Source organism: Atractosteus spatula, unplaced genomic scaffold (genome assembly GCF_055471065.1).
Source record: "Atractosteus spatula isolate fAtrSpa1 unplaced genomic scaffold, fAtrSpa1.hap1 Scaffold_8, whole genome shotgun sequence".
Classification (NCBI taxonomy): domain Eukaryota; kingdom Metazoa; phylum Chordata; class Actinopteri; order Semionotiformes; family Lepisosteidae; genus Atractosteus; species Atractosteus spatula.
Genome location: NW_028296912.1, coordinates 263,088 through 335,176, shown reverse-complemented (window position 1 = coordinate 335,176; position 72,089 = coordinate 263,088). Strand labels below are relative to the sequence as shown.

Below are 72,089 nucleotides of genomic sequence, written 5' to 3'. Positions count from 1 at the left end.
AAAGCTTCAGGGAAAGCTAGAAAGATATAAGGCGGAGTTGAGTTGTTGGATATAATCAGAGAAAAGAGAGTGAAAAATGAGGAAAGTGAAGACAGACTCAGGGAAGTTTTAGGTAAATTATATGACCTGTCTGCTAGAGAAACTGCGGCTGAGGTAGCTAGGAGAGACCTGGAAGCGAGCTTGAAAGAAAAAGAAAAAGAAATTGAGCGTTTAAATGAGCTCAGCCAGGAAAGGCAAAAGGAGTTAGATGCTGCCGTACTGGAAGCAAAACAGGCTAGATCCCACTTGCATGCCAGCCCACCTAGCAGCCCGGAGCGCTCACCCAGCGCGCCGGGAGGAGGTTTCTCCCGGCCAGGGTCTGTGGTCGGATCGGCATGGGGGAGATCGCCGAGTCCTGCGCGAGACGCAAGGGCGATGCAATTCAGGCATAGACCCCCTGCCCGCGGAGAAACCGTAAAAATTAACCTCCACTCCCTGAGGCAGTTAGCCAAAGATGTAGAAAGGTTTGACCCGTCAGTGTCAGGGAATAATGTGGAAACCTACATCGATGAGCTGAGACATACTTTGCAGTTTATGCCCGGAGCGTCCGAACAGGAAAAGGCTATGTTAGTAAGGAAAACTACTAGCCGAGCGGTCCACGAGTGGATGTCTAGACAAGGACCGGAGGTCTGTAATAGCTTTGAGGAGCTGTGTCAGGCAATGATCGGAGAATTTTCGGCTTTTATCGATCCCATAGCTGCCGTGGCCGCTGCGCACCATATTAAGCACGAAAAAGCTGAAGCCCCTCGCGACTATTATGAGAGGCTTAGGCGCACTTATTTTGCAGGGCGGAATGAAGAGGGTTGCGAAGAGAACGTGAATTTCAAAGGTTTATTCATTGCTAATCTGCATCCCTCAATCAGGAAAATGATTGTGATGCACACTGATGCAAAAGCGATGAAAATGGCTGACATTAGAAGGTTGGCTCAAAAAGCCTGGGGAGCTGAAGTCTCTGCTTCCTCAGAGCGAAAACCTGCTAAAACGGCCGTGTTCGCCACTAAAGCCAGCAGGGTTGACGACTCGCCTCAGCTCGAGGGAGCTGAGGTTCCTGAGCCCGCTAAGCCTCGGCGCAAAATAGGCAGGCAGGACCGCACTAAGCGTCAGAGCCGCCGTGAGCGGCACGGGGAAGGCAAGGGCACAGGCAGAGCCTATCAGAAGGCTGGACAAAGGGAGTCGACTGCAACCCGCCTGGCCAGGCTTGAACAAGCCCTGCTTGAGAGATCAGGACAGGGTAAACCTTCCGCACTGAATGCCGGAAGCGTGAATGAGCTTAGTGGGACCACGCCCCTTCTCACTGGAGGAGGCGGGGATCCATCCCAAACCCCTCCCTCAGTCTATCTGATTGGGTGGGAGGGTTCCTGCCTGGAAGAAGGCTGTGACTCTGAGTTGGGTGCTGACCCCGCCCCTGAAGTCAAAGAAAAGGCAGGCTTCCAACAATTCTTAGGGAATCTCAGCCAGAAAGGCAAAGCAAGGCGTATTTATATCAAGGTTTCTCTTGAAAACGTCTTAGATAGAGAAGCACTGGTTGACACTGGGGCTGAAATTAGTTTGATGTCAGCCGAACTACTCAGCGAGCTCAAACGAGTAGCGAAAGGAAAAGGCATCAGACTTAAGGTAGAACCGTGTAAGATAGATATTTCCAGCTATACCCAGGATCATGCCAGGATCACACACCGAGTGTGGGTGGCACTTAGGTTCGGGCCAATGAACGTGGTGCATCCTGTTTACATCTCTAGGTTTAAAACAGAGCCACTACTCATTGGCCAAGACCTGCTTGACAGGCTGGAGCCTCTGGTGGACTGCCAGCGTGGAAAATTGTGGGCTCAGGTCAAGCACCCTAAGCCTGTCGTACAGCAAAAAGGGGGGTTCAGTGGTTATGCTGTGATCACACAGTCCCCACTGAACACCATAGCTGAGTTGGAGGATTCTCCTGGTTCCTCTGGACGAGAAATAAATGTCTCTTCTTGCTTTCCAAAACTACAGGGAAGTCCTGCCCAGGCCAGCACTCCCACGGTCTCCCAACTACAGGAGCAGTGCTCCGAGCAGCTGCTTGACCCGCCAGGTAAAGCACACCCCTTTTTCATCCCTGAAGAAGAGTGGATCTCCCTGTCCGGTAATGAATGGGAGTCCTTTCTGTGCGCCCTGGTACCTCAGGGGGACAAGGACTACCACCCCATGGTGGTGGGAGGGGTCCAGGTGGCAGAAGTGCAGGTTGATGATGTAATTCTCAGCCTCAGCTCTGAGAAGTCCATAATCAGTGAACGTCTGTTCGAGGACCTGTCGCGAAGCCGTCAGGTGACCCTGGTGACGCAATCACAGGGTCTGTGGTGGGCACCCCCACCTCATAGGTCCATTTGGAGCAAAGGAAGCTGTGCAGCTTCCATCTCCATCGGAAAAAGGAAGTTTGCTCACTACTTCCAGGTAGCACCTCAGCTGACCCATTCGGTCTGTATTGGTGCAGACCTGTTGGTTCGACTGGGCGCCCAGCTGGACACAGTAAACAGTGTGCTGTGGACACGGGTGAACCCAGATGCCCACTCTCTAAGTGGCGACCCCGAGAACATTCGGTCAGGTCAGACGATTCCTCAGGCCTGCCAGGTAGTAAACGAATCGGACCTGATCGTTCCTGCGTCAACAGCAGGGTTTCCGGTACGCCTTGTCCTAAAGAAGGGACAGAGGATGGATGCTGAGATGGTTTTCTTCCAACCATCAGCTCAGTTTATCAGACTGAACCTAGCAGTCTGTGGTACCCCCAGACTGGAAAGGAATGGCCGAGCCACCTGCCTGTTGGTGCAAAACATAGCAAAACAAGATGTCAAAATCCCTGCTCGCACTGACATGGGACTGGTAATTGACAATGGGTTCTATGATTTCGAACTGGCCATCCCAGTACTGGGGCAGCTCCCTGGTCCCTTGGCCAGGGAGGGGGGGACCGAGCAGGTGTACTACACCTACCCCCGGCGGATGATTGCAATTATGCCAATAGACGGATTCTGCAACCAGGAGGTGTGCAGAGTGGACCTTAGCGATAAGGATGTGATGGTTGTGTATACAGTACACGCAGGGGTTCCGACGGACCACTCAGCCGAGAGTGCGACCCGGGATACCGCCATGCCGTCAAAAGCGGGGTTCCTAGAGCAGGTACAGGATCAGGTTGGTAAGGCAGATGCCCTGGAAACGGAAAGCCAGCGTCAGCAGCTGCATCAGATCTTCCAGGATTTCCAGGAAGTGTTTGCACGGGACGCCTATGACTGCGGGGTGACGGATTTGCACACAGTGCGCATTCCTACGGCCCCTGGCGCCCGCCCAACCTATGTCAGGCAGTATCGCATTCCCCTCACGGCATACGAGTACATAAAGCAGACGTTGGATGCTATACTAGAGCGTCAGATCATAAGGGAGTGTAACTCCACTTATAACTCCCCACTGTGGCCGGTGCTGAAACCCAATGGTAAGTGGCGTCTGACCATTGACTACCGGCAGTTGAATAAACAGGTTCCTTTGTCACGATGGCCAATGATCTACCTAGATCGGGAGTTAGCCAAGGTGACAACAGCAAAATATTTCACCACAGTGGATGTGGCCAATGGGTTCTGGACCCTTAAGGTAGAACCGACAGACCAGTACAAACTGGCCTTTTCCTTTGGAAACAGGCAGTTCACCTGGAATCGATGCCCCTTTGGGTATTCCAACTCCCCAGCGGAGTTCAACATATTTCTGCACAAAGCCATGAGTGATGCAGCCGCCAGGGGCAACCTGGTCTATGTGGACGATATTCTGATGCGGAGTCAGACCTGGGAAGAACACATGGCCGAGATCAGGCATGTGTTGACCCAGCTCTCCCGTGCAGGGGCCAAACTGTCTCTGGCTAAGGGACAGTGGTGTAGGACCCAAGTGGAGTACGTGGGACTATTGGTTGGAGCCCAAGGCATACAGCCACAGTCCAGCAGAGTCCAAGCTATCCAGAATATGAAGTCGCCCACTAACCTGTCTGAACTGCGCAGCTTTCTGGGAGTATGTAATTATTCCCGGCAGTTCATTGAGGATTACGCTGAAATAGCAAGGCCCCTCCACAAGCTGCTGCAGAAAGACGTGCCCTTTGAGTGGGGACCTTCCTCAGAACAGGCTGTGATGGAGCTGAAGCGCAGACTCGGTAGTGCGCCGTGCTTGGCCTACCCTGACAAAAATAAGGTCTTCTACCTTGAAGCAGGGTTCTCAGAGCACTGCCTTGGGGCTGCTCTGAGTCAGGAATATGACCAAGAGCGAAGGGTGGTGGCGTATGCCAGTCGAGCCCTGAGCCCAGTGGAGCAAAAGTTCTTGGACTGCGAGAAGGCCCTGTTGTCTACGGTCTGGTCGGTAGAACACTTCCGTAGTTATGTAGGGGGACAAAAGATCATCATCGAAACCTGCCACCAACCTGTGACATTCCTGCATAGCCAGAGACTCAAAGCGGGCAGGGTGTCAAATAGCAGGATTGTGGCATGGATGATGGCCCTACAAGGCTATGAGATAGAGGTACGTTATGCACAGAGCAAGAAAATGTACCTGGGACAGGGCCTGGCTTTGGGCCAAGTGTGTCACGGCTGTGACACTGACATGGAAGCTCCAGAAACAATTCCCGCTGCTGAGCTACCGAACAATCACCGGTACTACGATGAAAATGTGGGCCAGGGCTTACCCATGGCCTATGTCGACGGTTGCTCTTTTCGCCACGAACAGCAGGTGCTAGCAGGGGTAGGAGTAGTCTGGCAAGACAATACTCCCTGTGGGCCGACCCGCTATAAGCTAGGACCAAAGACTAGTCAGTATGCGGAAGTAGCTGGGGTGCTGATCACCCTCCAGCAGGCCCTGACAAATGGCCTTAAACAATTTGTCATCTGTAGTGACTCGAACTACGCCCGACATAGCTACGTGTCCCATCTTCCGTATTGGAAGGGTAACGGCATGAAAAATGCCCGGGGCAAGGAAGTAAAGAACAAAGAGTTGTTCCTGGCCAGTGACAAGCTCACGACCGAGGCTGGAATGATGGTTTACTGGAGGAAGGTGATGGGACACTCCCAGGTGAAGAGACCCGACAAAGACGGGAATGATGAGGCTGACCGGCTGGCTAAATCTGGCGCCTTAGAGGGTGAACCCTGGCAGTTCCAGCAGGAATGGCTACCCCCAGAAACCGTGGCTGAGGTCAAGGCGGTCACCCGAAGCAGGGCTAGACAGGATGTCGGAGCTGACCCTCAATCTGTAGTGCTTGGGTCACAGGGTTTTAACACCGATCTTGCGGAAATGCAGAAACAGGACCCAGCAATTGGGCTAATGTATCAGCATATCGCTGACCCAGTGCGTCAACCTCTTTCGGAGCAGGTGCTGAGCCAGTCTCCAGAGCTGAAGGAGCTGGCAGAGGTGAAAGACAACCTAAAAATTATAAAGGGGTTGTTGGTTTGTGTACCAGTTGCACAAGGTGTCCCAAAGTGGGTAGTTCCCCGCTGCCATCGGGGGGTCATGATCCAACACGCTCATGACGAGCCCTGTGGGGGTCACCGGGGAATCAAGGCCACGTACGACACTATCCAGCAGGTGGCATTCTGGCCTCACATGGGCCAAGACATCGCCGCGTATGTAAAGGGGTGTCTGACGTGTAGCCAGTTCCAACCATCACGGCCCTTGCACCGTGCACCACTCCAGAAAAAGGGCATGACATTCCCCTGGTCCAATCTACAAATGGATTGGGTGGGGCCGCTGGTGAGGTCATCCAGAGGGAACAAATATTTCCTCACGGTTACGTGTGCATTCACAAAATGGATTGAGTGCCTCCCAGCACCCAACGACACGGCAGAGACAACTGCAGTGCTGTTGGTGAACCATGTGTTCAGTCGATGGGGACTCCCCCTGACCGTGGACTCGGATCGGGGAACCCATTTCACAGCTACAGTAATGGCAACCCTGTGGAATATGCTTGGGGTCAAGGCCCAGTTGCATATCTCCTACCACCCTCAATCCTCGGGCCAGGCAGAAAGGGCAAACCGAACGGTGGTTAGTATGCTCAAAAAGTTTGTCTCCACCAGCAGTAGGGACTGGGACATTAAGCTGCCCCTGGTTCTGATGGCCATCCGAGCCACGCCCCATTGCTCTACGGGGGTCCCACCTTTTGAGATGATGACAGGTCGGAAGATGACTCTTCCCCTACACTGTCTTTATGGGGTGGAGGACCTGAGCACGACGGGGGCTGCTACGGCCCATCAGTATGTGTCAGCAAGCACATCTGCAGGCAACCTTTGCTTTTGCCCAGAACAATCTGGGAAGGAGTGCAGAGGGTAGGAAAGCATACTATGACCGAAAGGCAGTTAACCAGGAACTCCAAGTAGGAGACAAGGTCCTGTACTTCCAATTTGCCAAACCCACAGGGGTGGCCCGGAAATTCTTACCCAGTTGGACAGGACCCCACGAGATTGTCGATAAGGTATCACCGGTAGCTTATCGAATTCGGATTGAAAAAGGAAGGCAATCTCTGGTCTATAAGTGGGTGCATCGCAACCACCTCCGGTTGTATCGCCCACCTCAAATGGCGCCGGAGGACACAGAATAGGGTTAAAAGTCTAAACCCGATCAAGAGGGGGGTGCCCCTTTGTAGCTGCAGGTAGTTAGGTACTGTAGTGTAGGTCCTCCTAGGAAAATATATTCAAAATTATAGTGGAACTGTACCATGTGCCTCATCTGTGTTCCAGAATGGGAATCCTAAAACTGCCACGGCTGGTCCTGACAGTGCTGTGGATCGCTTCGACACAGCCCCTTGAAGTTGTGGAACCCGGTCCTCCTACCGGCATAGTCCTGCAGGACGCTCCCGGATTGTTGTTAACAAATTGCAGAACATATACTCAGCGAGTGTATGTGCGGCTGGACCCAAGTGATGTGTTTCGGAAGCACATCAACATGAACAGTAGGGTGTCCCATCATGGCAGGCAGTGGGCTAAGGATGCTGTATGGCATGCCCAGCTAGACACTATACACATGCTCCGCCAGCTGAGGAAGGCAACAGTCAGCCAGGAGGAGATGACAGGCCTCAGCCGCCCCAAAAGGTTCTTGGGGGGTCTGATTGCTGCGGCCTCCGCCGTGGGCTCGCTATTTTCAGCTGGTCTGTTTGCTGCTTACACTGTCACCCTGACCACCCTGAGAAGGCAGGTGTCTGGGTTACTTAAGGAAATGCCAGAAATTCAGGACAGGCTGTATCAACAGCAGCAGCGGCTGGAAAGCCTAGGGAAAACCTTACAGGGCACAATATTAGCAGTAAACCTTCATGCAGCAGTGTTAAATAACACCCTCCACACCGTGGGCAGGATTGTCGACGTGTTACAGTGGGATTATGCTTACGTGCAACAGGTCAGGATGCTGATGCAGGATTTGCTTAGGGAGCTTAGTGCCACGATAACTAGCTTAGCCATGGGACAGATTCCAACTTACTTGGTTCCACTGTCCTTAGTAGAAGAAGTACTTAGGACAACCACTTCTGAGATGGTGCAGCCATTACAGGTACATTTTGCATACAGTCTAGGCAGTGCCATTCCTATACATGTCAACCCTGAAGCCAAGGAAATAGGTTTCCTGTTGAACCTTCCCATCGTGAGTGGCAAGGATATCTATAGACTCAAGTCTATATCGAACGTTGGCTTCTGGAGGGGGGACATGCATGTGAAGTTGACCACCCCACCGCTCGTAGCTTACCAGGAGGATGATCCAAATTTGTATCTTGTTCCAAACCTGGAACTGTGTATATCAACCAAGGATATCCACTGGGTATGCCCAAGTAAGCCATTCCTTAGGGACACAACTCAGAGGTTGTGTGGTATCAGAAAGGGGGCTGCCACTGAAAAGTGTAAAGCCACAGTGACGAGCAAAAGTGAAGTTAACGAACCCCAGGTTGAGCAGGTGGGAAAGAAATGGCTGCTCAGCACACCACAGTTAACGGTTACAATAACATATGACAGGCATGATACAGCTACCGAAGTGCAGCTACCCAACCAAACAGTTTTTCTACAAGTTCCTGAAGGAGCGATAGTGCATCTCAACGATTTAGCACTGTATCACCTGGAGTCAGAACTATACGAAACGGAACTCGAGATTGTGGACGCTTTCAGAGGACACGGCATTGACTTGGATGAGAGAATCCAAGAGACAGTAAGTCTTGAGGGTGTACAGGTAGTCTAATTTGTTCTTAACGACACAAACTTAAAAACTACACTGGTAGGTCCCAAGCACAGTCGTTGTGGATCCTCTGGGGCGCTAGGAACAATAAACGTGGTCATCTTGACACTGCTGCTGGGTAGCTGGATCATGGCTGGGGTAATGTGTTGGATGCTGTTCTCTTGTATCAAAGCCTTGCGGGGTAGTTTGAATGAGACAAAGGGAGCAATGGTTTATCACCGAAATCAGGTAACCACTCCCAAACGTCTGCCTGCTGCAGAGCTATCCGATACTGATAGTGAACTGCCGGAAGTTTAAGGTCTAGAGCTAATGATGATGCCCAATGCCTCATTCCTAGGTACCTTATAACTGAGAGCAGGTATACGCAACGTTCTTTCCAACACTATTTCCTGTACAAATTCTCGAGAGGTAATGTGAATATTGGGTGGTAGAATCCACCGTGGTACAACAAACATCACTTAACTCTGTTTTTGTTTTGAAGGCAACAACGCCTCAGGACCTCGTGACCTTCAAAAAGGGGGGATATGTAGCGGCAATGCTTGTTAATAAGACAGAATTAAGCGTTGGTATGCTCCTAAAGGAGGCCCCATCTCACCCTCCATCTCTGTGGTGCAGCCACAGAGAAAGAATTCATGCAAGCTGATTTAAGATGTTTTTCTTTTGATAAGAAGCAAGCTCCCAGACGGGGATGCAATTAGCTAAGCCTGGCTATCATGATCAATGGTCATCCACTGGCGCCTATCTGTCTAGGGAGTGCCGAATGGACATCTGGACTGCATTTCTAAGTGTCAAGAGTAAGTGACTTATATCTCACCTTGACCAACCAATCAGGGACTGGCAGGGCGTGGTAATACCACGTGGGTCTCCAATGCCCGCCAAACTCTCAACCAATCAGCACACATCTGGGTCTTGATCAAAAAGGGAGCGCAAGCTCAGTTCTGGGCTCTCCTTGGCCATTTTCGCGCATCCTCAGAGACAATCACGTGACAACTGCTGTTGTCTGCAAAAGGACTTGGACTTTGTTCTAAGCGCGAGGCCGAGGATCCCGTACGTATTCAGAATTCTACCAACGTGAATGCTCCGCTTGATCAACGGCAGCCTACAGTTGGACCCTCGTCGACAACCTGAATAGCTTATTCAGAAGCAGCGCTGGACCGGGAACGAACCAGCTTCTTCCCAGGCAAAAGAGTGACTTGTGAGGACTCGCGGTCACACTCTGTGCATAGAGACTTTCTACTAGCCAGCCGGACTGCTGGTAGATCCCCTCGGAGCAACGACTGCCCTGCGCGCCGCAGTCAGATTCCTCCGGCCTTCCTACTCCGAGCTGCACCTCGACTGGTTGGCCGGTAGCCAGAGGACGCCGACACAACGCCCATTGGACAACCGCTGCAACAGAGCCTGTCAGCTGGTTTGGTGTTCGTGCCGGGAAATTCCAAATCCAAACACAGTGGATAAGTAAACCCCATGTTCTACATTGCGTCTCGAGAATTTAATTGTACCTCAACACAAGTTGTTATCAATTTAATTCATGAGTAATGTATTTACTTCCGAGTTTAGAGTAACAGTGGGTAATAACACTGATTAGCGATTTGGTAACCGAACGATATATATTGACATATATTCTCTGTTGTGTATCTCTTTGTGTTTGCATCTCTTCGAGATTATATACCTTGTATATTGATAACCCTCACAGTAAGGTCTGCCGCTCGTATCCAGGCAGACTAGTATATGTTTGGTGCACAGTTTATATTAATAAATGTATCTCGTGTATTGAACCCGTGTGTGTGCGTTGTTAGTTGTTCTGACGATTGATTTTCTAAAAGCCCCAACGAACAACCTCGTGATTACTGCTACAATTGATAATTGTCTCAGTAAACCCATCAAACCACTACACTATCAAGACCAGCCATACACAGTACAGTTTATGTACATACAGTAATGTTTATGTTCCTAAATTAATATCGTTTATGACCTTCAGATGCGTTATGCTCCTCTTCTTTTTATGCTCAGCTACTAAAATTTCCCTTTAGTGGTAAAATTCCATATAAATATTCAAAACTAAGCGGATTGAAATGTGCACAGTAAAGACATTAGATGATGAAATCTTTTCACTACCAACCAATGCACCACGAGTGCCCCTGTCGGTCATTTTGGCCAGCCAATCACTTACCGCGGTGCCCTACGGTGCCCTGCGGGTTGGTTACTGTACCACGGGTTTTTACCGCTCATTTTGAATGGCTGCATCTGTAGGTTGTCTCTCGCAGTGTTCAGGAATTGCATTCCGAAACTGAGTCAGATCAAAAGTTGTAAGAAAAGCACCTATGGTGTCGGTTCTAACAGCTTTATTGATTCGATGTTAAAGGCCGGAAATGGGGCACAAGGCACGCGACCGCAAAAAGCGTCGCCATCTGCTTCCAGCTGCAAAATGCCGTTTGCGGACGCTGAAGCATTTGAACTTGAACTTTATTGCCATATGTAACCGGTACTGGTACAATGGAATTCTTACTTACAGAAGGTCTCTCGATTGTAAAACAAGTGTAAAAAACAAGACAAAGTGCAAACAGTGCATCAAGACAATGTACAAACAAACAATAGACAATGTGCAAGTAAACATGTAGACATTTCTTTCCAAGGCAGCGGGTACAAGCGATCTCGCGTTTTAAAACCACCAGGAAAAGCAAAAAGGCACTTTTCCTTGCTTGCGCCGGCACACAACGACGTGAGGAGGACACCGTAGTCAGCAGGATTCGAACTTGCGCGGGGAGACCCCAATGGATTTCTAGTCCATTGCCTTAACCACTCGGACACGACTACAGCGCGCGCCGCCATTGCTGCGTTCTTGCTACAATCTCACATGGATCGCGAGGCGCCGGCGGAAACCTTTTTCAAAGTCGTTCTCCATTAAAAAAAAAACCTTTCCAAAATACAAGCCTTGCAGACAGACACACCTCAGAGGACTTAAGGGTTGCTTCATGTGGGAATGATAAAGTCTCCCCGTCCGGACAGGAAAATGGCACTTTGTTAGACACAAAAAAACAATCAACAACAGACAAATGTCTACAAGCATTTTAGAAGCCGCTCTTGAAATAGCTCTTACATTCGTGTTAGACGCAGGAATCGCCTTTTTATTGACGCTCTTACGAACGCCATGGAAAGCAAAACAAAGCAAAGCAGAGCAGAACAAAACGAACAAAATAAAACCCTCACGTCCTGCACTTGAATATAATGCCATTACGTTCCGAAGCGGTATTGGACGTCATCCTAGCACTGCAACCCGGGGCGTACGGTATATGGGAACGAGCACACGTCACGAATTGTCTCTAATCACTCTCTGCACTGTAAGGCGCCTTGAAGCGTGCACCCTCAGCATTCATCTTTGCGCATCTGTGAAAGGTAAACTCTTGAGCAAACTCTGAACCAGACACTCAAACTCCAGCTAGCATTAGGGGTAGCATTCCCACGCTACTTGAACACTTTGTTTACGCTCAGTGCTGGATTTTGGGAACTTTAGGACGAGTGGGACTTTTCTTCTATCTGTCAATTCGTTTTGTTTTGGAGACTCTTGGCTGTCTGTGTTGTATAGTGCAGCTTAAATAAAACGTTTTCGAAAACTGTGCCGGCTCAAAAGTTGTAAGAAATCCTCTCCAGCTCTTTTAAGTCTCTTCAGTTTTGTCATTTAAAGTGAAACTAGATGTATAACTGGAGCCTCACTTATGCAAATGGTGAGGCTCCAGTTCGACATCTAGTTTTACTTTATATGACAGAAGTACGTCAGACTGCGCCGGACTGGGGGATCACTTCCGGTTATTTTTACCATCTTAAACATTTGAAATCCTCCCCTAGGCAATTGTGACACTTCATCTTGGCTCCCCCTAGGACACTCTTCAATCTTCCATCACTTCTCTCTTCTCCCGCAACACTCTCGTCTTTCGGTAGTATGTGGCGTCTTTGCATTACCACCAATCTCACCACAGCAAGAAAGCAACAGGTTTTGGCAAGAGAGGAGGAGACTGCCTGGCCCGAACAGGGATCGAACCAGTGACTTTGGCGTTACTAGCACCACGCTCAAGCCAACTGAGCTAACAGGTCTTGTTCCCACTGTCCTCTCTGTGCTGCAAAAAATGGAATTCAGGGAAGTTTCTTTTGTCCTTCTTTGAATAGAAAGCCCTGCAATTCAGTGTACGGGCTTTCTCGTGCTGTTTAATGGTTCTTCAAAAATTCAAATTCAAATCCTACACTGGCCTGAAGTGCCCCCCCCATTTCACAGCATTTTTCAGCTGATTTCAAATGTACCTAAAGGAGAAGCATTATTGAAGACCATCAATTACCAAGAGCTTTTGTCAAAGGTTTTGGTGGTCACTTTTAATGACCACAGAGAGCTATGACCTCGGTTTTACATCTCATCCAAAAGACAGCGCCTTTTTACCACACAGCGTCTCCGTCACTATACTGGGGCATTGGGACCCGCACAGACCTCAGGGTGAGCGTCCCACCGCTGGCTCCATTAACACCGCTTCCAGCTGTAAGCTTTGCTTTTCCCTGTAGGTCATCCTCATCCGGGTACTGACCTGGCTCACAGCTTCTAAGCTTCAGTGGGTTTTCAGTTGCGAGCTGAAAGGGGATGCAAATGATGGAGCCGCTCGCTGCAAAAGCCACTGCATTGGCCAGGAATCAAACCCGGGCCTCCTGCGTGGCAGGCGAGAATTCTACCACTGAACCACCAATGCACGCTGCAGGGGTCTACAAAAAAGACGCTTTTTTACCACTCTGTGCTGGATGTTGGGTCCCAAGGGAACTTCTGGACGAGTGAGAATTTTCTGCTATCAAAATTTGGTTTCGGAGACTTTTGGCAGCCTACAGATGCAGCCATTCAAAATGCGCGGGCGATACCGCATTATTTTGCGGTACGCTGTACGCAGTCTACCGCAAGCTACCGGTAAATACCGCGAGTTACCGTAAATTCTCCTATAATACGACAAGCAAAATAATAGTATCCGGAATTTCCGCAAGGTGGAGCTAATAAATCTCAACCTCTCATGTTTGAGCTGTGGCCATCAAAGTCTTTAACGAAGATATTACTAATAGTATTAATAATGAATGACCTTGGACAAGCTGTAAGTGTAAACTCAAAGTATTGCCCTGGTCAACATTCTTTTTTTCATTGACCGTCTTTGTAAAAGTAACACCACAGCATTTCGCAATCACGCATTTGTTTCCAATCATGCAAAGTACAGTAATTTTTGAGAATCGATTCACCATGCCTTTCACATGCTCATAAAAGAGATTGATTTAGGAACATAAACATATTACCGTATGAAAACTGTACTGTATACAGTATGTATATGTATATTTAATGTCTTAACTGTGCCCGTTTAAGTATTGAATATTCATATCTGATTTTACCACTGAAGGGAAATCTTAGTAGCTGAGCATAAAAAGAATAGGAGCATACTGCAACGCGTGTGAAGCCATAAACGATATTAATTTTGGAACATAAACATACAGTATATGGCTGGTCTCGGTACTTTAAAGAAAACATACACGAAACATGGTTTCATTATGACCAGAATCGGTCTTGAGATATTTTTAACTTGATTTACAGTATTTGAGAGGTATGTCTTAACACCGATACTACAGTGCTTAAGTACTGCTCACGTATATGTTTCTAGGTTTATATTATGCATTTCATACGGTCAAATTACTTTTGAGCAACTAATAAGAAGCGCGAAACGGTATGCGTTTTAGTTTCGTTTTGTGCTGGGACCCGTGGATTGATTAGAGATATCAAGTACATACAAGTCATTTTTTAAATGTTGTAGTTCGTCTTGAAAAAATGTTACGAGTACATCATCTATCAACAATTACACAGGTTCTGTTTCCATATTGCGGATTTTGGTTACGTAATATTATTTTCTAGATTTCACGTTGTGAATATATGATTTGGGCAAACAGAGCTGCAAAGAAGTACATTATGGGTTGTTGTTGTTTTTTTTGCAGTTTTATCTAGAACAAGCGATGCTTAAACCTTTGTCTGATTCTTGTGAAACTATCCACACGACAGTTACCGTACCTAGGAGTTGACTTCAGTGATGTCACTGATGGGATGTTTCTAAAAATCCATCCTCTGTAAAACGTCTTCTCTAGTTGTCCTGCATATGTATTCGCTAATGAAGCTGTGTGTTCTGAGCCTGGATCTCTACATTTCTGTATGAACCAGCTTAGAGGGCTAAAGACAGCTTGTGTTTAAATTGAGTGTAAGGCAATTTATGCTTCTAAAGTCATGGTCAGCATTTATTATTGTACTGTGCTGTAAACTTGTTCTGTGCCTAGTCACATTATTTTATAGCGTTTTTATAGTGTTATCAAATCCGGTGGCGCTGTGTGTTAGTTTCCTGACTCCCATGTCACATGGTCTGTGATTGAAACCTGTGAAACCGGTTTAATTCGTCACAGCCAGCACTCCGGCAGAGAGGGGGTTGTGCTCGTAAAGTAGAAGCAGGCGAGATTTCCAGCGAAAGACACCTCCCCCCCACCCTCATACGATTCGCATTGTAATTACACATTCTAATTGTATTACACATTGTACACATGCTTAAAAGAGAAGAGAGAAAACGCAAGCCTTCTTCAGGTGTGAGGGTCTTCTGCTCAGAATGAAACGCTAAAATGTAATGTAGGCTCTGAATGGGTTCAATTAAGATTTGGGCTTGATTAAGGTCGCTGCCTTTCATCTAAAACCCTACTTGAATCCTTCTAAACTAAAAATCAGTGTTAGTGAGTTCTAAATAAAGAGGTATCCAGGTAACAGTGAAACGGGCGGACAGTCTGGGGAGATCGCCCATTTTCCATGTAAATAGTTCCCTGGTTCCGCACCCCTTGGTGTTTCTCTCGCTCTCTCTCGGGTCACCTGATCATTAGCTCGAAAGATTTCAGTGCTTTGTGTATATTCTAATGGTAGTGGGGGCAGGGTGTGTGGGAACAGGTTTGGTTGAAATTGCATTGGAGATCTATGTTCTTCACACCTGAAACATTTTCTCTGAAAGCATTTTCTTCGCAGTTTAACCGATCTTGTTACAGCATGTTACAGTTTACTATTATTAACCATATTAATTTTAAGTGCTTAATGCCATTTTTTGACCAGGCACGAATATTCTTAAGTCCATATCTTCGCAAGGGAATCAGTGCGAATTGCAATACTAATTAAATTAAAACTACTAACTACTAACTAATACTAATTAAAACAAACCAGAAACGTGTTGTTCTGTCTAATGACATTACAAGTGGAAAGATTACAGATTTTAATCGTCTTTAATTTTGTTACGTTATACATTTTAGAAACGTTTCATCCATACAAACACCACAAAACTATTTTCGATTGTATTTCTGAATAGTATGTTACACTTAGTTCACTGTTTTAAATACATCTAATTAAGAAAGTTAGGTGTTAGCATAAACTATTAGCAATCAATAATATTAAATTTAGCACTGTAATAAGCTGTTGCACTTTCCCCCGCATCTTGTAAAAATATATTTTCATTGTTCAAATATACATTAAGTCTGACTATCATATAATAAGTTAAATACAAAACTAAAGAAAAAATAGGGTTAAATATAATTCAAAATATTTTGCTAACAATGTTAACTGTTTATGAATAATAAAATGTATTAACTAAGGAGTAGGATGGCACAGTTGTTAGTATGTTTTTTGTTTTGTTTCTTTTTCATAAATACAACAGTAGTACCTGATGTCTCAGTGGCTTTCAAAATTAAATCATGCATGCAAACCTGTGAACTAGAAAGATAACTAAGATATTGTCATGGAAATATAACTATCAAGGAAGCCACAAAAGAGAGTTCTCACCTGAGTAAGGTCTTTATTTCAATATTGCAATATTGGGAGCCCTGCTGCCACTTCGCAAAGTGCAACCAGAGACTCAATTTGTTACAAGCAGTACAGGGTTTTTATAAGACGTTGCGCTGTAAAAAAGTTCAGCACTTGGTCCCTTCTAAAACTTCCCCTTTCTCTAAGAGAAAACAGATTACATCATAGAGCGAGAGAAGAAAAACTAGATTTGTTATTCAAAGCTTATCAGTTACTTTCAGCTAATTCTAATGACCCAGACAGCATATATTGTTTTGGTACATTGTCTTCTAAACTAACCTAAACAGTGTACTTTGTTGACGAACTGTTTTCTAAAATTCTGCACGCACTGTAGCACAGCAGTTACATCCTTGAAATATATTATCTAAAAGCACCAATATATTTTTTTCAAAGCTCTCTACATTTTTAAGAATCAATTTACTTATTAGATTTCCACTTCAATATCCATCCATTTATAATGGTGGCGAAGTGGTTAGCATTGCTATCTTGCAGCTGAAGAAAGATGTGAAGACGGGGGTTTGAATTTAATCCTTTCTGTAGGGGGTTTAGACTTCTAAGTCACAAGCTGGGGTTTATGGCAGGAAAGGGGGTTAACTGATAAGGATTGCAGATGCAAGCTAGGAACCCCCCTGGGTGTAATGTTAAACTGACCATTTGCCCAGAACATCGTAAACTGGCCAAATACCATGAACCCCCCTCTTTACCATCAGACCGAGTGACGTCAGAAACGGAGAAGAAAACACTATATAACCCAAAAGTTTGTAACAGTACGTTGAACAATGCTTCGGTTTTGTTGTTTCTTGCGGGAAACAAGACTTCGGCTTTATTGTTCCTTGCATGCAATAAACTCATCTGTTTTACTTCATCTCAGGATCAAGAACCTTATTTCTTCTGTTACAACAAATTTGGCGTAGTCGGCGGATGCTCCAGAAGGCGCAGAACTTCCCATCGGCAGGAGAGACGGTCAGCGCGCACATAACTAAGAGGTAAGGACTCCTCTTTTATTTAAAAGTCCCGACTCTCTCTGACCGATTGGGAAATCTCTGCTCCCTGCGAGAATCGCCCGAGATGACGGAGTAAACGTGAGTTTCTGAATTCCTCTGGCCCGGGGAAGGCACCGGTGTATGTAATGGGTTGGTTGCTGTAAGCCCAGAATTTGGTCTGGCAGGGGTTCCGCGGTATTGTGTACAGGCGTTCGAAGCTGGTGTATGCCTTAATTGCGCGTGGAGTTTTGAACGGGTTTTGGACCCTTACCGTGAAGTTCAGGACTGGTGTGGGTCTTAATTGCACCCGGAGTTCTGAAGGTCAGAACTGGTTTGGGTCTTAATTGCACCCGGAGTTCTGAGGCTCAGAATCGGCGTGGGCCTTAATTGCGCCCGGGGTTCTAGAGCAAGTGGTGCATTAAATGCACGTAGTTCAGGACTGGTGTGGGTCTTAATTGCACCCGGAGTTCTGTGGCTCGGGATCGGTGTGGGCCTTAATTGCGCCCGGGGTTCTGGAGCTGAGTGGTGCATTAAATGCACGTATAATCCAGGATTGGTGTGGGCTTTAATTACGCCCGGGGTCCTGAGATTAGCTACGCCTTGATCGTGCACAGATTGGAGTGGCGTGGTTTCTGGCGTGGCGTGGGTTTTTTTGTTTTAAAGGAAACAGGAGTAGAAGAGATATATGCATGTATGTTTTTGGTGTTTTCCTTGTTTGTGAAATACATATACACACGCACGACACTAACATAAACACACCTCATAATAAAAGAGCAAAGCATTAAGTAGCAGGATTTAAAGGACGTTGAGACCCGAGAATCGCCCTGATTGAGCTCAGTGCGTAAGTCCACCCCGGGGCAAAAGCAGCGATGCTGGCGTTCTGGGGATGGTGAATTACTGATCAAGAAAGGGGGTTTTCGAGGTCTCGTTTCTTACCTGTGAACAGTGCGGTGTAAATCCTCTCTAAAGTCTCTGAGAGGTATTTAGATCCGGAGGTAACAGACGCCCTTGGCTGAATGAGTGCAGGAATGCACAGGTTTTTCAAGTGAAAGCATCCCCCTACTGAATGGCTGTTACCTCACACACGACTTAAAGTAAATCTTTAAGACCGAACATGTGCGCTAACTGATGGTTTGAGAAAGTGGTGGAAGGGTCCGTTTAAATATCGGAAAAGTGTAAGTTGACGGAAAAGAAGGAGAAAAATATGGAAAAAGCTGAGTTTGTCAGAGGGAATTTGGGGCGAAGACGCCTGTAAAGAAAGCATATGAGTATTGATTGGCAAAAGCACAAGCATGTAGCTCCCACCCTGGTGCACGGCCGGCACCAGTAGTGGCAGATACATGACGAAAAAGAAAGAAATTGGGATGTGACTTAAAAGTGTGTTTACGGGGAAAATAAAAACCCGGAAGAAAATATACTTTACTCGCTACGAAAGAGTATAAAAAAAAAAGCTAAAAGAGGCAGTACAGGAGAATGAGAAACTAAAGAAGGAATTAACTTCTGGTCACGCTGCACTGGTTAATGTGCTGCAGCCAGCGACTAAGTTATATCCTGCTCTCCCACAGGGGAACAAACAGGCAGGAAACGAAAATAATTGGGATCAATTCCCTCAGTGGCCATATGGAGAAGGGGGGTCTGATTGGGATAACACTTGGTATGAGTGTGATAAAGACGGATCAGGGTCTCCCCTGTTAGAGGGAGGGCGCCCGCAGATCTGTACTCTCACTCGAAGTGGGAAAGGACTTGATGTAGCAGGGGCTGGCGCCGTTGATGACAGCGCCACTCTAACACTGTCTCGCACCCCGTCGAGGGGGTCTGCAATCGCACCTACCTTCCCTGATTTCCCCCATACGATCAAATCCAAAACCGTAAGATATTGACCGGTGGGCTAAAGTACCGCACCCGAAATTAGAAATGCAGCGAACCTGGAGTGCGCTTCAGGAATTAAAAGGATTCATGTAGAAGTAAAACAAGAATACAGCACATTGTATTACGAAGAGAAAAATATATTCTCGATGTGTATGTGTGTTTTATGAATTTGTGTGCCGGCATGTATGTGTGTAACTGTGAGTTTTGGTATACTAAATGACGGTGTGAGTGTGTTTAGCCAGCGGGACTGGCTAGAGACGTAACTAAAGAGACTTGACGAAAATCAACTTAAGGAGATTGGAAAATATAAGAGCGTCTGAAACGTATAAGTACAGTACAGGTGGACGTAAAAGTAGTTAAACAGTTTTTGTATTATTATAAATTATTATAAATTGTAATTTATACAATTAGTTGCAATAGTGGAAACAATTTGGTTTTATTCGAATGTCTCGAAACCAGACATGCTGAAACGCTGTAGGTTTAGAATCGAGACTGGGGAGAATAACGTCTTGTGAGAAAATCTGTTTACCTAACGATTAGATCCTGTAAATCCCTTGTAGCCTCCCTAAGTCTGTCCCAGTCCAGTGGATAAAAATGTACTGTTAATGGAGTGTTGGTTTCTCTGTTAGGGGATACTGGAGCACTACTGTCCTGCTTGTTTCACTCCTCTGTTCAACAGTGTACTATAGAGCAATGTATAGGGGAAGATGGCAGGAGGCCACAGGAGTATTGGGACAGCAAGTTTTACTTGCCGAGTACCAGATTTTAATGGGTGGTTTTATTCCAGATCTATTGGGTTGGAATATTATGCATTACAAAGAATGACTATGCAGAACAGGGTATCACGTAGCTTCAACTGGCTGTGATCACTCAGTATGTTGATGGTATTCTGAGTGCTTCCCCTGATGAGGAAACCCACAAGTCTGAGTTGCTTCAGCTTTAGAGTGTCTAATAGAAGCAGTTATGATAAGGCCCTTTTGTGTCTAGCATTGTGAAATTTTAACAGGGCCTGGGTGCAATGTTTTTTACAGGGTGAGCACAACTCTTAACAGATCTGCTTAAGGGGGGAGTGCAGTACAAGGACAAGATTGCCTTGGTTCCCGCAGCAAAAGCCGCCTTTAATAATTTGAAACAAGTTCTCTTACAGGTGCTGAGACTGGGGTTTCCTCAGATGGATCAACCATTCCTTTGTATTATTGCAAGTTGCTGACAGAGGCCACCCAAGGAGCCCGCGAGCAGGTCCTGGAGGCGTGGGGACCACCACCTGAAGGAGGGCACAACCTCATCCCAGGAGAGTGGGTGTGGATCAGGAAATTTCCTTCACAGGTTCTCCAGCCCAGGTGGGACGGACCCTACCAGATCCTGTTGACAACCGAGTCTGCGGTTCGAGTGGAAGGAAAAGATCGCTGGATCCACACGCCACACTGCCGACGAGCCTCATCCCCATTTACAGACTCAGAAAGAAATCATTTCTGTTTATAAGAATAATTGTTGCTGTAGGACTATGTTCCGCAGGAATTAATGATCATCTCTCCCACAAAGGAGAACATGGAATTAATTCCTTTTTAGGCCTCTCCTATCTGACAGCTAAGAAAACCAACCAAAGTGCCTGCTGGGTGTGTGCCACATTACCCAAATATGTACAGGGAGGACTTCCTATGGGAGCCATTCCTTGGCGTCTCGAGGAAGTCATAGGCATGATCATTTGGAGGGATAATTTAGGAGATTTTAATATGACAAACTATGGGGGGTTGCCATAACACGACTTTAACCTGCACAACATTACAATATCTACAGGAGCGAGGCTTAGAGCCCACGAGTTTCACAGGCTCTTACGCTCCTAAATATAACAGAAGCCATACACCACCATACCTGACTCTCAATAAGGAACGTGAGGGAAACATATGTTTTCAGCACACTAATTGGTCTGCACTTGGTTGGATGGAGTCGTTGCAACCTTACCATCGCTGCAAATATATCCACCTCTACCTTCCAAATTCCAGGATGGGATCGGCACACCCCACAATTCAGTATAAGCTTCTTATTTTCAGAGGCATGGGGAGCGCCAAACGGAACATCTTTCATTTGTGGAAAACGAGCCTACCCATGGTTGCCAGCCCAGTGGTCTGGCTCATGTTATTTAGGATATGTGGTTCCTCATATCCGTGTTCAAATCCACAGCCCCTTCGGACCTAACCACAGACCACAAAGAAAATTGGCTGATTGGGAATATTATTTAGGTATAATATTTCCACAAGCCGGCATGAACTTTCTGAGTCGAGAGTTAATTCAAATGGCCTCGACTTTAGAAGAATTAGCAAATTCTACCTCATCTAGTCTGAAGGCTGTTAATGATGAGATGGTAGCCCTCAGAACAGTGGCCATGCAGAACCGACTAGCTTTAGATTATGTACTGGCGGCCCAAGGAGGAACTTGTGCAGTAATTGACACTGAATGCTGCACATATATTCCTGATAATTCTGAGCACGTCTCAGATCTGGCCCAACACATTTACAATGAGGGACAGAAATATCAGGACTATTATACTGAAAATTGGGGAATTGGGTCTTGGGTAAAGTCTGTGTTTGGGGCCTGGGGTGGAACCTTTTTATAGTGTGTATCTGTAGGAGTAGTATTGTTTATATGTATAATTGTAATCATCACATTCACAAAAACATGTATCACATCTTGCTATAACCGTGGAACGTACAATGACATGGCAATACATACCTGTTCGCCAAGAAAGGAAAGATCTGCCCTGACATTGTATGTATAAAAATAGGCTACACTGACGTATGCCATATTTTATAAGGGGGGAATGAAGAAAGATGTGAAGACGGGGGTTTGAATTTAATCCTTTCTGTAGGGGGTTTAGACTTCTAAGTCACAAGCTGGGGTTTATGGCAGGAAAGGGGGTTAACTGATAAGGATTGCAGATGCAAGCTAGGAACCCCCCTGGGTGTAATGTTAAACTGACCATTTGCCCAGAACATCGTAAACTGGCCAAATACCATGAACCCCCCTCTTTACCATCAGACCGAGTGACGTCAGAAACGGAGAAGAAAACACTATATAACCCAAAAGTTTGTAACAGTACGTTGAACAATACTTCGGTTTTGTTGTTTCTTGCGGGAAACAAGACTTCGGCTTTATTGTTCCTTGCATGCAATAAACTCATCTGTTTTACTTCATCTCAGGATCAAGAACCTTATTTCTTCTGTTACAACACAGCACTGGGGTCCTAGGTTCAATTCCTGCCATCCTGTGTGTGAGGGGTTTACATGTTCTCTCTGGGTTAGATGGTTTTTCTCCATATGTGTGATATGACTCCCTCTCGCACTCCAAAACATACTGGTAAGTTAATTGGTTTATGGGAAAACTGGCCCTGGCGTGTGTGTGTTTGTGTCTGTCTGTCCTGTGATGGACTGGCGCTATGTCCAGGGTGTATTCTGCCTTGTGTCCTTTGCTTACTGGGATAGGCTCCAAATCCTCTGTACTGGATAAAGAGATTAGAAATGGATGGAAGTAAAGGCACTGTGTGGATGGAACTATACACAGTGTTAGAAACCCACGATGAAATGGCAGCATCTCACTGAGAATAAAATATTTTATAGTGCTGGCTTAAGGAAACCTTTCCACCTTTCCACCTCTCTTGCACATCAGTATCCATACCTAGTTATTTAAACAAATTGCCTCTAATTATAAACATCTTAATATGCTGGCTCTGTGGATCCGCATCAGCTATGTTTGCCCATTCCTTCAATTCATGTACATCCAACACACAGTTCAATGCCAGCAACTACACATAATCTAAAATACAATCCTTATTTCAGTATCTATGTAAACATATAGTCTGTTAACTTCATCATCTTCATCAAAAGTATGCCTAACCCCATTAGGAAGTGTTCTTGTTATAAGTGTATTCCTCAGCTTTCCCCAAATTATCTTCTTCTTGCCAACATCTCTAGTCTTTTATCCTGCAATAACTCAGCCAACACTTAAATCTCCAAAAGCTGCTTGTGTTAATTTCTTTAAATCACAAATATCATGTGTAAATACTGGGCATGTAATACTCTGCATTGTGGAATAATAGTTTATTTTAAAGGGAACTAGAGAAATCAAGAAAGGCTTTTTTTCTAGAATTAATAAATGCACATCCTGTTCACTGGGGAAATTAAATCCACACTGAGCAATCTTCAATATGTTCAGAATATGACGGCAAGAATCCTATCAGGGATGCATTACACCTGTTTTCAAGTCCTTGCACTGGTTACCTATCAGATTTCGAGTCAACTTCAAAATCCTTATCCTCCTTATATACTGTCCTACAACTGTTATTATTGATCACCGAATTATTGTACTTGACATGACTTCATTCAGCCTTTCCTGAACGTCTATGACAGGCAGAGAGAGTGCTGTTTCTGGTGCGATCTTTTGCAGCTGACATTTCACTGTTTTAAACGAACAAGAAATTAGATTGCTCATAAATCAGTTATTCTATATAAACACAGCGTAATTGCCCTCCGAAAATCCTCTTTTTCTTGTTCGTTTTAGAGACCTCGATCGAAACTGATTTTAGATGTCAGAAAGGATTTATTTTCTCTGTATTTCCTACATTGCTTTGTCGAGATTTTAACTTTATATCTAACTTTATATCTAGGCTCAGATTTCAACTATAAATCGTACAGTAATTAATAGCAGTAAATACTGATGTTTTGCGCCCTCTTACCACAAAAATATATGTTTTGTAGCTAGGATTAACTTTATTTCGTACGCGTAGCTACTCCGATTCAGACACCGAACAGTTAAAGATGGCGGCAAATCAGACACCCAGAGGGGGGAGGGGGGGGGCGTCTTCTCGCCTCCATAACTAAAATGCCAAATAGGAGTGGCTTAAGCGACATACACAGTCGTGTAACTGACAGATTGAGGTAGCCTATCGTGTAAATTTCGCTTTGTTGCTGATAGGTTAAGCTTTCGAAACTCTGCCCCAAAGTCATGTGACTGATTTTTCGCCCTGTTTCGTTGGTTAAACGCAATGATCACAAGCACCACCATGGTAACTGGGATGTGTAGTTTTTAATTCCGTTTGAATTATAACTGTACGTACTGTCTTCATATTTGGCCAGGGCTTTAAAGAGAAGGCGCGCCAAAAAATTTCGGTGCCGTCGTCTCCGCTTTAAAGGTACCCCCGTGCTGGAAGAATTTGACCTCGGAACGTTTGCCCAGCGTAGTTATAGTGGACATAAAAACAAGAGTTCGCTGGCATTATATCCTAGAAGACACAGACCGGCACCAGACCGGTAAATGCTTGATGAACTAGGGATTGGACAGTTTCCAAGTGCTTGTACAATCGATGGAAATGTTCAAATAAATGTGCAAAAGAAATAAAATAATCATTTATTTCTTTATCATATTGGCTAGCTAATGTCCTCTCTTTGCTAGTTAGTGGCTGTGTTTCTGCGCTGGGTAGCAACGGGTGACTGTTCTCAGGCGGAAGATGTAAACAGCTTAATTTTCATGTTAAATAATTTTTAAAAATTAAAATTCATTCTATACAGCAATCACATATTTGGGTACTGTTTCATAAAACTTTCATGCTTAAAATGTTTAGGGAGAAATGGAAGACTGGTGTGTATTTTTTCTTTAAACTATCAAGACCAGCCATACACAGTACAGTTTATGTACATACAGTAATGTTTATGTTCCTAAATTAATATCGTTTATGACCTTCAGATGCGTTATGCTCCTCTTCTTTTTATGCTCAGCTACTAAAATTTCCCTTTAGTGGTAAAATTCCATATAAATATTCAAAACTAAGCGGATTGAAATGTTCACAGTAAAGACATTAGTAAAGGTGCACAGTAAAGGCACCACGAGTGCCCCTGTCGGTCATTTTGACCAGCCAATCACTTACCGCGGTGCCCTACGGTGCCCTGCGGGTTGGTTACTGTACTACGGGTTTTTACCGCTCATTTTGAATGGCTGCATCTGTAGGTTGTCTCTCGCAGTGTTCAGGAATTGCATTCCGAAACTGAGTCAGATCAAAAGTTGTAAGAAAAGCACCTATGGTGTCGGTTCTAACAGCTTTATTGATTCGATGTTAAAGGCCGGAAATGGGGCACAAGACACGCGACCGCAAAAAGCGTCGCCATCTGCTTCCAGCTGCAAAATGCCATTTGCGGACGCTGAAGCATTTGAACTTGAACTTTATTGCCATATGTAACCGGTACTGGTACAATGGAATTCTTACTTACAGAAGGTCTCTCGATTGTAAAACAAGTGTAAAAAACAAGACAAAGTGCAAACAGTGCATCAAGACAATGTACAAACAATAGACAATGTGCAAGTAAACATGTAGACATTTCTTTCCAAGGCAGCGGGTACAAGCGATCTCGCGTTTTAAAACCACCAGGAAAAGAAGAAAGGCACTTTTCCGTGCTTGCGCCAGCACACAACGATGTGAGGAGAACACCGTAGTCGGCAGGATTCGAACCTGCGCAGGGAGACCCCAATGGATTTCTAGTCCATCGCCTTAACCACTCGGCCACAACTACAGCGAGCACCGCTGTTGCTGCGTTCTTGCTACAATCTCACATGGATCGCGAGGCGTCGGCGGAAACATTTTTCAAAGTCAGTCTCCATTAAAAAAAAAACCTTTCCAAAATACAAGCCATGCAGACAGACACGCCTCAGAGGACTTAAGGGTGGCTTCATGTGGGAATGATAAAGCCTCCCCGTCCGGACAGGAAAATGGCACTTTGTTAGACACAAAGAAACAATCAACAACAGACAAATGTCCACAAGCATTTAAGAAGCCGCACCATGTTCTTGCTACAATCACACACGGATCGCGAGACGCCGGCGGAAATCTTTTTCAAAGTCGTTCTCCGTTAAAAAAAAAAAACCTTTCCAAAATACAAACCTTGCAGACAGACACGCCTCAGAGGACTTAAGGGTTGCTTCATGTGGGAATGATAAAGTCTCCCCGTCCGGACAGGAAAATGGCACTTTGTTAGACACAAAAAAACAATCAACAACAGACAAATGTCTACAAGCATTTTAGAAGCCGCACTTGAAATAGCTCTTATATTCGTGTTAGACGCAGGAATCGCCTTTTTATTGACGCTCTTACGAACGCCATGGAAAGCAAAACAAAGCAAAGCAGAGCAGAACAAAACGAACAAAATAAAACCCTCACGTCCTGCACTTGAATATAATGCCGTTACGTGCCGAAGCGGTATTGGACGTCATCCTAGCACTGCAACCCGGAGCGTACGGTATATGGGAACGAGCACACGTCACGAATCGTCTCTAATCACTCCCTGCACTGTAAGGCGCCTTGAAGCGTGCACCCTCAACATTCATCTTTGCGCATCTGTGAAAGGTAAACTCTTGAGCAAACTCTGAACCAGACGCTCAAACTCCAGCTAGGATTAGGGGTCGCATTCCCATGCTACTTGAACACTTTGTTCAAACCAGGCTGTCCGGACATGAGTTGGCGCGCTCCAGATTTTCTTTTTCTTTTTTTTCCCTCGTACTCGAGGGTCATTTTCCTGTTCCACATGCAATTTCAACATCTTCCTTGGGAGATGTCAAGCCAGCAAGCCACTGCTGTGCTTCAGTGGCCGGTGTGGAGTTCAGTGGCCCTGTTGTACACGGAAAGCACATTGAGCTCCTTGGACATGAAAAGTTCCAGTTAAAAGCCATTTGTCATCCTTTCTCTTGGTGTCGATGTTGCTATTGTATGTAAAGGTGGCAACTTGCTCAGCGAGCAGGCGGAGCGCACAGCGAATGCAGATGTGTCTGAGTTGTGTGTCCAAGTGGCTGCAAAAGGACAGCGCTCCTGGTGCGCTGTGGCTTAGTTGGTTAAAGCGCCTGCCTAGTAAACAGGAGATCCCGGGTCCGAATCCCAGCGGTTCCTTTTTTTGTTCTGTCTTCTCGAACAGGACTGGTCATTATGGACAACCGCCTACGGCTAGACTTAATTAAATGCAAGTATTCATTTCCTGTCTTGAACGACTTGTTTTTCTTAGAATGCAACTTGCAAAACATGAAATGCAAACCTTGCTAATCAGCGCTCGCGGCTGGAAAACAAAAAAGAAGTCAGCAATGTTTTTTCTTTAACCTTAACCCTGCTAATGGAGGAGTTAAACGACCGAGTCTACGCAGCTTAAACGGTCCGCACGTCGGGTTCTTAGCTGAAAGGGTGGTAAATCAGGCTCACCCAGTCCTTAATCTTTTAAAGAGGATAAAAAATTGAACCTAGTCGCCACATCACATACATCCTGTTCAATGATAAGAAGGTGACATCTGTCCTCGCTCCAGAGTAAATCACACGTTGAGGGCATTTTTTTTCCACTTTACCGTGAGTCGGGCTCGGCTGCACACAGGCGAGAGCAGAGCAATGAGGTCACGGGGACAGGGGAGTCACACGCTGGCGGTTTGAACACGCGGAAGATCACTGAGGGATCTACAGTATATGGACCCTCTGTGCGCCACCCGTCCAAACTCTGGACTCTGAATCCTGCCATCCGAGTTTAGATCTCGGCGGAACCTGAGCCGCAGTTCCTTCTTAAAACGTAATCTGGTGAGCATTTCTAGAATCGTACTTGTATAGATGCAGCCTTTAATGTGTTGCTAGGTTAAAATTGATGACTTCTTGAACTTCAGTAGGCAATTGCCCTCTTGATTTCGGATTTAATTGCTTTACTACAGGGGTGCTTTTATGATGACAGAGTCATGTTCAGGTACTTTGCTGGATGGAGGAAGCTCATTTCGGACTCTGTGATCTGCTCACCTGGAAAGGTCTGCTGTACTACTACAAGAGAGAAGTAGAGTCTGGAAGAAGGGACAATTTTATGATGCTTTGGAAGAAAGTGTTTTTTTTTTCTTTGAAATCGAAATGAATCAGAATATCAGTGCAAAGGACAAACTCTTGGTTTGGTTTAAAGAGATATGGTTTTAAACAGACACAATGTAGAAAACAGGTGTTTCTCACTTTTGGAAAAGAATGGACCGGGGGTAATGTTTTACTAGTTGCAGTGCTGAGCTCACTGGGTTGCAGTCATGCAGTGTGACAACAGGGCCAGTGGCGCAATGGATAACGCGTCTGACTACGGATCAGGAGATTGTAGGTTCGACTCCTGCCTGGCTCGGGTCACTTTTAAACGCATCAGGCTACTCCCTAAGTAGCCTGTGCTACTTACTGTATGTGGGTGTAATCGTACCCAGTACGAGATTTCCTTCATGTAAATGAACTGCACCTGGGCTCAGTACGGTGCTGAGAGCCCAGCGTTGCTGTTCTAATTAGCACGCACTGCATCGGCTATGAACCCGAACATTTCAATTATTCCGATCAGTAAGTCAACACGTAGTCCACATGAAAGGTAGAAATATTCTCTTGTCTGTCTCTTGTTTGTATATAACTGAATGTCCCTGACAATGTACTGTTAGTTTTAATTGAAGAACGGCATTTGTGTTCAAATATAGCAGACAAGTTTACGTAACTGCTCATGCGACACTCAGTTGTAATTAGTCAAGAAATAAAGTCGAACAACAGCTGAGGGTTTGAATGTGAACGTATCAGATTGCAGCGCCTTTTACTTCCATTGACAAATGGAAGATTCGAAGAGAGATCCTTCAGACCGGCAAGCAAACCCACGGCTTTTTCGGTTTTCTATCTAGGCAACGTTGGTGTCTGCAATAGCATAAATGAAAGCACGATGCAATTTCTGTGGCTACATTTGTTGCACTTCATGCACAGTAAGAGTGTTTCTAACACCAAATAAAAACTCAACAATTAGCGATCACGCCTTCTCCTCAGTTAACCCACTGAAACCCTCGCTGATAAGAGTTCTTTACTGCGTGCTTTACGAGCACCTATCGTGTCGGTTCTCTGAGCTTTATTGATCCGGTTTTCAAAGGCATAAGTAGAGCACCAGACGTGCGAACGCAAAATGTGTGGTTATCTGAAGAATTGATTTCCATGGCAGCGGGTCCAAGCGATTTAGCGTTTTTATAGTACCAGAAAAGGAGAAGCGGCACTTCGCCTCTGCCGCGCAGGCACACTACAACGTGCGGCAGACGCCGTAGACGGCAGGATTTGAACCTGCGCGGGGAGTCCCCACCAGATTTCGAGTCCATCACCTTAACCACTCGGCCACGACTACGGCGAGCTCACCACTGCCGCATTCCTCCTATAATCTAACACGAGTGCGAGGTGGCTGGGGAAACCTTTTCAGAGTCGCTCCCCGTTAAAAAAAAATACCTTTGACAAAATACGTGCCGGCAGACAGACACGCCTCCGAGGGTTTAAGGGTGGCTTCACGTTCAAAGGATAAAGTCTCCCCGTCCTGATGTCAAAATGCAACTTTGGCAGACAGAAAAAACATCAACAAACCACAAATGTGGACAAGGATTTTACAAGCTGCACCACACTGCACTTTGAAAAGCATTTAAATTAGTGTTAGACGCAGGAATTGCCTTTGGTTTACGCGCTTACGAAAGCCCTCAGCTCCTGCAGTTGAATATAATGCCGTTACGTGTCGAAGCAGTAACGTACGTCATCCTACCACTGCAGCACGGGGAATATAGGGAAACGAGCACACACTACGAATCGTCTCAATCACTCCCTAGAGTTGTAAGGCGCATTGAAGGGTGCACCGCCATCATTAATCGTTGCGCCTCTGTGAAAGGAAAGCTCTTGAGCAGTCTTTGAAACAGCTCGGATGAAACACTTGATTGCTTCCATGTGCATCTGGAGTTAATTTCTTATTTTCACTTCACGCCGCCCAAAGCATTTCTAAAACAGGAGATTCGCGTTTGGGAATGCGCCCTGCCCTACAAATAAAACAGGTCTACGGGTCTGAAACCTGCTCCACAGAAAACAGTTTTGTTGCGCTTTTGATCAAAGGGAGATTCGTTGTTCTTACTTTTTGATGACATAACACCCAAAGGGGCTTCTTTGGAGTTGGATTCCAACCAGCATCCTAAAGTTTATTGGCGGTATCCTTTACAGTTCTCTGTTCGGTCGACAAGGGACTGAAGTGGGCAGCTTTCCTCACACATACAGTGCAATGTACTGTAGTGTTCCCGTTCACTGAATTCGCAGTTCTGCATCAGACCTCTAACTCGTTTCCTTAGTCTTGGTCAGCTTGAATTTAAGCCACGAACCATCCTTCTACTGTATAAACGTCTAGAGGAATCACAAACTATTTGAGAGGCCATCATCCCAGGGGGAACTGACAAAGTCTATCTCTAAACACCTAGCGCAGTCTCTCGAGAGACTGTCAAAAAACGCTTTCGCCGTTTGTGTTGCAAGTAAGTGAAAACGCGGTCTCAACCCAGAGCCACTTGGCAGCAGCAGCACATAAATACTGTTTCTGTCACTGCACTACTGATACCGACGTTAGCCTACTATACCATGTTCAGCCACCGCTGGAAAACATACTGCTCTAGTACCGAGGGCCGACTTTGAACAGGCACACGCGTCAGACATGGAGAGCGACGAGAATGGGATTCGAACCCATGCGTGCAGAGCACAATGGATTAGCAGTCCATCGCCTTAACCACTCGGCCACCTCGCCAAGGAAACCAGGCTGTCCGGACATGAGTTGGCGCGCTCCAGATTTTCTTTTTCTTTTTTTTCCCTCGTACTCGAGGGTCATTTTCCTGTTCCACATGCAATTTCAACATCTTCCTTGGGAGATGTCAAGCCAGCAAGCCACTGCTGTGCTTCAGTGGCCGGTGTGGAGTTCAGTGGCCCTGTTGTACACGGAAAGCACATTGAGCTCCTTGGACATGAAAAGTTCCAGTTAAAAGCCATTTGTCATCCTTTCTCTTGGTGTCGATGTTGCTATTGTATGTAAAGGTGGCAACTTGCTCAGCGAGCAGGCGGAGCGCACAGCGAATGCAGATGTGTCTGAGTTGTGTGTCCAAGTGGCTGCAAAAGGACAGCGCTCCTGGTGCGCTGTGGCTTAGTTGGTTAAAGCGCCTGCCTAGTAAACAGGAGATCCCGGGTCCGAATCCCAGCGGTTCCTTTTTTTGTTCTGTCTTCTCGAACAGGACTGGTCATTATGGACAACCGCCTACGGCTAGACTTAATTAAATGCAAGTATTCATTTCCTGTCTTGAACGACTTGTTTTTCTTAGAATGCAACTTGCAAAACATGAAATGCAAACCTTGCTAATCAGCGCTCGCGGCTGGAAAACAAAAAAGAAGTCAGCAATGTTTTTTCTTTAACCTTAACCCTGCTAATGGAGAAGAGTTAAACGACCGAGTCTACGTAGCTTAAACGGTCCGCACGTCGGGTTCTTAGCTGAAAGGGTGGTAAATCAGGCTCACCCAGTCCTTAATCTTTTAAAGAGGATAAAAAATTGAACCTAGTCGCCACATCACATACATCCTGTTCAATGATAAGAAGGTGACATCTGTCCTCGCTCCAGAGTAAATCACACGTTGAGGGCATTTTTTTTCCACTTTACCGTGAGTCGGGCTCGGTTGCACACAGGCGAGAGCAGAGCAATGAGGTCACGGGGACAGGGGAGTCACACGCTGGCGGTTTGAACACGCGGAAGATCACTGAGGGATCTACAGTATATGGACCCTCTGTGCGCCACCCGTCCAAACTCTGGACTCTGAATCCTGCCATCCGAGTTTAGATCTCGGCGGAACCTGAGCCGCAGTTCCTTCTTAAAACGTAATCTGGTGAGCATTTCTAGAATCGTACTTGTATAGATGCAGCCTTTAATGTGTTGCTAGGTTAAAATTGATGACTTCTTGAACTTCAGTAGGCAATTGCCCTCTTGATTTCGGATTTAATTGCTTTACTACAGGGGTGCTTTTATGATGACAGAGTCATGTTCAGGTACTTTGCTGGATGGAGGAAGCTCATTTCGGACTCTGTGATCTGCTCACCTGGAAAGGTCTGCTGTACTACTACAAGAGAGAAGTAGAGTCTGGAAGAAGGGACAATTTTATGATGCTTTGGAAGAAAGTGTTTTTTTTTTCTTTGAAATCGAAATGAATCAGAATATCAGTGCAAAGGACAAACTCTTGGTTTGGTTTAAAGAGATATGGTTTTAAACAGACACAATGTAGAAAACAGGTGTTTCTCACTTTTGGAAAAGAATGGACCGGGGGTAATGTTTTACTAGTTGCAGTGCTGAGCTCACTGGGTTGCAGTCGTGCAGTGTGACACCAGGGCCAGTGGCGCAATGGATAACGCGTCTGACTACGGATCAGGAGATTGTAGGTTCGACTCCTGCCTGGCTCGGGTCACTTTTAAACGCATCAGGCTACTCCCTAAGTAGCCTGTGCTACTTACTGTATGTGGGTGTAATCGTACCCAGTACGAGATTTCCTTCATGTAAATGAACTGCACCTGGGCTCAGTACGGTGCTGAGAGCCCAGCGTTGCTGTTCTAATTAGCACGCACTGCATCGGCTATGAACCCGAACATTTCAATTATTCCGATCAGTAAGTCAACACGTAGTCCACATGAAAGGTAGAAATATTCTCCTGTCTGTCTCTTGTTTGTATATAACTGAATGTCCCTGACAATGTACTGTTAGTTTTAATTGAAGAACGGCATTTGTGTTCAAATATAGCAGACAAGTTTACGTAACTGCTCATGCGACACTCAGTTGTAATTAGTCAAGAAATAAAGTCGAACAACAGCTGAGGGTTTGAATGTGAACGTATCAGATTGCAGCGCCTTTTACTTCCATTGACAAATGATAGAGATTCGAAGAGAGATCCTTCAGACTGGCAAGCAAACCCACGGCTTTTTCGGTTTTCTATCTAGGCAACGTTGGTGTCTGCAATAGCATAAATGAAAGCACGATGCAATTTCTGTGGCTACATTTGTTGCACTTCATGCACAGTAAGAGTGTTTCTAACACCAAATAAAAACTCAACAATTAGCGATCACGCCTTCTCCTCAGTTAACCCACTGAAACCCTCGCTGATAAGAATTCTTTACTGCGTGCTTTACGAGCACCTATCTTGTCGGTTCTTTGAGCTTTATTGATCCGATTTTCAAAGGCATAAGTAGAGCACCAGACGTGCGAACGCAAAATGTGTGGTTATCTGAAGAATTGATTTCCATGGCAGCGGGTCCAAGCGATTTAGCGTTTTTATAGTACCAGAAAAGGAGAAGCGGCACTTCGCCTCTGCCACGCAGGCACACTACAACGTGCGGCAGCCACCGTAGACGACAGGATTTGAACCTGCGCGGGGAGTCCCCACCAGATTTCGAGTCCATCGCCTTAAACACTCGGCCACGACTACGGCGAGCTCGCCACTGCCGCATTCCTCCTATAATCTAACACGAGTGCGAGGTGGCTGGGGAAACCTTTTCAGAGTCGCTCCCCGTTAAAAAAAAATACCTTTGACAAAATACGTGCCGGCAGACAGACACGCCTCCGAGGGTTTAAGGGTGGCTTCACGTTCAAAGGATAAAGTCTCCCCGTCCTGATGTCAAAATGCAACTTTGGCAGACAGAAAAAACATCAACAAACCACAAATGTGGACAAGGATTTTACAAGCTGCACCACACTGCACTTTGAAAAGCATTTAAATTAGTGTTAGACGCAGGAATTGCCTTTGGTTTACGCGCTTACGAAAGCCCTCAGCTCCTGCAGTTGAATATAATGCCGTTACGTGTCGAAGCAGTAACGTACGTCATCCTACCACTGCAGCACGGGGAATATAGGGAAACGAGCACACACTACGAATCGTCTCAATCACTCCCTAGAGTTGTAAGGCGCATTGAAGGGTGCACCGCCATCATTAATCGTTGCGCCTCTGTGAAAGGAAAGCTCTTGAGCAGTCTTTGAAACAGCTCGGATGAAACACTTGATTGCTTCCATGTGCATCTGGAGTTAATTTCTTATTTTCACTTCACGCCGCCCAAAGCATTTCTAAAACAGGAGATTCGCGTTTGGGAATGCGCCCTGCCCTAAAAATAAAACAGGTCTACGGGTCTGAAACCTGCTCCACAGAAAACAGTTTTGTTGCGCTTTTGATCAAAGGGAGATTCGTTGTTCTTACTTTTTGATGACATAACATCCAAAGGGGCTTCTTTGGAGCTGAATTCCAACCAGCATCCTAAAGTTTCTTGGTGGTATCCTTTACAGTCCTCTGTTCGGTCGACAAGGGACTGAAGTGGGCAGCTTTCCTCACACATGCAGTGCAATGTACTGTAGTGTTCCCGTTCACTGAATTCGCAGTTCTGCATCAGACCTCTAACTCGTTTCCTAAGTCTTGGTCAGCTTGAATTTAAGCCACGAACCATGCTTCTACTGTATAAACGTCTAGAGGAATCACAAACTATTTGAGAGGCCATGATTCCAGGGGGAACTGACAAAGTCTATCTCTAAACACCTAGCGCAGTCTCTCGAGAGACTGTCAAAAATCTCTTTCTCCATTTGCGTTGCAAGTAAATGGAAACACAGTCTCAACCCAGAGTCACTTGGCAGTAGCGGCACTTAACCACTGTTATTGTCACTGCTTGATACCAACGTTAGCCTACTATACCATGTTCAGCCACCGCTGGAAAACGTACTGCTCTAGTACCACACGTGTCAGACATGGAGAGCGACAAGTGTGTGATTTGAACCCATGCATGCAGAGCACAATGTATTAGTAGTCCATCGCCTTAACCACTCAGCCACGACTACAGCAAACGCTGCTATTGCTGCATTCTTGCTACAATCGCACATGGATCGCGAGACGCCGGCGTAAATCTTTTTCAAAATCGTCTCCGTTAAAAAAAAAAACCTTTCCAAAATACAAACCTTGCAGACAGACACGCCTCTGAGGAATTAAGGGTTGCTTCATGTAGAAATGATAAAGTCTCCCCGTCCGGACAGGAAAATGGCACTTTGTTAGACACAAAAAAACAATCAACAACAGACAAATGTCTACAAGCATTTTAGAAGCCGCACTTGAAATAGCTCTTACATTCGTGTTAGACGCAGGAATCGCCTTTTTATTGACGCTCTTACAAACGCCATGGAAAGCAAAACAAAGCAAAGCAGAGCAGAACAAAACGAACAAAATAAAACCCTCATGTCCTGCACTTGAATATAATGCCGTTACGTGCCGAAGCGGTATTGGACGTCATCCTAGCACTGCAACCCGGGGCGTACGGTATATGGGAACGAGCACACGTCACGAATCGTCTCTAATCACTCCCTGCACTGTAAGGCGCCTTGAAGCGTGTACCCTCAACATTCATCTTTGCGCATCTGTGAAAGGTAAACTCTTGAGCAAACTCTGAACCAGACGCTCAAACTCCAGCTAGGATTAGGGGTAGCATTCCCACGCTACTTGAACACTTTGTTTACGCTCAGTGCTGGATTTTAGGAACTTTAGGACGAGTGGGACTTTTCTCCTATCTGTCAATTCGTTTTGTTTTGGAGACTCTTGGCTGTCTGTGTTGTATAGTGCAGCGTGAAGAAAACGTTTTCGAAAACTGTGCCGGCTCAAAAGTTGTAAGAAATCCTCTCCAGCTCTTTTAAGTCTCTTCAGTTTTGTCATTTAAAGTGAAACTAGATGTATAACTGGTGCCTCACTTATGCAAATATTGCAAATTTACATAAGTGAGGCTCCAGTTCGACATCTAGTTTCACTTTATATGACAGAAGTACATCAGACTGTGCCGGACTGGGGGATCACTTCCGGTTATTTTTACCATCTTAAACATTTGAAATTCTCCCCTATGCAATTGTGACACTTTATCTTGGCTCCACCTAGGACACTCTTCAATCTTCCATCACTTCTCTCGTCTCCCACAACACTCTCGTCTGTCGGCAGTATGTGGCGTCTTTGAATTACCACCAATCTCACCACAGCAAGAAAGCAACGGGTTTTGGCAAGAGAGGAGGAGACTACCTGGCCCGAACGGGGATCGAACCCGCGTCCTTGGCGTTATTAGCACCACGCTCTAACCAACTGAGCTAACAGGCCTCGTGCCCGCTGTCTTCTCTGTGCTGCAAAAAATGGAATTCAGGGAAGTTTCTTTTGTCCTTCTTTGAATAGAAAGCCCTGCGATTCAGTGTACGGGCTTTCTCGTGCTGTTTAATGGTTCTTGTAACCCAAATCCTACACTGGCCTGAAGTGCCCCCCCATTTCACAGCATTTTTTAGCTGATTTCAAATGTACCTAAAGGAGAAGCATTATTGAAGACCATCAATTACCAAGAGCTTTTGTCAAAGGTTTTGGTGGTCACTTTTAATGACCACAGAGAGCTATGACCTCGGTTTTACATCTCATCCAAAAGACGGCGCCTTTTACCACACAGCGTCTCCGTCACTATACTGGGGCATTGGGACCCGCACAGACCTCAGGGTGAGCACCCCACAGCTGGCTCCATTAACACCGCTTCCAGCTGTAAGCTTTGCTTTTCCCTGTAGGTCACCCTCATCCGGGTACTGACCTGGTTCACACCTTCTAAGCTTTAGTGGGTTTTCAGTTGCGAGTTGAAAGGGGATGCAAGTGATGGAGCCGCTCGCTGCAAAAGCCACTGCATTGGCCGGGAATTGAACCCGGGCCTCCCGCATGGCAGGCGAGAATTCTACCACTGAACCACCAATGCACGCTGCAAGGGGCTCCAAAAAAGACGCTTTTTTACCACTCTGTGCTGGATGTTGGGTCCCAAGGGAACTTCTGGACGAGTGAGAATTTTCTGCTATCAAAATTTGGTTTCGGAGACTTTTGGCAGCCTACAGATGCAGCCATTCAAAATGCGCGGGCGATACCGCATTATTTTGCGGTACCCTGTACGCAGTCTACCGCAAGCTACCGGTAAATACCGCGAGTTACCGTAAATTCTCCTATAATACGACAAGCAAAATAATAGTATCCGGAATTTCCGCAAGGTGGAGCTAATAAAGCTCAACCTCTCATGTTTGAGCTGTGGCCATTAAAGTCTTTAACGAAGATATTACTAATAGTATTAATAATGAATGACCTTGGACAAGCTGTAAGTGTAAACTCAAAGTATTGCCCTGGTCAACATTCTTTTTTTCATTGACCGTCTTTGTAAAAGTAACACCACAGCATTTCGCAATCACGCATTTGTTTCCAATCATGCAAAGTACAGTAATTTTTGAGAATCGATTCACCATGCCTTTCACATGCTCATAAAAGAGATTGATTTAGGAACATAAACATATTACCGTATGAAAACTGTACTGTATACAGTATGTATATGTATATTTAATGTCTTAACTGTGCCCATTTAAGTATTGAATATTCATATCTGATTTTACCACTGAAGGGAAATCTTAGTAGCTGAGCATAAAAAGAATAGGAGCATACTGCAACGCGTGTGAAGGCCATAAACGATATTAATTTTGGAACATAAACATAGAGTATATGGCTGGTCTCGGTGATCGCTTCTCGGCCTTCTGGCTAAGATCGGAAAGTACGTGGCAGGCCCGCGGCTTGATGACTTGGCTGGGGGACGAGAAGACGACGACGGAGAAGACGGAGAAGACGACGGCGGTGACGGCGGCGGAGAGGAGGGAGATCGAGGACCAACCAGAGGGAGGAGAACCAACCTGCCGGAGGAGGACGGAGGCCGCGGATTCCAAGCTACCACGGGTAGTCGCCCTGGGTTGAGCCCAGGGGGCGAAGTGGGGCTTCCTGATGGCGGCGGCGGCGGCGACGACGGCGGCGGCGGGTGAGTGGACCCGCGACCTGGCGGCTGGGCACCCTCTGTCCCGTGAGGGACAGATGCGGCGCACAGTGCGCTTCGTGGTGAAGACGGCGGAAGATAAGGCTACCTGGATGAAGAGGGACAAGTTTGAAAGAGACATTTTGTTTCATGGACTTGGGATTAAGGTCAAGGATATCACTAGTTTGCAGGATTTCCCGGGGAAAGGTATTTTTGATTTGACAATGGAGTCGGACAAGTTGTGCGAGACTGTGTGGCAGAAGGCGCAATCCGGGAAAAATTCTTTTCCGATGTCTTTGTTTTTGATGGAGCCTCTCTTTGCGAGGGAGCTGAGGACGCTTACCGTCCACCTGTTTAACACGTTGTTGCCTGAGCGAGACATTGTGATGTATTTAACCAGGTTTGTGGACATTCAAGGGGCCGGCAGCAAAGTGGTGGACGAGGCGGGGGTCTGGACCGGGAGGAGGAGGTATTTGGTCAGGCTCCGACCTCAGCCGTCTGGAGAGGAGGGCGTTTTGCATCCCCCTGCCTACTTTAATATCGGGTCAAACAGGGGCTACCTTTTCTACCCAGGGCAGCCCCTGACATGTAAAAAGTGTTTGCAACAGGGACACATTGCAGCGAACTGCCCAGGAGGTTTTTGCAGGAGGTGCGGTGCGGAGGGACACGAGGCGAAGAACTGCGGACAGGTACTGACATGTGATCTGTGTGGGTCAGCGGGTCACGTGTATCGCTCGTGTCCCAGAAAGCAGAAGAGCTTTGCGGACATTGTGAAGGCTCCCCCGAAGGATCCGAGACTGGAATTACCAGGACCCTCCGGTGGTCCGTTTATGTTTTTCGGGACTGTGGGGAAAACTAAGGAGGGGGATAAGGGTGGACCAGGGCAAGCAGCAGAGGGGGCGGGTGAAGCGGGTGACGAACACCCAGAGTCCAGGTCCTGGGCTGATATGGTCCCAGAAGGCCGACCAGAGTCCCCGAGCTGGTCCCCGGTTTTAAGTAGGTCTACAAAGAGGAAGGGAGGGAGAGGGCCGAAGGGCCCTGATTTGCGACGCGCCAAGTTGGGGTTGCAAAATCGTTTCCGGGGGCTGCCTATTGAGACTTTAGGCAGCGATTCAGATGGAGTGGAGGAAGACAGTAGCCGGGAGGGGGTAGCATCCGGGAAATCCCTCGAGCCTGGTTTCGAAAAGGTGGAGGGTGCGGGTGGAGTGACGGGAATGAAAGGAGAGGAGGTGGCGGGGAGGGGAAAAGCAAGGGGGGAAAGGTCAGGGGAGGGATTGGAGGTGGAGGGGGGTACTCTTTCTGCCGTTTCAGTCGCCCCTGAGGAATCAGAGGAGGTGGAGGTGAGCGAGGAGCCACTTCCTCCAGGTCAAGGTGAGCCGGTAGTGGCTAGTGAGGGAAGTGAGATGGAGGTAGGGAGTTTAAAAGAGATAGAACAGACGGCTCACCCGCAGGTACCCGGGGATCCCGAGAGCGAGTCATCTTCCTCGGGGGAGGGGAGCTTGCAGCACTCCGGGGAGGGGGAGAGCGATTCAACATCAGCTGAGACAGATAACTCAGAGGTTAGCCAGGAAGAGGAGACTAGGGTACAAACTTCTCATGACCCGCCATGAGTCGTATTATTTGTACGGTAAATGTGAGGGGTTTGAGGAACCCTGCGAAGCGGACTGGCGTCTTCAAAGACCTTGCGAGTCGCCAGTTCGGCTTTTGTTTTGTTCAGGAGGTTCATTTGGGGTCACAGAAGGATGTAGCGGATTTTAAGAAAGAATGGCAAAAAGGAGAGTCCTGGTGGAGCATTGGAGGGGTGCACTCTTCAGGCATCGGGATTTTATGTGGGGTGTCAAATTTTGTGGGGGGTGAGGTTTGTGTGGTTGTTCCGGGGCGTTTATTGGTAGTGGATGGGGTGTGGGACGGCCTGAAAGTGCGCCTGATAGCGGTGTATGGACCGGCTGAAAGGCGCCTTCAGGCAGATTTTATAAGAAAGATCGAGCCACTCCTATTTACCAACAGAACGGTGGTGATGGGCGGGGATTTTAATGTCGATATTGGTGACACAAATAGGGCAGGGGCGCGAGCCCTGAGAGAGTTGGTGAGTCATTTTAAATTGCAGGACGGCCTTAACATCTCGGGCCCGGCCTCTAAACAGTTTACTTGGAGCAACGGCAAGGATATCTTCAGGAGACTGGATTACATCTTCACTACCCTAAGTGGACGGTCTACGGTAGGACAAATTGTTCCTGTATGGTTTTCTGACCACATGTTGCTGTCTGCCTGTCTGACCTCGGATGACCCAGGCCCCAGATCAGGTTACTGGAGGCTAAATGTTAAGGTGTTGTCCGAGGTTGAGTACAGAAGCAGGATATCTGGCCTGATTGAAAGTCTCTGCAGTCAGAGATGGAAATATCTGTCCGCTGTCAATTGGTGGGAGATGTGTAAAAGAGTTATATGCAAGGAATCGGTCAAATATTGCCGAGACAGGAGACGGAAGGAGAGGGAGGATTTAGATCAGCTCCAACAGGAGTTACAGACCCTCTATGAGGGATTTAATCAGGGAGGCTCTTTTGACGCACCGAAGGCGGCGGAGATCAGGCTTCGGATGAAAGAGTGGTGGTTGGCGCGAGCCAACGATTTTCTCTTTAGAGCGAAGGGAAATTGGAGGGAAAAGGATGAGAAATGCTCGGCTATGTTTTTCGGCTCGGTGCGTTCTCGGCAAGCCAGAACTTTGGTGGAGGGCCTAAAGCAAAAAGACGGTTCCGTTACCTCTGACCCAGCAGATATGGTCAGGTGTGCCTCGGATTTTTACAGGGAACTGTTCTCGGGGAAACCAGTGGACACTGACTTGTGGGAGGAGTGGTTGGCGGGAATAGTGACGGTAGAGGAGGGCATGCCTGAACTGGAGGGAGAGCTTTCGGGTGAGGAACTAAGGGAAGCCATGGCAGGGATGCGGAGGGGGACGGCTCCCGGAATTGATGGCTTGCCCATTGATTTTTACGTGGTGTTTTGGGATAAACTGCAGCCTATCCTGCTCGAAGTTTTTAACGAAATCTTAGAGTCAGGGGAGTTAACGGGAACTATGAAAACTGGAGTTCTGTCTTTGATTTTTAAGAAAGGGGACAAGGAGGACCTGGAAAACTGGAGGCCGATCCAATTGCTCTGCACTGACTATAAGATCCTGGCCAGGGTGCTGAGTAGGCGGCTGAGGAAGGTGATGCCGGGTCTGGTCTGCAGGGATCAGACCTGCAGTGTGGAAGGAAGGAAACTAGCCTGGAATCTCCAGTTGGTGAGAGACATCATTGAATGGGTGGAGGAAAGGGGCTTGGAGCTCATTCTGGTAAGCTTAGATCAAAGTAAAGCCTTTGACAGAGTGTGTCATCCCTTCCTTTGGGAGGTTTTAAAGAGACTAGGGATTGGTGGAACTTTTATCCGATGGCTCAGGATTTTATATAACGGGGTCATCTCAAGGGTATGTGTGAATGGAAGGTTGGGGATGGGGTTCGTGGTTAGCCGTGGGGTGAGGCAGGGGTGTCCCTTGTCCCCTCTCCTCTACGTGCTATACCTGGAGCCCCTTTTGCGACGAATCCAGAGTGACCCTTGGGTGGAGGGTGTACTAGTCCCGGGTAGCGGTGGAGCACAGGCAAAGCTGATGGCTTACGCAGACGATGTAACTTTGTTTCTTACCACTGACAGGTCTCTCACTCGGGTTCTGCAGATAGCGGACGCCATGGCTGCAGGAACGGGTGCACTGCTTAATCTCAGCAAGTGCACCGTCAAATATTTTGGCAGATGGAAGAACAGGCAGGATGTGGTAGGAGGTCTCAAACTAGAGACAGGGCCCGTGAAGATCTTGGGGGTCAGTTTCCATACTGCTGACTCTGCCACAATTAACTGGAGGAGTAAGATCTCAAAAGTGAATCAGAAGTTAGGTTTGTGGCAGAGTAGGCATTTGACACTGGTAGGAAAAGTCCTGGTAGTGAAGGTGGATATATTGCCGTTGCTCATCCATCTGGCCTGTGTTTTCCCGCTGCCTCCCAGGTTCCGTAGAGAGCTGGTGAGGACCATCTTCCGCTTCATTTGGGGCGGAGGATATGAGTACATCAAGCGGGTGGATATGCACAGGCCGGTGGAGGAAGGAGGTCGGGCGGTGCCGGACCTGCCGGTGAAATTGGACTCACTTTTCATCTCGGGGCTGTGCAGACTTCTGAAGGAGAGTCCGGACCACCTGTGCGTCCCCTTTGCACACTTGTGGTTTGCCTCTGCAGTAAAACATTTGGTAGTGTGGACAAACACAACACCCAAGGCAGAAAGGCTGCCATGGTATTATAAACATGCGGTACAATGGCTAAAAAAGCACCCGGATGCTAAGGAAGGTACAGCACTGCTGGACCACAAGGCACTGTACCAGCTGGCTACTGCAAAGGAGGAGCCGGCTATTGTGGGAGTTCCGGGAGAGGTGTGGAGGCAGACGCAATCGGTAGGGCTGGAAAATAAGCTGAAGGACCTCAATTGGTTGGTGGTGTGGAACAGACTTCCAGTCCGAGAGACTTTACACAGACATGGTCTCTCCAGGCAGGACAAGTGCCCACGCACTGACTGCCAAGAAACCGAGTCCATCGCACACGTTTTATGGGATTGTGGGTTTGCACAGAGGGTATGGGACCAGTGTGGGGGCCTTTTAACGCAGGTGAAACTAGACTTTGTGGTGTCCAGACAAGTTATACTGCGTGGAATCCCAAAAACAAGGAGATGGGGGATCAATTTTTTGTTATGGCTGGTGATCAGGTTTGTAAAATATCATCTGTGGGCATCACGCAAAGACCTCACTGAGCATGGGGTCAGTGGAGCACCAGCCGCTGTCGTGCATAAAGTGAAATATGATATAGCATGTCGGGTAAAATGGGATATTCTGAGGTGGGGTTTTGCGGCAGCCAAGGAGAGGTGGAAGGGGCTATTTTCGTTGGGGTGATTATTATGTTTTGTATAGTAAAAGTCGGTATGGTTTTGGTGAATGTTTTGTTTTTTCAGATGTGGGGGTGGGTTTTGATTTGCATTTGAGGCGGGGTTAAGGAAATTGTATTTTGCTTGGGTTTTCAGAGGTGTGGGTTTTTGAATGTTGTTTTCTGTGTTTTTTGAGTAACATGTGGGTTGATTTTTTTGTGTGATGGGTCTTTTTTGCTGTTTTGTATGTTTTATACGTTTCTAATAAAAAAAAAAAAAAAAAAAAAAAATATGGCTGGTCTCGGTACTTTAAAGAAAACATACACGAAACATGGTTTCATTATGACCAGAATCGGTCTTGAGATATTTTTAACTTGATTTACAGTATTTGAGAGGTATGTCTTAACACCGATACTACAGTGCTTAAGTACTGCTCACGTATATGTTTCTAGGTTTATATTATGCATTTCATACGGTCAAATTACTTTTGAGCAACTAATAAGAAGCGCGAAACGGTATGCGTTTTAGTTTCGTTTTGTGCTGGGACCCGTGGATTGATTAGAGATATCAAGTACATACAAGTCATTTTTTAAATGTAGTTCGTCTTGAAAAAATGTTACGAGTACATCATCTATCAACAATTACACAGGTTCTGTTTCCATATTGCGGATTTTGGTTACGTAATATTATTTTCTAGATTTCACGTTGTGAATATATGATTTGGGCAAACAGAGCCGCAAAGAAGTACATTATGGGTTGTTGTTGTTTTTTTTGCAGTTTTATCTAGAACAAGCGATGCTTAAACCTTTGTCTGATTCTTGTGAAACTATCCACACGACAGTTACAGTACCTAGGAGTTGACTTCAGTGATGTCACTGATGGGATGTTTCTAAAAATCCATCCTCTGTAAAACGTCTTCTCTAGTTGTCCTGCATATGTATTCGCTAATGAAGCTGTGTGTTCTGAGCCTGGATCTCTACATTTCTGTATGAACCAGCTTAGAGGGCTAAAGACAGCTTGTGTTTAAATTGAGTGTAAGGCAATTTATGCTTCTAAAGTCATGGTCAGCATTTATTATTGTACTGTGCTGTAAACTTGTTCTGTGCCTAGTCACATTATTTTATAGCGTTTTTATAGTGTTATCAAATCCGGTGGCGCTGTGTGTTAGTTTCCTGACTCCCATGTCACATGGTCTGTGATTGAAACCTGTGAAACCGGTTTAATTCGTCACAGCCAGCACTCCGGCAGAGAGGGGGTTGTACTCGTAAAGTAGAAGCAGGCGAGATTTCCAGCAAAAGACACCTCCCCCCCACCCTCATACGATTCGCATTGTAATTACACATTGTAATTGTATTACACATTGTACACATGCTTAAAAGAGAAGAGAGAAAACACAAGCCTTCTTCAGGTGTGAGGGTCTTCTGCTCAGAATGAAACGCTAAAATGTAATGTAGGCTCTGAATGGGTTCAATTATGATTTGGGCTTGATTAAGGTCGCTGCCTTTCATCTAAAACCCTACTTGAATCCTTCGAAACTAAAAATCAGTGTTTGTGAGTTCTAAATAAAGAGGTATCCAGGTAACAGTGAAACGGGCGGACAGTCTGGGGAGATCGCCCGTTTTCCATGTAAATAGTTCCCTGGTTCCGCACCCCTTGGTGTTTCTCTCGCTCTCTCTCGGGTCACCTGATCATTAGCTCGAAAGATTTCAGTGCTTTGTGTATATTCTAATGGTAGTGGGGGCAGGGTGTGTGCGAACAGGTTTGGTTGAAATTGCATTGGAGATCTATGTTCTTCACACCTGAAACATTTCCTCTGAAAGCATTTTCTTCGCAGTTTAACCGATCTTGTTACAGCATGTTACAGTTTACTATTATTAACCATATTAATTTTAAGTACTTAATGCCATTTTTTGACCAGGCACGAATATTCTTAAGTCCATATCTTCGCAAGGGAATCAGTGCGAATTGCAATACTAATTAAATTAAAACTACTAACTACTAACTAATACTAATTAAAACAAACCAGAAACGTGTTGTTCTGTCTAATGACATTACAAGTGGAAAGATTACAGATTTTAATCGTCTTTAATTTTGTTACGTTATACATTTTAGAAACGTTTCATCCATACAAACACCACAAAACTATTTTCGATTGTATTTCTGAATAGTATGTTACACTTAGTTCACTGTTTTAAATACATCTAATTAAGAAAGTTAGGTGTTAGCATAAACTATTAGCAATCAATAATATTAAATTTAGCACTGTAATAAGCTGTTGCACTTTCCCCCGCATCTTGTAAAAATATATTTTCATTGTTCAAATATACATTAAGTCTGACTATCATATAATAAGTTAAATACAAAACTAAAGAAAAAATAGGGTTAAATATAATTCAAAATATTTTGCTAACAATGTTAACTGTTTATGAATAATAAAATGTATTAACTAAGGAGTAGGATGGCACAGTTGTTAGTATGTTTTTTGTTTTGTTTCTTTTTCATAAATACAACAGTAGTACCTGATGTCTCAGTGGCTTTCAAAATTAAATTATGCATGCAAACCTGTGAACCAGAAAGATAACTAAGATACCCATCCATTTATAATGGTGGCGAAGTGGTTAGCATTGCTATCTTGCAGCACTGGGGTTTTAGGTTCAATTTCTGCCATCCTGTGTGTGTGGGGTTTACATGTTCTCTCTGGGTTACATGGTTTTTCTCCATATGTGTGATATGACTCCCTCTCGCACTCCGAAACATACTGGTAAGTTAATTGGTTTATGGGAAAACTGGCCCTGGTGTGTGTGTGTTTGTGTCTGTCTGTCCTGTGATGGACTGGCGCTATGTCCAGGGTGTATTCTGCCTTGTGTCCGTTGCTTACTGGGATAGGCTCCAAATCCTCTGTACTGGATAAAGAGATTAGAAATGGATGGAAGTAAAGGCACTGTGTGGATGGAACTATACACAGTGTTAGAAACCCACGATGAAATGGCAGCATCTCACTGAGAATAAAATATTTTATAGTGCTGGCTTAAGGAAACAGCCTTTCCACCTCTCTTGCACATCAGTATCCATACCTAGTTATTTAAACAAATTGCCTCTAATTATAAACATCTTAATATGCTGGCTCTGTGGATCCGCATCAGCTATGTTTGCCCATTCCTTCAATTCATGTGCATCCAACACACAGTTCAATGCCAGCAACTACACATAATCTAAAATACAATCCTTATTTCAGTATCTATGTAAACATATAGTCTGTTAACTTCATCATCTTCATCAAAAGTATGCCTAACCCCATTAGGAAGTGTTCTTGTTATAAGTGTATTCCTCAGCTTTCCCCAAATTATCTTCTTCTTGCCAACATCTCTAGTCTTTTATCCTGCAATAACTCAGCCAACACTTAAATCTCCAAAAGCTGCTTGTGTTAATTTCTTTAAATCACAAATATCATGTGTAAATACTGGCCATGTAATACTCTGCATTGCGGAATAATAGTTTATTTTAAAGGGAACTAGAGAAATCAAGAAAAGCTTTTTTTCTAGAATTAATAAATGCACATCCTGTTCACTGGGGAAATTAAATCCACACTGAGCAATCTTCAATATGTTCAGAATATGACAGCAAGAATCCTATCAGGGATGCATTACACCTGTTTTCAAGTCCTTGCACTGGTTACCTATCAGATTTCGAGTCAACTTCAAAATCCTTATCCTCCTTATACAGATGCAGCCATTCAAAGTGCGCGTTACAGACACGTACCGCAGGTGGCGTCGCTCAGTGTGACGCAAGATGACGCGTGGCACCGCAGTACGTGATTGGTTGACCAACAGGGGCACTCGTGGTCCGTTGGTCTGTCGTAGAAAGACTTACAGTACAGTAAACGTCTTTGCTGTGCCCGTTGTAGATATTGAATTTTACCACTGAAGGGAAATCTTAGTAGCTGAGCATAAAAAGAATAGGAGCATACTGTAACGCGTGTGAAGGCCATAAATGATATTAATTTTGGAACATAAACATACAGTATATAGCTGGTCTTGGTACTTTAAAGAAAAAAATACACACCAGTATTCCATTTCTCCCTAACGATTTTAAGCATCGAAGTATTTAACTAGCATGTGAAATAGCGTGTGAAAAAGTGGTAGTTTTAAGCTTTTCTGCTAATATAATATGGAATCGCGTATCTAAAGAATTTAATAACGGTATTCGTGTGCTGCGACAGGGCTGTGTAGGGCTGTTTCGCCTGCCTGTTCATGTGTGCTGTCTTGTAGCCGACTGGTCTAGGTGCGTGACTACCAGCTGGCAGGTTGTGTGTTCGAATCCAGCTGGTGCTAGACTCTTCTTTTAACAAACATTTCTTCGAAAAAATAGAATAGCGATATTATGGACAATCAATTGACTTTTATATTTCAAAATATCGCAACATGATCGATATTTGCGATATTTTGAACATATCTTCCCTCCTGACAGTGGCTCCTGCTTCTATTGTGTGTGTGTGTGCAACAGAGTAAATTTTTATAGAGAAATGGAGGCTGGACAGTATGCGTTACAATATAAACATTTATATTGATTTAAATCGTGTTCTGATTTAAATCGCAAACGCGTGTTTAATTATATGTGTTTTTTAATCATAATCAGGCTAATGCAACATAAATTGATACAGTATCTTTGTCTTCTAAGTATCTTAATAAACTTTCAGCATAGCTTTCTACCCGTCAAGATTTATATTTCTTGGGATTTTGGGATCAAATGTGGAAGGATTAGATTATAATCGTTTTTATTTGTCAAATACGTGATTGTATTTCTGAATGTTATGTGACACCTACAGCAGTTCACTGCTTTAAATACATCGAATTAAGAAAGTTATGTGTAGCACTTTAGAACTTTTTTCTGAACCAGGGAAAATCTGATCATGTTTCTCTATAACAATAATAAAAAACTTTATTTTACATATCGCCTTTAAAAGTGGCATCTCAAAGCAATACAGTAGATCGAAAAACAGTTAAAAGGGACCAAATTAAATACCAGACAATCGCAAACGCGTTTTCAATAAAATTATTTTATTCATTCAGCAGTTTGTGAGAGGGACATCCAGCAGGGAGAGACACACACACCGGTTTTCATTGACAAAATTGTTTTTTTTCAATTCCTCTTGTCTAACAGGAATGTTTTGTTTGTGGACAGACTGTTAGACAAGAGGAAAAGACCGCCTCCTCCTACGAAGCATTAATCGCGTATCTAAGGAAAATTGCAGTATACCTTTGTTCATGCACATCATTATACAGTACAGTATCTCAATTTGTATTTCGATTAAAAAAAATCGTTTGCCCAGCCACTACAGTTGTTATTGTTTTTATCCTGTAAAGCGTTTCCTTTTTCTGCGTTTTCCATTTCCTTTTTCTGATCACTCGCTTTCTGGATACACATCTCACCTGTCCTGTTCTTTGTTTTCCTGGTTTGCTGATTATGCCTGCTGCGGTCCACTCCTACCCTCACACCTAAAGAATACTATTTTAAATTTCTTGGCGCAGTTCATTAACCCTTGTATGTGCTGTCCGCGCCGAAAATGCAATTAAAAAAAAGTCAAAAAACGCGCTCAAAATACAATTTATAGCTTAATAAGATACACTCCACAGGCAAATTTAATTGTGTGTTAGTTTCCTGACTCCCATTATTTAAACTGCGACACTGATCATTCATCTCTAAATAAACTTTATTTTATATAGCGTTTTATGCGAATAGGTAATTAGATTGCTCATAAACCTAATCGCTTTTTCTACATAAACACAGCGTGATTGCTCTCTGAAAATGCTTTTCCTTTATTTTTAAAGTAGGCTCAGATTTCAACTATAGATCGTATTATTATAAACTTTCTTGGAAAAATGTATTTTATGTAAACCATGTTTGCTATTAATTCATTTAGGGCTAAAATACGTTCATTGTCTTCCAATCGAGTCGAGTTGACATTGGAAGCCTGCCACACCCGGACTGTTAAACCAACGCATTAGCACGTCAAAGCCCGTATTGGTATTGAGCCAGTATTGTCTTTAGTATTCCCCCCCTCTCCCCTCAATTCAATTCAATTCAAGGTGTTATATTTGCATGACAGATGGGTACAAGCAGTGTTGGGTATGTATATTGTAATGCTTTCGGCAGACAGGCACTGTGTAAGAGCCGGCGCACCAGAGGAGCGCACTGAGGGAGCGTCTGCATTTATAACTTAGTTTTTAAAATTAGTCAAGCAATATGAAGCATCTCCTTTTACGTTTAAGTCCCTTAAATACATTGAGCCAGCCACTACTGTTGTTATTGTAGTGGTTTGTCATCACTTAAGATTGCTTTTGATACCATCCTTACACAAAGCAGAAGGGAGATCTTAGTGCCTAAGCATAAAAAGAATAGGAGCATACTGCAACGCGTGTGAAGTCCATAAACGATATTAATTTTGGAACTTAAACATACAGTATATGGCTGGTCTCGGTACTTTAAAGAAAACATACACACCAGTATTCCATTTCTCCCTAAACATTTTAAGCATCGAAGTCTTTAACTAACGCGATACCGGAGTCAACAAGCATACTTTTAGAATTTGATTAAAAGGGAATATAATATGGAATCGCATATCTCAAGAAATTAATAACGATATAATTATATTCATGTTGCAAAAGAACTGCAACGGACATAAAAACTCCCTTGCCTTTAACAGAGCGTTCCATAATTTCTAACTACGAAAATGCCAGGTGAAAGGATTTGTAAACATATTTTGTTAAAGCGAGTCAGTTTTTTCCGCAACACATAAAAGACATTTTTCCAAGAAAGTTTAGCCTTTGTCACTAATGAAACCACTAAATAAAGACATAAATCTAGAAATCTTAAGATTTGTTTTATTTAATGTTGGTAGCAGGATGAACTGTCAGAGTGTATATTTTGTCGCAGAGTTGCTGCAAGATGTTAACAGTGAAAAAGGTATTTAGAAATGAGTTATTTCAAGATGAAAATTTTCAGAATAATTGCAAATCTAGCAGGATAGAGAAAGCACAGAAAACTGGCAGTTAGATTGATCAGACTAGTATGAAAAGTCATTTAGCAAAGGGAATGAGAAGAGTGACAAACTAGTATACTTTAGATCTTTTTAAATCTGATCATGTTTCCCTATAACAATAATAAAAAACTTTATTTGATATATCACCATTAAAGGTGGCATCTCAAAGCAATACAGTAGATGTAAAAACAGATAAAAGGACCACAGATTACAAAGTAAATGCATATAAGAAAGACAAGCAGTTAGAGGTGCTACCAAAATTAGAAAATGAAGCAGATACAGACACTAAGTCTTCTGAAAAGAAAGGTTCTGAGGTTAGATTTAAACTGGCCCTGGTGTGTGTGTGTTTGTGTCTGTCTGTCCTGTGATGGACTGGCGCTATGTCCAGGGTGTATTCTGCCTTGTGTCCATCGCTTACTGGGATAGGCTCCAAATCCTCTGTACTGGATAAAGAGATTAGAAATGGATGGAAGTAAAGGCACTGTGTGGATGGAACTATACACAGTGTTAGAAACCCACTATGAAATGGCAGCATCTCACTGAGAATAAAACATTTTATAGGGCTGGCTTAAGGAAACAGCCTTTCCACCTCTCTTGCACATCAGTATCCATACCTAGTTATTTAAACAAATTGCCTCTAATTATAAACATCTTAATATGCTGGCTCTGTGGATCCGCATCAGCTATGTTTGCCCATTCCTTCAATTCATGTGCATCCAACACACAGTTCAAAGCTAGCAACTACACAAAATCTAAAATATGAGCTCTACTTGCCACTTACAATACCAACAGTACCAGCTAACTTTAGTAGTGACATTTTCATGGATCTTTTTAACAATAAAATTTACAACATCAGACTTCAGACACAATTAAACAGGGCTCAAAAAAGTCTGGTACAAACATTTTCAGCATGGAATAAACCTTTACTTTAATGGTATAAACCTTAAATGGATTCATATTCTCAATAAGATTTGGTGCTCAGTAACATGACTTAGAAACTGACAGAAGACATACGTATCATGCTTATCCTTCTATTTTTCATAATTGTAAACTCCTTAAGGCAGTTACATTTTCTCTGTTCTGACCTGGAGTTACAGAGAAATTTAAATTCTAATAAGAGATTTGTAATGAGGAAAGTCATACCAATCACTCATACCAGGATTTGCAATCACAATACAAATACTTTCTTTCTGTATGTGTTTATTTTGCAGTTTGAGTCTATGGCATTCCTTTGGGGGTCTATACTCCAAGGCATGACTTTTTTATGGGAACATGACATTTTTTTAAAGTCTTTTAATGCAAGCTTCATATAAACCCTTAGCAGTGGTTACTGTCTGGAGCAGGTACTTGAATGGCACAGATTCATTGAAATGATTCAATTTCTTTTGAAAATATTTGGGATAATACATATTCCAGAAATCACAGCCGTTGAATTATCCAGAAATTAATTTCTCTCAGGGTGTATTTAACCCCTCATGGATGGCATTGTATGAAATGAGTTTGAAGTTCCCCATTTGCCTCTATTATGAGATGCTGTGGACACTATTTTATACATTTTAGGAGTGTCCATAGGAAGGTATGTTCTAGAAAGAGTGAACTTCTGTTTTGCCATTATTTTTAATAGGGGCGTTACATGTTTACACTTGGTGCTCCTACTAGAGGAGAGGATATGATTAATCTAGGCTTATCACAGAAACTGAAACACATCTGGTTGGTGAGTCTACTGTGGGTAAAATGTTACTGGTACCGCATGTTGTAAAGCTCGGTATTTTCTCTCTTGGCCTGACTTTTTTTAATGTCTGAGTGTTAGAATCCATGTTGTTGCTGGTAAGGGAATGGTAGGTGCTGTGATTGACACAGTCAAAGCCTTGTACAGAGATACCATTGTAGCTGTTTGACAGTATTTTAGATGCCCTTAGTTAAAAGCATGGGAGGAAGTACTGCCAAGGGAAGGGGGGGGAGCAAGGATTTTTTCTTTGATTTTGTGAGGTTATTTTTTGTTATATTGTGTTTCAGAAAGCAAGAAAATAAGATTTACTGTATGATAAAAAGAGAAAGAGCTGGAGTAGATCCTCAGATCAGTTTGCTACCAGCAATCAAACAAAAAAATGGAAAGAATTGTCTCCTCCTGATTGGAACCTTTCTTACTGTCTTATTATAATTTATCAGGCTATCTTTTAATTTCCACTGAGAGAAGGAAGTCACTTGTCATGCAGCTATTTTATTCTTCATTGCACAATATGCTCTAAGTTAGCAAATGAAACATGAAATAAATCAAGAATACGATTAACATGAATGTATAAACATCCAAACTATACTTTATCACATTTAATTATTGGGTTAGCTTTTTATTGAGCCAAAATGTTATAAATGTGTGAACGTCTGTAAAATGGAAATATTTATATTTTTCTCTTTTCTGTTACCTGCCTGACAGCATTTTGTATCCCATTCAGTATATTACTGGAAAATATTAGACCCAACCTAAAGAATTCATGGGGGTAGTGGGACACAGTACTGCAAAGAGTCTCCTAAAGGGACAGAGCTATTAGTACTTATGTGTTTGAGTCTGGAGAATATAGTAAACTCTAAACATTAAGGGAATGCATGGAATCGGAAAATATAAATTGCATAGTACACAAGACTTAACTGGTTTTATTCTAGGAAAGCAGACAAGACTGAGTCATGGGACTCAGAGGATCCAAGGCTAGACTGAGTATAATAGGCTTCGGGCTTCTATTGTGACATCTACTGTAAATTACAAAAATGTTAAAAGTAAACAAAATAAAGTAACTAGAATGTGGTCTGAAATCACCCCTTTAGACACCCCTTTTACTTCACTGGAGTCAGATATGAAAGGCAATAGTCTCCCGTTCTGTCTGCTGTGTGTTGCAGCAGAGGGACTCCCTGCAGCTGAAAGGGGCAGAGTAACTTGCATGCCCTCTAGTACAGTTTACACATGCACGACTTTAAAAGCTAGCAAGACAGGTTTCGATTCACATTAGCTGGCGAGCCTTGTTAAAAAACGAATGATAATGTAACATGCCACTGTTCATGAACAAAGTTATACTGAGATTTCCTAAGATACGTGATTAAAAAATAAATAAATAAAAATTTGAATCTCCTGCGGAACACATTCCATAAGAATCAGCGGTTTTACAGTATATATCGCCTTTAAAGGTGGCTTCTCAAAACGCTTTACGGGATAAAAACAACCAGAACAGCAGCAACAACAATATTGTATTTCGTTGCATTTTGAAAACCAAGTAATAACTTAACTATACAGTACGTGCAAACGTTTCGTATGTTGCTGTCGTGAATGCCTGCGTACCCATAAGTATTTTATTTGCCTTGAGTCTGTCTACAGTATCTCTGTCCCACTACCCCCCTCTCTCCCTCAATTCAATTCAATTCAAGGTGTTTTATTTGCATGACAGATGGGTACAATTCTTGTTGGGAATGTATACTTTGATATTTACACCCGGCGCGGCACCGAGGGAGCGTCTGCATTAATAACTTGGTTTTTAAAATTAGCCAAGCAATATGAAGCATCTCCTTTAACTTTTAAGTCCCTTAAATACATTGAGCACAGCTTTCTCACCATCCTTACACAAAGCAGAAACTGTCCGATGACTCACAGTACAAGTGGAAAGATTACAGATTTTAATCGTCTTTAATTTTGTCTTTAATTTTGCCTGTGGAGTGTATCTTATTAAGCTATAAATTGTATTTTGAGCGCGTTTTTTGACTTTTTTTTAATTGCATTTTCGGCGCGGACAGCACATACAAGGGTTAATGAACTGCGCCAAGAAATTTAAAATAGTATTCTTTAGGTGTGAGGGTAGGAGTGGCCCGCAGCAGGCATAATCAGCAAACCAGGAAAACAAAGAACAGGACAGGTGAGATGTGTATCCAGAAAGCGAGTGATCAGAAAAAGGAAATGGAAAACGCAGAAAAAGGAAACGCTTTACAGGATAAAAACAATAACAACAGTAGTGGCTGGGCAAACGATTTTTTTTAATCGAAATACAAATTGAGATACTGTACTGTATAATGATGTGCATGAACAAAGGTATACTGCAATTTTCCTTAGATACGCGATTAATGCTTCGTAGGAGGAGGCGGTCTTTTCCTCTTGTCTAACAGTCTGTCCACAAACAAAACATTCCTGTTAGACAAGAGGAATTGAAAAAAAACAATTTTGTCAATGAAAACCGGTGTGTGTGTCTCTCCCTGCTGGATGTCCCTCTCACAAACTGCTGAATGAATAAAATAATTTTATTGAAAACGCGTTTGCGATTGTCTGGTATTTAATTTGGTCCCTTTTAACTGTTTTTCGATCTACTGTATTGCTTTGAGATGCCACTTTTAAAGGCGATATGTAAAATAAAGTTTTTTATTATTGTTATAGAGAAACATGATCAGATTTTCCCTGGTTCAGAAAAAAGTTCTAAAGTGCTACACATAACTTTCTTAATTCGATGTATTTAAAGCAGTGAACTACTGTAGGTGTCACATAACATTCAGAAATACAATCACGTATTTGACAAATAAAAACGATTATAATCTAATCCTTCCACATTTGATCCCAAAATCCCAAGAAATATAAATCTTGATGGGTAGAAAGCTATGCTGAAAGTTTATTAAGATACTTAGAAGACAAAGATACTGTATCAATTTATGTTGCATTTGCCTGATTATGATTAAAAAACACATATAATTAAACACGCGTTTGCGATTTAAATCAGAACACGATTTAAATCAATATAAATGTTTATATTGTAACACATACTGTCCAGCCTCCATTTCTCTATAAAAATTTACTCTGTTGCACACACACACACAATAGAAGCAGGAACCACTGTCAGAAGGGAAGATATGTTCAAAATATCGCAAATATCGATCATGTTGCGATATTTTGAAATATAAAAGTCAATTGATTGTCCATAATATCGCTATTCTATTTTTTCGAAGAAATGTTTGTTAAAAGAAAAGTCTAGCACCAGCTGGATTCAAACACACAACCTGCCAGCTGGTAGTCACGCACCTAGACCAGTCGGCTACAAGATAGCACGCATGAACAGGCAGGCGAAACAGCCCTACACAGCCCTGTCGCAGCACACGAATACCGTTATTAAATTCTTTAGATACGCGATTCCATATTATATTAGCAGAAAAGCTTAAAACTACCACTTTTTCACACGCTATTTCACATGCTAGTTAAATACTTCGATGCTTAAAATCGTTAGGGAGAAATGGAATACTGGTGTGTATTTTTCCTTTAAAGTGCCGATTCCTGGAATCTGACTGGCTGACACCCCTCTGAAGTGGTTCCATAAAATCTGGTATACGGAAAAGAAAGCATTGATAAATACAAGTGTCTTTTAATACACTCTTTGCTGTGCTCTTGAGGATCCTTGTGATATTTTAAGCTCTAGTTGAATGATAGGTGTCGCATTTTAAATCATTTTCGTAGTTAGAAATTATGAAACGCCCTGTTAAAAGCAAGGAAGTTTTTATGCCCGTTGAAGTAAAACAAAATGCCTGACAAAGTATGGCTTGGACAGATTCCAAGTGCTTGTACAAATGTGCTAAAGAAATTATACTTTGAGTATACAGCTTGTCCAAAGTCATCCATTATTAATACTATTAGTAATATCTTCAGTAAAGGCTTTGATGCATAAATATTTCTGATAAAGGTAGGTTGTGTACTTTTGTCCAACTGAGCAATCTTGCTTTCATAAAATATACCAACATTTTAATGACTGATGATTAACATGCTGTAATACACAGTTCAAAATTAAAGGCTCATATGCTGTACATGAGAGGTTAAGCTCCCCCTGGCGGTTTTACAAGGCGACGCCGGATAGTTAACCACGTGACACCACGTTAACTGCGTCATACTGCGTGATACTGCGACACGCCCACCGGGGTATGCCGCGAAATACCTCACTCATTTTGAATGGCTGCATCTGTATACTGTCCTACAACTGTTATTATTGATCACCGAATTATTGTACTTGACATGACTTCATTCAGCCTTTCCTGAACGTCTATGACAGGCAGAGAGAGTGCTGTTTCTGGTGCGATCTTTTGCAGCTGACATTTCACTGTTTTAAACGAACAAGAAATTAGATTGCTCATAAATCAGTTATTCTATATAAACACAGCGTAATTGCCCTCCGAAAATCCTCTTTTTCTTGTTCGTTTTAGAGACCTTGATCGAAACTGATTTTAGATGTCAGAAAGGATTTATTTTCTCTGTATTTCCTACATTGCTTTGTCGAGATTTTAACTTTATATCTAACTTTATATCTAGGCTCAGATTTCAACTATAAATCGTACAGTAATTAATAGCAGTAAATACTGATGTTTTGCGCCCTCTTACCACAAAAATATATGTTTTGTAGTTGGGATTAACTTTATTTCGTACGCGTAGCTACTCCGATTCGGACACCGAACAGTTAAAGATGGCGGCAAATCAGACACCCAGAGAGGGGGCGTCTTCTCGCCTCCATAACTAAAATGCCAAATAGGAGTGGCTTAAGCGACATACACAGTCGTGTAACTGACAGTTTGAGGTAGCCTATCGTGTAAATTTCGCTTTGTTGCTGATAGGTTAAGCTTTCGAAACTCTGCCCCAAAGTCATGTGACTGATTTTTCGCCCTGTTTCGTTGGTTAAACGCAATGATCACAAGCACCACCATGGTAACTGGGATGTGTAGTTTTTAATTCCGTTTGAATTATAACTGTACGTACTGTCTTCATATTTGGCCAGGGCTTTAAAGAGAAGGCGCGCCAAAAAATTTCGGTGCCGTCGTCTCCGCTTTAAAGGTACCCCTGTGCTGGAAGAATTTGACCTCGGAACGTTTGCCCAGCGTAGTTATAGTGGACATAAAAACAAGAGTTCGCTGGCATTATATCCTAGAAGACACAGACCGGCACCAGACCGGTAAATGCTTGATGAACTAGGGATTGGACAGTTTCCAAGTGCTTGTACAATCGATGGAAATGTTCAAATAAATGTGCAAAAGAAATAAACAAAATAATCATTTATTTCTTTATCATATTAGCTAGCTAATATCCTCTCTTTGCTAGTTAGTGGCTGTGTTTCTGCGTTGGGTAGCAACGGGTGACTGTTCTCAGGCGGAAGATGTAAACAGCTTAATTTTCGTGTTAAATAATTTTTAAAAATTAAAATTCATTCTATACAGCAATCACATATTTGGGTACCGTTTCATACAACTTTCATGCTTAAAATGTTTAGGGAGAAATGGAAGACTGGTGTGTATTTTTTCTTTAAACTATCAAGACCAGCCATACACAGTACAGTTAATGTACATACAGTAATGTTTATGTTCCTAAATTAATATCGTTTATGACCTTCAGATGCGTTATGCTCCTCTTCTTTTTATGCTCAGCTACTAAAATTTCCCTTTAGTGGTAAAATTCCATATAAATATTCAAAACTAAGCAGATTGAAATGTGCACAGTAAAGACATTAGATGATTAAATCTTTTCACTACCAACCAATGCACCACGAGTGCCCCTGTCGGTCATTTTGGCCAGCCAATCACTTACCGCGGTGCCCTACGGTGCCCTGCGGGTTGGTTACTGTACCACGGGTTTTTACCGCTCATTTTGAATGGCTGCATCTGTAGGTTGTCTCTCGCAGTGTTCAGGAATTGCATTCCGAAACTGAGTCAGATCAAAAGTTGTAAGAAAAGCACCTATGGTGTCGGTTCGAACAGCTTTATTGATTCGATGTTAAAGGCCGGAAATGGGGCACAAGACACGCGACCGCAAAAAGCGTCGCCATCTGCTTCCAGCTGCAAAATGCCGTTTGCGGACGCTGAAGCATTTGAACTTGAACTTTATTGCCATATGTAACCGGTACTGGTACAATGGAATTCTTACTTACAGAAGGTCTCTCGATTGTAAAACAAGTGTAAAAAACAAGACAAAGTGCAAACAGTGCATCAAGACAATGTACAAACAAACAATAGACAATGTGCAAGTAAACATGTAGACATTTCTTTCCAAGGCAGCGGGTACAAGCGATCTCGCGTTTTAAAACCACCAGGAAAAGCAGAAAGGCACTTTTCCTTGCTTGCGCCGGCACACAACGACGTGAGGAGAACACCGTAGTCGGTAGGATTCGAACCTGCGCAGGGAGACCCCAATGGATTTCTAGTCCATCGTCTTAACCACTCGGCCACGACTACAGTGAGCACCGCTGTTGCTGCGTTCTTGCTACAATCTCACATGGATCGCGAGGCGCTGGCGGAAACCTTTTTCAAAGTCGTTCTCCATTAAAAAAAAAACCTTTCCAAAATACAAGCCTTGCAGACAGACACGCCTCAGAGGACTTAAGGGTGGCTTCATGTGGGAATGATAAAGTCTCCCCGTCCGGACAGGAAAATGGCACTTTGTTAGACACAAAGAAACAATCAACAACAGACAAATGTCCACAAGCATTTAAGAAGCCGCACCATGTTCTTGCTACAATCTCACACGGATCGCGAGACGACGGCGGAAATCTTTTTCAAAGTCGTTCTCCGTTAAAAAAAAAAACCTTTCCAAAATACAAACCTTGCAGACAGACACGCCTCCGAGGAATTAAGGGTTGCTTCATGTGGGAATGATAAAGTCTCCCCGTCCGGACAGGAAAATGGCACTTTGTTAGACACAAAAAAACAATCAACAACAGACAAATGTCCACAAGCATTTTAGAAGCCGCACTTGAAATAGCTCTTACATTCGTGTTAGATGCAGGAATCGCCTTTTTATTGACGCTCTTACGAACGCCATGGAAAGCAAAACAAAGCAAAGCAGAGCAGAACAAAACGAACAAAATAAAACCCTCACGTCCTGCACTTGAATTTAATGCCGTTACGTGCCGAAGCGGTATTGGACGTCATCCTAGCACTGCAACCCGGGGCGTACGGTATATGGGAACGAGCACACGTCACGAATTGTCTCTAATAACTCCCTGCACTGTAAGGCGCCTTGAAGCGTGCACCCTCAACATTCATCTTTGCGCATCTGTGAAAGGTAAACTCTTGAGCAAACTCTGAACCAGACACTCAAACTCCAGCTAGCATTAGGGGTAGCATTCCCACGCTACTTGAACACTTTGTTTACGCTCAGTGCTGGATTTTGGGAACTTTAGGACGAGTGGGACTTTTCTCCTATCTGTCAATTCGTTTTGTTTTGGAGACTCTTGGCTGTCTGTGTTGTATAGTGCAGCGTGAAGAAAACGTTTTCGAAAACTGTGCCGGCTCAAAAGTTGTAAGAAATCCTCTCCAGCTCTTTTAAGTCTCTTCAGTTTTGTCATTTAAAGTGAAACTAGATGTATAACTGGAGCCTCACTTATGCAAATGGTGAGGCTCCAGTTCGACATCTAGTTTTACTTTATATGACAGAAGTACGTCAGACTGCGCCGGACTGGGGGATCACTTCCGGTTATTTTTACCATCTTAAACATTTGAAATCCTCCCCTATGCAATTGTGACACTTCATCTTGGCTCCACCTAGGACACTCTTCAATCTTCCATCACTTCTCTCTTCTCCCGCAACACTCTCGTCTGTCGGCAGTATGTGGCGTCTTTGCATTACCACCAATCTCACCACAGCAAGAAAGCAACGGGTTTTGGCAAGAGAGGAGGAGACTGAGAGGTATGTCTTAACACCGATACTACAGTGCTTAAGTACTGCTCACGTATTTGTTTCTAGGTTTATATTATGCATTTCATACGGTCAAATTACTTTTGAGCAACTAATAAGAAGCGCGAAACGGTATGCGTTTTAGTTTCGTTTTGTGCTGGGACCCGTGGATTGATTAGAGATATCAAGTACATACAAGTCATTTTTTAAATGTTGTAGTTCGTCTTGAAAAAATGTTACGAGTACATCATCTATCAACAATTACACAGGTTCTGTTTCCATATTGCGGATTTTGGTTACGTAATATTATTTTCTAGATTTCACGTTGTGAATATATGATTTGGGCAAACAGAGCCGCAAAGAAGTACATTATGGGTTGTTGTTGTTTTTTTTGCAGTTTTATCTAGAACAAGCGATGCTTAAACCTTTGTCTGATTCTTGTGAAACTATCCACACGACAGTTACAGTACCTAGGAGTTGACTTCAATGATGTCACTGATGGGATGTTTCTAAAAATCCATCCTCTGTAAAACGTCTTCTCTAGTTGTCCTGCATATGTATTCGCTAATGAAGCTGTGTGTTCTGAGCCTGGATCTCTACATTTCTGTATGAACCAGCTTAGAGGGCTAAAGACAGCTTGTGTTTAAATTGAGTGTAAGGCAATTTATGCTTCTAAAGTCATGGTCAGCATTTATTATTGTACTGTGCTGTAAACTTGTTCTGTGCCTAGTCACATTATTTTATAGCGTTTTTATAGTGTTATCAAATCCGGTGGCGCTGTTTGTTAGTTTCCTGACTCCCATGTCACATGGTCTGTGATTGAAACCTGTGAAACCGGTTTAATTCGTCACAGCCAGCACTCCGGCAGAGAGGGGGTTGTACTCGTAAAGTAGAAGCAGGCGAGATTTCCAGCGAAAGACACCTCCCCCCCACCCTCATACGATTCGCATTGTAATTACACATTGTAATTGTATTACACATTGTACACATGCTTAAAAGAGAAGAGAGAAAACGCAAGCCTTCTTCAGGTGTGAGGGTCTTCTGCTCAGAATGAAACGCTAAAATGTAATGTAGGCTCTGAATGGGTTCAATTATGATTTGGGCTTGATTAAGGTCGCTGCCTTTCATCTAAAACCCTACTTGAATCCTTCGAAACTAAAAATCAGCATTAGTGAGTTCTAAATAAAGAGGTATCCAGGTAACAGTGAAACGGGCGACAGTCTGGGGAGATCGCCCGTTTTCCATGTAAATAGTTCCCTGGTTCCGCACCCCTTGGTGTTTCTCTCGCTCTCTCTCGGGTCACCTGATCATTAGCTCGAAAGATTTCAGTGCTTTGTGTATATTCTAATGGTAGTGGGGGCAGGGTGTGTGGAAACAGGTTTGGTTGAAATTGCATTGGAGATCTATGTTCTTCACACCTGAAACATTTTCTCTGAAAGCATTTTCTTCGCAGTTTAACCGATCTTGTTACAGCATGTTACAGTTTACTATTATTAACCATATTAATTTTAAGTGCTTAATGCCATTTTTTGACCAGGCACGAATATTCTTAAGTCCATATCTTCGCAAGGGAATCAGTGCGAATTGTAATACTAATTAAATTAAAACTACTAACTACTAACTAATACTAATTAAAACAAACCAGAAACGTGTTGTTCTGTCTAATGACATTACAAGTGGAAAGATTACAGATTTTAATCGTCTTTAATTTTGTTACGTTATACATTTTAGAAACGTTTCATCCATACAAACACCACAAAACTATTTTCGATTGTATTTCTGAATAGTACAGATGCAGCCATTCAAAATGCGTGAGGTATTTCGCGGCATACCCCGGTGGGCGTGTCACAGTATCACGCGGTATGACGCAGTTAACGTGGTGTCACGTGGTTAACTATCCGGCGTCGCCTTGTAAAACCGCCAGGGGGAGCTTAACCTCTCATGTACAGCATTTGAGCCTTTAATTTTGAACTGTGTATTACAGCATGTTAATCATCAGTCATTAAAATGTTGGTATATTTTATGAAAGCAAGATTGCTCAGTTGGACAAAAGTACACAACCTACCTTTATCAGAAATATCAAAGCCTTTACTGAAGATATTACTAATAGTATTAATAATGGATGACTTTGGACAAGCTGTATACTCAAAGTATAATTTCTTTAGCACATTTGTACAAGCACTTGGAATCTGTCCAAGCCATACTTTGTCAGGCATTTTGTTTTACTTCAACGGGCATAAAAACTTCCTTGCTTTTAACAGGGCGTTTCATAATTTCTAGCTACGAAAATGATTTAAAATGCGACACCTATCATTCAACTAGAGCTTAAAATATCACAAGGAAAAATACACACCGGTATTTCATTTCTCCCTAAACATTGTAAGCTTCGAAGTCTTTAACTAACGTGATACCGGAGTCAACAAGCATACTTTTAGAATTTGATTAAAAGGGAATATAATATGGAATCGCGTATCTCAAGAATTTAATAACGGTATGATTACAGCCGTGTACTGCGGCAGGGCTGTGTAGGGCTGTTTCGCCTGCCTGATCATGCGAGCTCTCTTGTAGCCTACTGGTCTAGGTGCGTGACTACCAACTGGCAGGTTGTGTGTTCAAATCCAGCTGGTGCTGGACTTTTATTTTAACAAACATTTCTTCGAAAAAATAGGTAAGCGATATTATGGACAATCAGTTGACTTTTATATTTCAAAATATCGCAACATGATCGATATTTGCGATATTTTGAACATATCTTCCCTTCTGACAGCGGTTCCTGCTTCTATTGTGTGTGTGTGTGTGCAACAGTAAATTTTTATAGAGAAATGGAGGCTGGACAGTATGCGTTACAATATAAACATTTATATTGATTTTAATCGTGTTCTGATTTAAATCGCAAACGCGTGTTTAATTATGTGTTTTTAATCATAATCAGGCTAATGCATTTCTACATTTTCTGTATGAACCAGCTTAGAGGTTCATACAGAAAGACAGCTTGTGTTTAAATTGAGTGTAAGGTAATTTATGCTTCTAAAGTCATGGTCAGTATTATTGTACTGTGCTGTACTGTGTCACATTATTTTATAGCGTTTTTATTGCGTTATTAAATCCGGTGGCGCTGTGTTAGTTTCCTGACTCACATTATTTAAACTACCACACTGATCATTCATCTCTAAATAAACTTTATTTTATATAGCGTTTTAAGCGATTAGGTAATTAGATTGCTCATAAACCTAATCGCTTTTTCTACATAAACACAGTGTGATTGCTCTCTGAAAATGCTTTTCCTTTATTTTTAAAGTAGGCTCAGATCGTATTATTATAAACTTTCTTGGAAAAATGTATTTTATGTAAACCATGTTTGCTATTAATTCATTTAGGGCTAAAATACAGATGCAGCCATTCAAAGTGCGCGTCACAGACACGTACCGCAGGTGACGTCGCTCAGTATGACGCAAGATGATGCGTGGCACCGCAGTAAGTGATTGGTTGATCAACAGGGGCACTCGTGGTTCGTTGGTCTGTCGTAGAAAGACTTACAGTACAGTAAACGTCTTTGCTGTGCCCGTTGTAGATATTGAATTTTACCACTGAAGGGAAATCTTAGTAGCTGAGCATAAAAAGAATAGGAGCATACTGTAACGCGTGTGAAGGCCATAAACGATATTAATTTTGGAACATAAACATACAGTATATAGCTGGTCTTGGTACTTTAAAGAAAAAAATACACACCAGTATTCCATTTCTCCCTAAACATTTTAAGCTTTGAAGTCTTTAACTAACGTGATACCGGAGTCAACAAGCATACTTTTAGAATTTGATTAAAAGGGAATATAATATGGAATCGCGTATCTAAGGAATTTAATAATGGTATTCGTGTGCTGCGACAGGGCTGTGTAGGGCTGTTTCGCCTGCCTGTTCATGCGAGCTGTGTTGTAGCCGACTGGTCTAGGTGCGTGCCTCGCAACTGGTAGGTTGTGTGTTCGAATCCAGCTGGTGCTAGACTCTTCTTTTAACAAACATTTCTTCGAAAAAATAGAATAGCGATATTATGGACAATCAATTGACTTTTATATTTCAAAATATCGCAACATGATCGATATTTGCGATATTTTGAACATATCTTCCCTTCTGACAGCGGTTCCTCCTTCTATTGTGTGTGTGTGTGCAACAGAGTAAATTTTTATAGAGAAATGGAGGCTGGACAGTATGCGTTACAATATAAACATTTATATTGATTTAAATCGTGTTCTGATTTAAATCGCAAACGCGTGTTTAATTATGTGTTTTTTAATCATAATCAGGCTAAAGCATTTCTACATTTTCTGTATGAACCAGCTTAGAGGTTCATACAGAAAGACAGCTTGTGTTTAAATTGAGTGTAAGGTAATTTATGCTTCTAAAGTCATGGTCAGCATTTATTATCGTACTGTGCTGTAAACTTTTTCTGTGCCTAGTCACATTATTTTATAGCGTTTTTATTGCGTTATTAAATCTGGTGGCGCTGTGTGTTACAGTAGTTTCGTGACTCCCATGTCACATGGTCTGTGATTGAATCCCATAGAACTATGACTTTATTTTTTAACAAACATTTCTTTGAAAAAAATGAAACGTTTCCCTTGGTCAGAGATTAAATAAAACCTCACTCGCACCAAACAAATTTATATTTCTAAATATCACAAAATACGTTCATTGTCTTCCAATCGAGTCGAGTTGACATTGGAAGCCTGCCACACCCGGACTCTTAAACCAACGCATTAGCACGTCAAAGCCCATCGAGGGTATTGAGCCAGTATTGGCTTTAGTATTCCCCCCCTCTCCCCTCAGTTCAATTCAATTCAAGGTGTTTTATTTGCATGACAGATGGGTACAAGCAGTGTTGGGTATGTATATTGTAACGCTTACGGCAGACAGGCACTGTGTAAGAGCTGGCGCACCAGAGCAGCGCACCGAGGGAGCGTCTGCATTTCTAACTTAGTTTTTAAAATTAGTCAAGCAATATGAAGCATCCCCTTTTACTTTGTGCCTGAGCATAAAAAGAATAGGAGCATACTGCAACGCGTGTGAAGTCCATAAACGATATTAATTTTGGAACTTAAACATACAGTATATGGCTGGTATCGGTACTTTAAAGAAAACATACACACCAGTATTCCATTTCTCCCTAAACATTTTAAGCATCGAAGTCTTTAACTACCACGATACCGGAGTCAACAAGCATACTTTTAGAATTTGATTAAAAGGGAATATAATATGGAATCGCATATCTCAAGAAATTAATAACGATATAATTATATTCATGTTGCAAAAGAACTGCAACGGACATAAAAACTCCCTTGCTTTTAATAGAGCGTTCCATAATTTCTAACTACGAAAATGCCAGGTGAAAGGATTTGTAAACATATTTTGTTAAAGCAAGTCAGTTTTTTCCGCAACACATAAAAGACATTTTTCCAAGAAAGTTTAGCCTTTGTCACTAATGAAACCACTAAATAAAGACATAAATATAGAAATCTTAAGATTTGTTTTATTTAATGTTGGTAGCAGGATGAACTGTCAGAGTGTATATTTTGTCGCAGAGTTGCTGCAAGATGTTAACAGTGAAAAAGGTATTTAGAAATGAGTTATTTCAAGATGAAAATTTTCAGAATAATTGCAAATCTAGCAGGATAGAGAAAGCACAGAAAACTGGCAGTTAGATTGATCAGATTAGTATGAAAAGTCATTTAGCAAAGGGAATTAGAAGAGTGACAAACTAGTATACTTTAGATCTTTTTTTTCTGAACCAGGGACAATCTGATCATGTTTCCCTATAACAATAATAAAAAACTTTATTTGATATATCACCATTAAAGGTGGCATCTCAAAGCAATACAGTAGATGTAAAAACAGATAAAAGGACCACAGATTACAAAGTAAATGCATATAAGAAAGACCAGCAGGTAGAGGTGCTACCAAAATTAGAAAATGAAGCAGATACAGACACTAAGTCTTCTGAAAAGAAAGGTTCTGAGGTTAGATTTAAACTGGCCCTGGTGTGTGTGTGTTTGTGTCTGTCCTGTGATGGACTGGCGCTATGTCCAGGGTGTATTCTGCCTTGTGTCCGTCGCTTCATTCAAGTGCATCCAACACACAGTTCAACGCTAGCAACTACACAAAATCTAAAATATGAGCTCTACTTGCCACTTACAGTACCAACAGTACCAGCTAACTTTAGTAGTGACATTTTCATGGATCTTTTTAACAATAAAATTTACAACATCAGACTTCAGACACAATTAAACAGGCCTCAAAAAAGTCTGGTACAAACATTTTCAGCATGGAATAAACCGTTACTTTAATGGTATAAACCTTAAATGGATTCATATTCTCAATAAGATTTGGTGCTCAGTAACATGACTTAGAAAATGACAGAAGACATACGTATCATGCTTATCCTTCTATTTTTCATAATCGTAAACTCCTTAAGGCAGTTACATTTTCTCTGTTCTGACCTGGAGTTACAGAGAAATTTAAATTCTAATAAGAGATTTGTAATGAGGAAAGTCATACCAATCACTCATACAGTACCAGGATTTGCAATTACAATACAAATACTTTCTTTCTGTATGTGTTTATTTTGCAGTTTGAGTCTATGGCATTCCTTTGGGGGTCTATACTCCAAGGCATGACTTTTTTATGTATAAACATCAGTATTTACTGCTATTAATTACTGTACGATTTATAGTTGAAATCTGAGCCTAGATATAAAGTTAAAATCTCGACAAAGCAATGTAGGAAATACAGAGAAAATAAATCCTTTCTGACATCTAAAATCAGTTTCGATCAAGGTCTCTAAAACGAACAAGAAAAAGAAGATTTTCGGAGGGCAATTACGCTGTGTTTATATAGAATAAGTGATTTATGAGCAATCTAATTTCTTGTTCGTTTAAAACAGTGAAATGTCAGCTGTAAAAGATCGCACCAGAAACAGCACTCTCTCTGCCTGTCATAGACGTTCAGGAAAGGCTGAATGAAGTCATGTCAAGTACAATAATTCGGAGATCAATAATACCAGTTGTAGGACAGTACATAAGGAGGATAAGGATTTTGAAGTTGACTCGAAATCTGATAGGTAACCAGTGCAAGGACTTGATAACAGGTGTAATGCATCCCTGATAGGATTCTTGCTGTCATATTGTGAACATATTGAAGATTGCTCAGTGTGGATTTAATTTCCCCAGTGAACAGGATGTGCATTTATTAATTCTAGAAAAAAAGCCTTTCTTGATTTCTCTAGTTCTTAGTTTCTCTAGTTCCCTTTAAAATAAACTATTATTCCACAATGCAGAGTATTACATGGCCAGTATTTACACATGATATTTGTGATTTAAAGAAATTAACACAAGCAGCTTTTGGAGATTTAAGTGTTGGCTGAGTTATTGCAGGATAAAAGACTAGAGATGTTGGCAAGAAGAAGATAGTTTGGGGAAAGCTGAGGAATACACTTATAACAAGAACACTTCCTAATGGGGTTAGGCATACTTTTGATGAAGATGATGAAGTTAACAGACTATATGTTTACATAGATACTGAAATAAGGATTGTATTTTAGATTATGTGTAGTTGCTGGCATTTAACTGTGTGTTGGATGCACATGAATTGAAGGAATGGGCAAACATAGCTGATGCGGATCCACAGAGCCAGCATATTAAGATGTTTATAATTAGAGGCAATTTGTTTAAATAACTAGGTATGGATACTGATGTGCAAGAGAGGTGGAAAGGCTGTTTCCTTAAGCCAACAGTATAAAATATTTTATTCTCAGTGAGATGCTGCCATTTCATAGTGGGTTTCTAACACTGTGTATAGTTCCATCCACACAGTGCCTTTACTTCCATTTCTAATCTCTTTATCCAGTACAGAGGATTTGGAGCCTATCCCAGTAAGCAACGGACACAAGGCAGAATACACCCTGGACATAGCGCCAGTCCATCACAGGACAGACAGACACAAACACACACAGACCAGGGCCAGGTTTCCCATAAACTAATTAACTTACCAGTATGTTTTGGAGTGCGAGAGGGAGTCATATCACACATATGGAGAAAAACCATGTAACCCAGAGAGAACATGTAAACCCCACACACACAGGATGGCAGGAATTGAACCTAGGACCCCAGTGCTGCAAGATAGCAATGCTAACCACTTTGCCACCATTATAAATGGATGGATATCTTAGTTATCTTTCTAGTTCACAGGTTTGCATGCATAATTTAATTTTGAAAGCCACTGAGACATCAGGTACTACTGTTGTATTTATGAAAAAGAAACAAAACAAAAAACATACTAACAACTGTGCCATCCTACTCCTTAGCTAATACATTTTATTATTCATAAACAGTTAACATTGTTAGCAAAATATTTTGAATTATATTTAACCCTATTTTTTCTTTAGTTTTGTATTTAACTTATTATATGATAGTCAGACTTAATGTATATTTGAACAATGAAAATATATTTTTACAAGATTTTACATTAAGCACTTAAAATTAATATGGTTAATAATAGTAAACTGTAACATGCTGTAACAAGATCGGTTAAACAGCGAAGAAAATGCTTTCAGAGAAAATGTTTCAGGTGTGAAGAACATAGATCTCCAATGCAATTTCAACCAAACCTGTTTCCACACACCCTGCCCCCACTACCATTAGAATATACACAAAGCACTGAAATCTTTCGAGCTAATGATCAGGTGACCCGAGAGAGAGCGAGAGAAACACCAAGGGGTGCGGAACCAGGGAACTATTTACATGGAAAACGGGCGATCTCCCCAGACTGTCCGCCCGTTTCACTGTTACCTGGATACCTCTTTATTTAGAACTCACTAACACTGATTTTTAGTTTAGAAGGATTCAGGTAGGGTTTTAGATGAAAGGCAGCGACCTTAATCAAGCCCAAATCACAATTGAACCCATTCAGAGCCTACATTACATTTTAGCGTTTCATTCTGAGCAGAAGACCCTCACACCTGAAGAAGGGGGAGGTGTTTTTCGCTGGAAATCTCGCCTGCTTCTACTTTACAACCGGAGTGCTGGCTGTGACGAATTAAACCGGTATTACAGGTTTCAATCACAGACCATGTGACATGGGAGTCAGGAAACTAACACCGCGCCACCGGATTTGATAACGCTATAAAAACGCTACAAAATAATGTGACTTGGCACAGAACAAGTTTACAGCACAGTACAAAAATGGTGACCATGACTTTAGAAGCATAAATTGCCTTACACTCAATTTAAACACAAGCTGTCTTTAGCCCTCTAAGCTGGTTCATACACAAATGTAGAGATCCAGGCTCAGAACACACAGCTTCATTAGCGAATACATATGCAGGACAACTAGAGAAGACGTTTTACAGAGGATGGATTTTTAGAAACATCCCATCAGTGACATCACTGAAGTCAACTCCTAGGTACTGTAACTGTCGTGTGGATAGTTTCACAAGAATCAGACAAAGGTTTAAGCATCGCTTGTTCTAGATAAAACTGCAAAAAAAAAACAACCACCCATAATGTACTTCTTTGCGGCTCTGTTTGCCCAAATCATATATTCACAACGTGAAATCTAGAACATAATATTACGTAACCAAAATCCGCAATATGGAAACAGAACCTGTGTAATTGTTGATAGATGATGTACTCGTAACATTTTTTCAAGACGAACTACAACATTTAAAAAATGACTTGTATGTACTTGATATCTCTAATCAATCCACGGGTCCCAGCACGAAACGAAACTAAAACGCATACCGTTTCGCGCTTCTTATTAGTTGCTCAAAAGTAATTTGACCGTATGAAATGCATAATATAAACCTAGAAACATATACGTGAGTAGTACTTAAGCACTGTAGTATCTGTGTTAAGACATCAGGATGTCTTCTATCTTCTTCAGGATGAATAAAGTGGGCCTATTTATCTATCAATCATATTTAAATAACTAGTGTTCTGTACCGTGGTACCCCTAAAAGTACCACACTTGTACCATACAACAGTAGTACCTGATGTCTCAGTGGCTTTCAAAATTAAATTATGCAATAAATAACCACATGTAAGACTCTGATGCTTAAAATGTTTAGGGAGAAAGTGGAATACTGGTGTGTATTTTTTCTTTAAACTACCAATACCAGCCATATACAGTCTGTAACGTAGGGATTTCTATACGTCTTTATTTAGTGTTTACATTAGTGACAAAGGCTAAACGTTTAGCTTCAGTAACGTGTACATATCTCCCCTTTTTATAAAACGACATGGTTGAAAACTGTTCCAGAGCCACTGTTGTTTCATCAGTGAAAAGTACATCATGAAATGCCTCTCCCTGTTCAATCCACTGGAAAAAAGAAAAGGAGCATAAAGCTTCTGATGGTCATAAACGATATTCATTTAGGAGCAGCATCAGAGGTATGTTTTTAACTGCACTGCATTGGAGAGAATACCATAGTGTGTTTTTTTTTACTCCCTGGCGGAAACTGGCTTCCAGAAGAATCAGTATGGCTCAGAGATTAAATAAAACTTCACTCGCACCAAACAAATGTATATTTCTAAATATCACAACATGATCGAATTTAAGTCATTTTAATAACAATGAATAGTCACCTATGCGTTACAATATAAACATTTATATTGATTTAAATCGCGTTTAAATCACCTTTATTTAAAACCCATAAATAAAGCTGATACTGTTTAGACTTCCAATTATTTAAAACTGTATTAAAGCAGCACGATACACAATGCAACGTAAATCGCTATCTTTGTCTTCTGTGTAATAATGTTCACCTCTCTGTCCAGCAAATTTACAGGTTAAAAATAATACTGTTAGGCTGGGAAAACGATTTTTCTCCCCCCCCCCCCTCAAAAACCCAGTAAGTACAGTACTTACTAGTTAAAGGCTAGGCTCCCGACTACGGCGAAAGGAACCCTTCTTTCATTAGAATACAATGAACATATTTTAGCCCTGAATGAATAAATAGCAAACATGGTTTACATAAAAGACATTTTTCCAAGAAAGTTTAGCCTTTGTCACTAATGAAACCACTAAATAAAGACATAAATATAAAAATCTTAAGATTTTTAAAATGCATGACTTTGCTAAAATTTATTTGAAAATAAAAACAATTACAACCGCCAGGGGAGAGAGAGAACAGGGGAGGGATGTTGGTTTTGCATAAGGGGCGGGGCTATGGAAATTAGGTCTGTTTGGGAATGTGTAGTTACATGTTCTGGCTGTTTGTGAATTATCATTGTTGAGTATGGAGTGTTGAGGTATTGATTTTGTGTAATGCTTTATGTTGAAAATTGAGGTGGATTTTGTTTATGATAAACAGGATAAACTGGGATGGGAGGAAGGTTTGGTTTTGCATAAGGGGCGGGATTATGATAATTGGAGGACTTTGCGAGAGTAAAATGGTTTGATATATTTGATTTTGTATTGTGGTTGTTATCTATGTTTTTGGTTGGTATTATGTTTATATGGTTGTTTTTGTTGGTTGGTTGTTATTATGGTTATTAATAATACGATCTATAGTTGAAATCTGAGCCTAAATAAAAAGAAAAAGCAAGTGATTAGGTTTATGAGCAATCTAATTACTTATTCGTTTAAAACGCTATATAAAATAAAGTTTATTATTAATTTGCTGCACAGAGCGGTGAATATTATTATGCATAAGACAAAGATAACGATCCTGATCAGTTTAGAAATCTGTGTACGCTGTAAGGTTTTTACTTCTTAAACTTTTAAAATACACGTTTTGAATAGAAAGAAATCCTCTTCCTGTTACAGTATGTATAGCAAACTAGCACGTCTTTTTTCTCCAATCAGAGGGGTGTCAGATGGTGTCAGCCAATCACCATTCTGCGTTGGGTAGCAACGGGTGACTGTTCTCAGGCGGAAGATGTAAACAGCTTAATGTTCGTGTTAAATAATTTTTTAAAATTCAATTAAACGGGCACAGTTAAGACATTAAATATACATATACATACTGTATACAGTACAGTTTGCATACGGTAATATGTTACGCGATTAAAAAATAAATAAATAAAACTGGAAGGTTCAGCACCAGCTGGATTCGAGCACACAACCTGCCCGTTGGTAGGCACGCACCTAGACCAGTCGGCTACAGTCAGCTCGCATGAGCAGGCAGGCGAAACAGCCCTACACAGCCCTGCCGCAGTACACGGATATAATCATACCGTTATTAAATTCTTGAGATACGCGATTCCATATTATATTCCCTTTTAATCAAATTCTAAAAGTATGCTTGTTGACTCCGGTATCACGTTAGTTAAAGACTTCGAAGCTTACAATGTTTAGGGAGAAATGGAATACCGGTGTGTATTTTTCCTTGTGATATTTTAAGCTCTAGTTGAATGATAGGTGTCGCATTTTAAATCATTTTCGTAGTTAGAAATTATGAAACGCCCTGTTAAAAGCAAGGAAGTTTTTATGCCCGTTGAAGTAAAACAAAATGCCTGACAAAGTATGGCTTGGACAGATTCCAAGTGCTTGTACAAATGTGCTAAAGAAATTATACTTTGAGTATACAGCTTGTCCAAAGTCATCCATTATTAATACTATTAGTAATATCTTCGGTAAAGGCTTTGATGCATAAATATTTCTGATAAAGGTAGGTTGTGTACTTTTGTCCAACTGAGCAATCTTGCTTTCATAAAATATACCAACATTTTAATGACTGAAGATTAACATGCTGTAATACACTGTTCAAAATTAAAGGCTCAAATGCTGTACATGAGAGGTTAAGCTCCCCCTGGCG

General features: G+C 42.8%; 8 non-coding genes across 8 annotated transcripts; 2 read left to right on the top strand and 6 right to left on the bottom strand.

Moving 5' to 3' along the window:
• Nucleotides 1-25,438: 25,438 nt before the first annotated feature.
• On the bottom strand, nucleotides 25,439-25,520 carry trnas-aga (transfer RNA serine (anticodon AGA)). The gene has a single exon. It is a non-coding gene; the product is annotated as a tRNA-Ser (tRNA).
• A 2,528-nt stretch (nucleotides 25,521-28,048) lies between these two features.
• trnar-acg (transfer RNA arginine (anticodon ACG)) lies at nucleotides 28,049-28,121 on the top strand. Its single transcript has one exon. It is a non-coding gene; the product is annotated as a tRNA-Arg (tRNA).
• A 932-nt stretch (nucleotides 28,122-29,053) lies between these two features.
• On the bottom strand, nucleotides 29,054-29,135 carry trnas-cga (transfer RNA serine (anticodon CGA)). The gene has a single exon. It is a non-coding gene; the product is annotated as a tRNA-Ser (tRNA).
• A 1,334-nt stretch (nucleotides 29,136-30,469) lies between these two features.
• trnas-gcu (transfer RNA serine (anticodon GCU)) lies at nucleotides 30,470-30,551 on the bottom strand. The gene has a single exon. It is a non-coding gene; the product is annotated as a tRNA-Ser (tRNA).
• Nucleotides 30,552-32,167: 1,616 nt separating this feature from the next.
• Nucleotides 32,168-32,240, top strand: trnar-acg (transfer RNA arginine (anticodon ACG)). Its single transcript has one exon. It is a non-coding gene; the product is annotated as a tRNA-Arg (tRNA).
• Nucleotides 32,241-33,174: 934 nt separating this feature from the next.
• On the bottom strand, nucleotides 33,175-33,256 carry trnas-cga (transfer RNA serine (anticodon CGA)). The gene has a single exon. It is a non-coding gene; the product is annotated as a tRNA-Ser (tRNA).
• Nucleotides 33,257-35,864: 2,608 nt separating this feature from the next.
• trnai-aau (transfer RNA isoleucine (anticodon AAU)) lies at nucleotides 35,865-35,938 on the bottom strand. The gene has a single exon. It is a non-coding gene; the product is annotated as a tRNA-Ile (tRNA).
• A 557-nt stretch (nucleotides 35,939-36,495) lies between these two features.
• Nucleotides 36,496-36,566, bottom strand: trnag-gcc (transfer RNA glycine (anticodon GCC)). Its single transcript has one exon. It is a non-coding gene; the product is annotated as a tRNA-Gly (tRNA).
• Nucleotides 36,567-72,089: the final 35,523 nt, after the last annotated feature.